Source organism: Rhinichthys klamathensis, unplaced genomic scaffold (assembly GCF_029890125.1).
Source record: "Rhinichthys klamathensis goyatoka isolate OS25496 unplaced genomic scaffold, OSU_Roscu_1.1 h1tg000011l_1, whole genome shotgun sequence".
In the NCBI taxonomy this organism is placed as follows: Eukaryota; Metazoa; Chordata; class Actinopteri; order Cypriniformes; family Leuciscidae; genus Rhinichthys; species Rhinichthys klamathensis.
Window position 1 is genome coordinate 11822962 of NW_026606564.1, and position 72089 is coordinate 11895050.

Sequence of the window (72089 nt, forward strand, 5' to 3'; positions counted from 1 at the left end):
ACATTGGCAGGATGGGCCAGAGCCAGGTTCTCTTCGTGTTCCCTATGTAGGTGCCTTCGATAAGAACGAATGAAGGAAAATGTTCTGTTACAACTGCTTTCACAACACTGAAAATATGTTGTTGAACTATTTACATTGTGAACTGTGCGTAAATGTGATAAGAAAGTCTTGATATCACCAGGGATTAGCCTTTTGCACTTAAAGCATATATACGCCATCGGCCTGTTGATCAGCGGTGATGAAAGCCCTTAGTGCTCTAGTGGAGGTAACTTACAAATTCTCTGAAGAGACTCAGGAATTTAAGTCTGGGGCCAACTTTGGGGACAAGATTTTTGATAGTGTCTTCATCTAAAAGAAGAAATGCTTCCTCATCTATGTCTTCATCTGAAAGACAGAAAACAAGACAACATGAGTATTTAATGGCCAAGTCAAGACAATTGTGAACCACTCACCAGATACTCTTTGATTATCAAGCTAACAAATAATCACTTTTAAAGGGTTAGTTCACCCAAAAAAGAAATTAATGTCATTAATGACTCACCCTCATTGACATCAGTTTATTGAGCATTGTATGTCATAATGTTGTCAATCTGCATTCACGACTCCGCAGTGACGTAAGATGCTATGTTAGACGCCGCATCAGATATCACGTCATCACCGTCTTACGTTAGCAGTGTCTTACGTCACCAGCGTCACTGCGGAGTCGTGAATGCAGATTGACAACAATATGACATACAATGCTCAATAAAGTCGTAGTTTTTCTTATTTTTGGATCTAAATGTATTTTCGATGCTTCAAAACATTCTAACTAACCCACTGGTGTCACATGGACTACTTTGATGATGTCTTTATTACCTTTTTGAACAAGGGACAGTATACCGTACATATGGAGGACAAGAAAGCTCTCGGACTAAATCTAAAGTATCTTAAACTTTGTTCCGATGATAAAAGGAGGTCTTTTTACGGGCTTGGAACGACATGAGGGTGAGTCATTAATGACATTAATTTCATTTTTGGGTGAACTAACCCTTTAAAGGTGCCATGTGTAAGAAATGAGGTAAAAATATCAAAAAAATGAGCTACACGCATCAAAAGAATGAGAAGAAATAAGGGCAATGATGTTATTAAAAAAATGACAAGTTATAGTGCTGCAGAGATATCAACCTGAATTAGCATGCTAAATTACTAGCCACGGCCCGACAGGTGTCATAATACCAGTTTCGGCCATGGGAGGCGGTATGCGGGCAACATAACCACCAGCCAAACTGCAATACACGAATAACTCGCACGGCTTGTGGGCGTACTTGAACCTGATGTCAATCGTGTGGAAAGTACAGCCCACTACTACATTTCAGTTCAGGGAAGAGAGCTGAAGAATATTATTGACCTCTTCACGCTGATAAAAAACACTGATTGGTCGATATTATGTATGAGGAATACATTTTGGTAAGTTGTAGCCTACTGTATCTTTCAACAGTGGTCGTGTTTTTTTACTATTAGTAGAGATGATCGGTTCACGTACGCTGGGGATCTGTCGTGTAACATTTACAAGCGCCAAAGCGGTATTTATTGTTTGAATTGCGTAATAAAATTGACAGAATCTGAGAGCTGAGATTTTTTTATATCATAACTAACCTGATCTGTCTAGTCTGTCGGTCTCCGTGTCCTCTTTGCTTCGCGATTTTTCTGTGCGTGAGAAAATTGATGTGTGGCGTGAGAGTGTGTGAAAAGTGACAATTGCGTGTGTCTCACTGTGAATGCGTGAGAGTTGGCAGCTCTGGTTACGTTGGCGCTAGCTTGTTCAACATCAGCGAATGCTGTCTGTCAAATTAATGTAATTCAAACTAACAATAAAAATTTAATATGAACAAAACGAATATGAACATATTCACTGGTAAAGTTGAAGGGGAGTAGCTTGAAGATGTCATATTTCAAAATCACTTGACATCAACCAACGTTCCTCTGGAGTCAAAACGTCCTCTATTAGGAGTTGGCTCGGCTTCGGCTATGGCTCTAGGGTCGTTGTGAAGGTAGAGGCGGAGCATAGAGACTATGCCGTTTCTCGGTTGTTACTCTAGAGTAGAACAACTCACTTTCTATGTAATCCCTCCCCCTTGGAATGTATATAACTACAATGCATACTGTATTAGATTTAGATTTTGGACGAACTACAGCGACGGACAGCTCGTGTTCTAAATAAAGAATCCTGCTGAAAGATATCTCAAAAGTCTCCTGGTCTCTGCTTTGACAAAGGAAAAAGTTCACAACAGTGGGCTTAAGTTAGCCAGATCCCCAAAACACAGTTTATACCTACACTGAGAGTTTTCAGGCATGATCAGACATCAGTATCATGCAGTAATTTGAAGTTAGTAGTTACCGTAGCTTAAGTTACCTATGAACATATTATATAGGTCTGGCATTGATACTAGGTAGGGAATTAGTGCTTGTATGATACTGTGTTATGTGTATGCGGATACAGTATGAACGAGATAGTTGTAAATATCCGGATAAGTTACGGATGGCAATAAGGACGGATCTTTACTTAAGGCTATTGGGTCTATTTGATATGGGTCCACACCAATCAAGCTTATCTTCTCTTGATACCGACGAGATGAAGCCATTAGGCTACAGCTCTCCTCAACTCAAATCTGTGTGCGGCTAGGGGCAGGACAGATGTCATGTCAACAATATGGCCGCGGTTAGCTACTTCCGGTGTTTACGAATAAGGCCTATAGAGAGATGATATAAGGGCAGTAAGAGTAAAATGCTCACCTCTAAAATTCTCAATCAGCTCAGGCAGCCGCCACTCAGTTAACTTGTCAGTGACAAAGCTGTCCATTTAAAATGACCTGGAGAAAACATAGCAATATAGAGGTTAGCAACAATTCGAAGACTTGACCTGCTTCTTTAACCTGTTAGGCTGCAACCCCACTTTTGAAAAATCCCCAGAAATGGCATATACCCAAACTGAAACAGAAGCAGTTCATGAACCCTTTGTACTAAAAGCATAAAATATGCTTTTCTTTTGTCTGCTGCATTCTTATTACTAATTAGCCTACACCTTCTGTGGTCTGATTTGGCTTCAGATATAAAAATCAGACACACAATATATTATTTTATATTATTCTGCAGGATGATAGTCTATATCCATTAGAATTAAATTATAAATATAATCTATTAGTATGAAAATACCTTCGCTCGAAGAACACAGGTAAATCAAATATCTTTGCAATCATGTTTATTGTCTTCAAAACGTCTTTATCTGCATGTTACAGTGATCTCTGTTAGCTTTAATTGTGTCAGGAACCTCCTGGAATGTCACATGATATGTATTTTCTTCATGTGTTACATATATGGACTATACTGTCCATAGGGCGCCCTCAGGGGCTGCTTACAGTTATAACGTTATATGAATTGAAAACACAGTAATGTTACATCAGAGTATCCAGCGCTCCATAATTATTATATCAACGCATTTGTGTATAAAATTCAATAAATAGTATTCATGCCTATAGAACTCTGATGTAAACCTATGAGAATATATATCAATATTTCTCCAAATCTGCACCTTTTTGAGCTAAAAGCCCTGAGGGACGTTGTTTTGTCAAGCGCCGTCATGACGACAGCAACAGGATTTTGTTTTTCTGAATGAGAGCGGCTGACGCTCATAATTCATTCTAAAGGGTATCGACTCATTTTTTCATTTCATAACTTCTGACACAAATTAAGACACGAGTCATGACTGTCAATATAAATTTCTCAGAATACAATAATGGTCATAGTCAAATACTGAAACTTGAGTCGTATATATATTTTAATGATGGTTAGTTTGTCACGGTAATAACATTAAATCAGATCTGATAGTAACTTTGAACTAAAACAAAAACACGCTTAAGTGCGCTGGGCCACTTGCAAAGGTTAACAGGTTTTAACTCTCACTAACTTACTTCAGCCAGTTAGAGCTATGTATAAGTAAATAAGCACGGCACGGCGCAGCTGGTAGCTAAGTTAACGTTAAACATAACTCAACGATTGAGTTATGTCGCCACAAGCTGCACTGTACTTACCGTATTATTAACGTTGTATTAAGTTATAACAATGAGATAAGTAACGTTACGTTGCAGCACATGTTATGAAAACTAGAATTTAAAGGCCGTGTAAAGTGAATGCAGTCATTTTCTTCTAAACACGTTAAATAGGTCATAAATGTATTTCTCAGCAATGTGAAAAAAGCATTTCGACCATTTTGACACCTAAAGTTGTCAAAAAAAAGGTTATGTTGACTTTACACAGACTTTAAACTAGTTAACGTTAGATGTTTTCGCGATAGCCGAGTCTACATGCCAACCACAAAATTAACGTTACCACATAATGGTAGTCTCAACGTAGCAACTAAGCCATGGCAAATGTTGCTAAACTAACTTAGCAACGGGATATGGACACAGAAAAGTTAACATTACATCAACAATGAAAATACTTGCTTACCTTTAATGCACGATGAAGTTTCACTGAAGAAGCACATGCCAAAATGGATCGAGCGCGAAGTGACGGTTATTTCAAACAACTGTTGAGAAAATTCCAGAACAACTGGGGGAGGGGTGACCCAGAACATGGGTTTCTCTTTGAAAATCACCCAGAAACCCAAACAACCCAGGAATTGGGTCAAAATATTAACCCTATAACCCAGAAAATGGTTACTCTCTGAAAAAATAACCCATAATTTTAACCCAACACAAATAACCCAGAAAATGGGTTGAAGAAATAACCCAGGAGTTTTTAGAGTGCACCTGTAGTTTTATCTCTGCACAAATCGTAACGCCCGCGAGAACATATTTTACTGGTTCAACGATTTTCCATTTATTGGTTTCCATCTCTTTGCTTCTGTATTGAGAGAGAAGGGATTTTCAAGCTGCTGGAAACACTCTTTAACTTTGGCCAGGGTTTGCTTAGGTGCCTCTGAAGAAATTAAGAACAGCATCTTGTGCTTGAGAGAAATTAATTTAAGAACAGAATCTTGTGCTTGAGCATGAACATCACTTACAAATTCCCCCATAGAACCAACTAAACATTGAACAGTACTTTCAGAAACTCCAGATGCTTGTACCTGAGTAAAAATAGAGCTACACATATCTAATAGCTGTATTGTCAACAGGATTTGGAACTGCAGAGACTGGAGGATCCTCACTTTGGTGTGAATTAGAAACGGGTACAATAGCTGCTTTAACACTGTTTCCTCCAGGGCTTCATAGGTCCTTCGTTATACCTTCCTCGAGGCCAACGGGCTGGGTGTTTTGGTCCACCAAATACCTTGGTCCAAAGTGGGCCAACTGGTGCTTGAGGAGTGGTCATGAACAATGGTGGAGTTTACCTGAATCAGGAGACGGTCAACACCGGTCCTCATTTCCTATGTTATTATACCAGGCTACCAACTAAACTCAACATTTTTAAACACTTTTCAGCTAAAAACTTACTTTCAGACATTAGCGAGTGTTTGAAGTAACTTCCTTCCAATCCAATGGGGATTCTGATCACTGTATGAGACAGAAATATATTTATATGCGATGCTAAAGGCTACTTATGCTAATCATTCCAATTATAAATACACATGTATGTTTATGGAAAATACAAGAGACTACTTGAAGAATGTAGACAAATCATATATTATTGTAATTTTGTATTTATTTGGTTTCATGTTTTATCTGTCTCTTCCCTGTGCCTTTGTTGATACCGGACTAATGCATCCGCATACAGTATGTCACACACTCTGTTTAACTCGTATAACTAATAACTCCTGTTCTCTTCTCATGAGCTCTGGCTGAAAGAATAACAGTATAGTGAGACGAGAGAGATCAACCTCAAACCTCAGATCGATGCTCCGTAATGTGACATAAACATGATATTTTATCCATATGTTACTAAATGTGTAAGCCTTTTGACTTAAAAGCCTTCATGGAGTTGTGTTGTGCATTTCTGTGATCTCAAATAAATGGAAGCAGTTGCAACGAATAGGTGTTCTCTTTTTATGTGAAATGGTAAATACCAGTTTGATTCAGCATGATTGATGTGCACTCACAAATGAATAAATTACTGTCACTGTAACATTTTATTGTAAAACATTGGTCAAATATCGATGCTGGAATCTCGAGTCTTTAACCCTCTGGGGTCTAAGGTGTTTTTGGGGTCCTTGAGATGTTTTGACATGCCCTGACATTTGTGCTTTTTTCAGTTGCTTATAAACATATTAACCCTCTGGGGACCAGAAACGCGCCGGCGCGTTTTGTTCGTTTTTTTTCACATAGCAGAAAAATAGACTTAAAGTACTACCATAATTTCTGTTCATATAGAGCTAAGAAATATGAGAAAATAATCTGTTAAATGTCTTCTTTTTTATGTGCCCACATACAATCGAAATAAAATATTGTGCCTTTTTAAAATAAAGAAAATAAACAGGGTGTGCGTTCTGCCTCTTGGTCACCGTGAACTTTTTTCTGGAGCACGTCTCTAATCTTCAACACAACTCAGCTAATACTATTCACCCAGCCATAAGCAATATATCTTTTAAATCATTTGAGTTTGTACTTTTAAATGATCCGATTCAAAACTAAAATTAATATTCTCCGTTTATGTCATCTATATAAAAAGAGAGACGTGTCAGCCCGTCTCATTATCGTTCTCTCAGCTGATTATCTCTGGTAATGTGACACGCCCACGGAGAGCACGCGCTATTCAAACGCAAATATGTGAAGCAACACATTGAGACGCGTTAACGCCCATAAACTCTGAAAACACACATTATTTTTTAGTCAGATTAATCTACTGTCGTCTTGCGCGGCTATATGAGGAACAATCCTGGGACAATTTACCACAGAACAAGTGCTGGTTTATTTTCACTTCGAGGAGGAGCAACAGATTCAGCTGAGAAGTAAGTGTTTTATGCAAGTGCTTTGTTCTAATCACGATATAGAATAACGTTAGTGTCTGTAAACTGAAAAATAGCATACTGTTTAAATGTGAATCATGTTTGTGTGTGTGTGTGTGTGTGTGTGTGTGTGTGTGTGTGTGTGTGTGAATGAATGAATGAATGAATGAATGAATGAATGAATGAACGAACGCACAGATACCTACTGTTACAGACTAAATAAAAGACAACATTTCGTTGACTAGTTTTGGATAAAGTTTTTACTCTAAAATAGACATCAAATAAGCTTTTGTTAGGAGTTTCTGCTCATATGTTAAATATATAGTATGTTTTGTCAATAAACTAATCAACTAAGATGTTATAGTGTTTGTTCAAGCTATATCAAAATAATGAATCCTCAACTTTGAAATATGTATGATCAAACTAAGACATTTATGGAAAAAGACAATTTTCTTTTCAAGATGTTTCCAACTCTAACTTTGAACTGAAATAAAACCATGTCTATATGGTGAAGGGTGTGTGATAGAAGTGTCCAGACGTATGCACCCTGTATTTTCCCTTATATAAATCCAAACAATCTAAAAGCCATTCTTTTTTTAAATCTCCTCATTCTTTGTGCAAGGCTCCTGTAATGATATGGCCTGATAGCACCTAATAGGGCCATTATGGGGAGGGTCTTTGTCTTTCTCAGGTGTGAAATGCCACACATATTAATGAGAGATCACGCCTCCTGCATAAAGCTTTCTCAAACAAAACACGTCATTAAAAATGTAAAATACTTTATTGACTTATCTGAATGAGTAGTCAGGATGATTCTCACATAGTTTTGGAGCAAAAATAGTTTTCTTTAAAAATACGATGGAATATGCGGGATATTTATGCAATTTTATGCGATGAAATTGCGGGAACTTGCAAAAACTGCGGGAACTTGCAAAAACTGCAGTTTGGTGAAAAAGAGAAAAAAAGGTGATTCCCCAACCCCCTGTTCTCACTAGGCTACTACCTTAATGTAAAGAGTCATTTCTTATTACTTCCTATGATAAGCAAGCATACTACATCACAGAAAGTGCTGGGAATATTTAAGTTCTCATCGTGTTTTATTTCAGACCTTAATAAACACATTGTAAGACAACTTATGTATAATAATACATAATAATATGTATTTAAGGGGCCAGACAGGCCAATTTAGCTCAAAAGGAATTATCAATTCATTTATAGGGAATCTTAACAGAATCACTTATACGGCAGAGCAAATGACTCGTCCAGCGGTCATTCGAACGGGCCGTAACTATAACCTGCAGCGGATATAAATATCCAAACTATAGTGAAACACTATTTATTAGCAAGGTAACTTAGATCAGCAGTTTAAGACATTAAATATGTAGCACATAACACATGAACAATTATCTTTAAAATAGAAACAAGACTTTATTGATTATTCTAACACATAAAACTAATATCTTACACAATCACACGCACACACACATTCATACGAGTTGCAGAAAGAAAGAGAGTGAGGAAAGAATGAGTTTTAAGAGTGAGATGGTGAAATCCCAAGTTTCTATATGCACTTATAAGACATTACCTGAACTAACCACCAATCATTAATTTAACCCTTCTATCGTTTCTTAGGCGGGTTATTACATTTTATATCAATGCACCAGTTCAGTTAAGAGTCTGGAGTGCTACTTGCTTGTCCTTGCGTTTCTTGGGGGATTTCGTAAAAGGGGTTTTCCCGGGTCCGTTGCTTGGCTGGCGGTCTTCTCGTGCCTGGATAGATCTTGGGGCTGCCAATCACGTGGTGTGTTGGCGGATGGATGAAAGTCTTTTGAAGTTTGAAGCGCTTTGCAGTCGAAGCGTGTTACAGAAACTTTGCAGCAAAACTTAACTTAGAACCGAGACTCTCAACAGAAAAGAAAGAAAAAACTAAGGAAAGAAAGAAAAGTAAGAAGAGTAGTTATGGCTTGGATGAAGCTGTTTGAACCCATGTTCTTCTGATCTTGTTTGGGTTCTTTTGTCTGCTGGTCTACATGATTACTCGTCTGTCCGGTTACTCGTCATGGGTTCTCCATGACTTCTGTAAATCTGCTCTAGTGAACAAATTCACAAACCAAACCTCGAACCAACTTAACAAAACTCTACATAACTCTTCAGTATAACAGCAACATAATTCTAAGGCTTTGTTCGGGTCTAAGATTTTTAACTCAAATGTTTGTGCAGCCTCCTGGATGAGTTCGGACCAATTAGACACTGTCGTTACTTGAGAGGTGGTATTTTCTTCAGCTCTCATCGTAAATCATGTGTTATCTGGAATCCCTTTACTCTCCAGCTTTAGCAGAGTACAGAGGATGCAGTTTAGACATGATTCCTTTTATAAGAACATTAAATACATTTTACACAGATTTCAATCAAGCCATTAAGAACACATGATCTTACTGATAGGAAACACAATACACTTTCATTCACACATCTAATAGTTATAACAATTACATGACTTGTATGTGATCTAAGCCTAATAGACACATACAGGGGTTGTAGACACAATATATAATTATGTAGTTGAACAATGTTTGATTATAAGTCCGTCAAGAATTGTTTTGGGATGAATTTATGCATTTTATATGTAAAGTCTCTGTGGTTGTAAGAGATTTCAGCTCTGGGTCCTTCAAAGGTATTTATGACTACGGCGGTCTGTTTTAAATCCGTTGTCCTGGGATCAAACACCTTTGTCGTTATCTTGGTAGGTCCATCTCTGAACCAATCAGTCTTTTCCAAACTATCTAACTTTGACAACGTTCGTCCTCTCTTTAGGCTCATCTCTTTGAAGCTTGCAGGGTCATAAAGTTTAGCGTAGACTAGCTGGAGCCGGGATCTTTTATGGTTCAGAGTGTTGAGTTCTGTGTGGAATTATGTTTGAATGAATCACATGGAAGATTCATTTGTGTTTGGTTCGCCCTCAAATCCTACAGTAGACACATAAAAAAGTAATTTTACAGTTTATTATGTACAATTTTACAGTTTACTTAAGTCTGTATGACCATAAATGACGGAGTATTTTAAGTATATTTTGCTGCTATGTGAAAAAAATCGAGCAAAACGCGCCGCCGCGTTTGTCGACCCCAGAGGGTTAATGTCATGTCCGCATCAAGACCCCCGCTGGACCCACTGGCCAGGACTACATCAATAGAAAACTCTTCCCATCCATTCAGATGCAGGCAGTATGTGATGGGAAGGGCAGGTTCCTTCATGTTTTTGTGGGAAATCCTGGTTCTGTCCACAACACTAGAGTCCTGAGAAACAGCTAGATCTATGAAGAGGCATTGTATCCTCCACAAGGATACTTCCTTGTGGGGGATGGAGGCTACCCCTGCATCATCCATCATGATGCCATCATTACTCCATTTCGGGAGCCAGTCCAAGGTAGAGTGCAGGTCCGCTTCAATCACCACCACACCAAGGCTCGCTATATAATTGAGCGGGGCTTTGGTATGATGAAAACACGCTGGAGGTCCCTGCTTTTCAAGTCTATTGAGGTGGACCACACCTTTGCCTCAACAGTTATCATGACGTGTGCAGTTCTGCATAACATTTACTTGACAACAGGAGACATAATTAAAGCCACTGAAGTTGTGGATGATGTAAGTTTACCTCCACCCTGTCCAGTGAGAGGGGTCTGTAGTGGTAATACCTGGCATGAATGACTGGTAGCAAAACTCTCAGCTCCTCAGGTGTATCCGGTGGAGATAAATTAGCATGATTATTTGTAGATACATAAAGATAAATGTTGCTCCACACAATGTTTAAGTTCAGATTGTGTTCAGATAATCTATTTCTGTATGGATAAAAAAATTCCCCATGTCTCTAGCCTCATGTATTAAATTATTTGCAATACCCACATTATCAATAGAAAAAATAGTTTCATACAAATAAACATGTTAGCCAATTATGCCAATATTTTGAATTGTACTCATCTGGCAACTGCGTTTACCATAAAACATCTATTAACGAATATAATGGCACACAAAAAAAATTCTCAAAGCAAAAACGACAAACAGAGATCGTGTTCAACTTTTTTGAATCAACTGTTCAAAGAGGTCAAGGAACCCTTTTTGTAGTAGATTTCATTAATTCGTGAGTGGCGTTTAAATGTTCTTCCTCTTTTTCAGTCTCCTTCTCAAGAAAATCGAACACTGTAGGATCTTCTGTTTTTGGTGGCGGGGGGACCCGAATAAGTACAGGGTTTTTCCTCCTGCATGTTGCTTGTGCCAGACGGTGCAGATGACGTTGTGTCCTCCTCCTACCTTTCCTCCACAGATGCAGCCCATGATTTACATGATGAACAGTATGTTAGGCAGGCTACTTGAACTACTTGAAAGCGAGCCATCAACCTGGCAGCCACGACGTTGGACTTCCATTCATCCTCTGCACCTTCTCTGAGCCCCTTGAGAATTCTATTTGCTGTGATGCATTCATCATAAAGTTCATCCATGCTGACTTTTTGGATGAGGTTGAGCTTATTAGTGATCCTCTCAGTGTCATGAAATCTCTCCTTGCCCTGTCTGCATCATGTGGGAGAAGATGCTGCAGCTTCACCTTAGAAGCTAGCCATACAACTGGTCATCTCTTCTCTGTGTGAGTTTTTGCTTGAAGGTAGACCTGATGAAATATAACTCAATACAGGTGGTTGAATCACTTTCCAGCTTCTTTACAACACCCTCAAATAGGGAGAACAGGAGGTAAACTTCCACATCATCAGCATCTTCCTCAGTTGAGGATTCAATGAGCTTTAACAAAGCTCTGATCTATCTGGGAAGGCTGGGACACACTTCCCCAAGGCTGATTAAATAAGCCTTGAGAGCAGTCCAGGATTGCATAAGCCGGGAGATGGCTGGATTGAGGGACATGTCGAAACATGTCGCAGAATGGCAAACTCCAGACCCCAAAACTCTTTGAGGGATTCCCTTCATATGGCAGATGTGGAGAAGTGGCCTAGACCTTCAGCACAACATTTTCAACATCTACAGTGAGCTGGTCGAGAGCATGCTTCACTGTGTTGTGCACAATATGGGCATGGCAGTTCCCTTGCAGCAGATCTTTTTGCTTTTTCTTTAAGTTGGTGAAGACAGAGTTGTGGATTCCATAATTTGCATTTGTATTGTCTACACTATATGCTGTAACTTGATCTAACGATAAGCCACATTTATCAAGGGATTGTTCTATGTAATCCCAGTAGCTGACTCATCTGCATTCTCTCCAAAATCAAGCATTTCGTTGCAGATCCCAGTTTCTGGCCAGGTGAAACATCTTCCTGTTCCCTTTATTTGATGCATCCGTCTGTATGGAGAATGGGAGGGGGTTTACCTGATGTTATGACGTCAACAACATCAGACACTGCCTTTGGAACAAGGACAACTTTGGCCATTGCTTCTGCCTTTGTTCTCCCGTGAGACATTTTCTTGATGATTTTGGAGTCATGCAGAATCTTTTGGTTGAGCTCGTGTCCAGTCAGCACTGTCATAGCTGAGGTTGTGTCTAACCGTGTGGTACACCTGCGTTAACCTGTTAAGCTTCACCAGAGCGCGGGCGCTCTGAAGCGTTTTTTATTTATTTTATATATATATATTTCAAAGTTACTATCATATTTAATGTTATTAACTTGACAAACTAAAAAGATATAAGACTCAAGTTTCAGTATTTGGCCACTATTGTATTCTGAGAAACTTATAGTGACAGTTATGTCTTAATTTGTGTCAGGAGTTATGAAATTAAAAAATTAGTCGTTACCTTTAATATGAATTATGAGCGTCGGGCGCTCTCATTCAGAAAAAAACTCCCGTGCGATCGTCATGACAGCGCTTGACAAAACAACGTCCATCAGGGCTTTTAGCTCAAACATGTGCAGATTTGGAGAAATATTGATAGATTCTCATAGGTTTACATCAGATTTCTATAGACAGGAATAATATTTGTTGAATTTATACCCAAATGCGTCGATGTAATCATTATTAGCGCTGTATACTCTGATGTACTGTGTTTTCAATTCATACTGGCAGTCTGAGGGCGCTGTGTGCACAGTAAAGTCCATATATGGATCACATGAAGAAGAGCCATAATCATGTGACATTCAGGAAGTCCTGACACAACAAAGCTATCAGAGATTGCTGTAAAGTGCAGATAAAGATGTTTTGAAGACAATAAACATGATTGCAATGATATTTGATTTACCTGTGTTCTTCGAGCCATGTCAGGTATTTTCATAATAATAGATTATATGTATAATGTAACGCTAATCGAAATAGACTTTCACAATGTGCAGAAAACAATAAAATAATATATTTTCTATCAGATTTTTTTATCTGAAGCCAAATCAGATCACAGAAAGTTATTTGATACAGTTTCACTGTGAAAGAACTTTTATAAAAGAAATGAGGGATTGAAACAGTGTGAATTGCTAGTCGTTAGTGATTATAATGCAGACAAAAGAAAAGCATATTTAGAGCCATAACCAGGCTGGAGAGGTGTGATTGTGTGCAGGGGAGACTGACACTGAATGGGGCTCGTTTAGCAACCCAGAAACAATAGAGGCAATAGACTGAATAGATGCTTATAAGATGACAATAAACACCAGTTTGCATTTTAGAGTCTAATCAAAATAAAGTCATATGACATGATCTTGAAAAACATTGAACTAAATACAGAGTTTTAGACTTATCATCTTCAGATTTTAAATATAACATGGTCAGACATGTGGCTTTAGCTGCAGTGCATTTCTAGATTGCTACAATGCCAACTTCAATTTTATTTTCATGAAGATGTTTCATAAAAATAAATGTATAATAACTTTACAAAACTTTGAAGCTATTTATAACTATTTTTTTTTTCATTATGACAATAATTAATTCTACATTTACAATAAACTTCCAGGTGTCAGCTTTCAAATGAGATCTTACTTGTGCTTTTAGTACAAAGGGTTCATGAACTGTATCTGTTTCAGTTTGGGTATGCCATATCTGGGGATTTTTCAAAAATGGGGTTGCAGCTTAACAGTAACTCAGCTGCTGTAACGTAGAGGGAAGTAGAATGAAAAATTGCTAATGAACTTTATATAGGTGTCACAGTCACCAGATACCATCCAGCTCTTCACTACATTTCCCAGCATCCTCCTTGGCCCACACCTGCACCTCCTTCACAATTACCCGCACCTGCCTGCCATCATCCTCTTCTCTCACGTCAAGTCAAATATATTTATATAGCGCTTTTTACAATACAGATTGTGTCAAAGCTGATTCACAGTATCAATTTAAAACAACTTAACAGTGTTTGTTTATGACTTGACCTAATTTTTTTTTGAAATTGGAACTTTTGACCTCATCTTCTTCTGCCACACCTGTAACACACCTGTGACAATAGGGAGATACAGTACAGATTTTGGCTAAAATATTTTGGCAGTGAAACCACACATAAATAACCTATCTACAAACATTTCTAAATTTAAGTAAAAAATTTAATAATTTTTATTGGTAAGCATCTATTTATGTATTTATTTATAAATGTTTATATATAATAATCCTTCTTTAAGGCAAGCGATAATTGGTCAGGAAGAAATGTGTAGTCTGACATGTTTCATGTTCATGACACGACAAGAATTTAGGAATCAAAAATCACATTAGCTGACACAGTGACTATCGTAACAGACAAAAATATTGCGTAGCCTGAACCCAGCATAAGATAAACACAATTTTACTTGGACTACAGCTGATATAATCTATTTTAGCATTCTGCCTTGCTGCTCTGGTCGCCTTTAAAAAACCTTCAGGAAATGTTCATACTGAAGGTCAAGCTGTGATAGAAATTTTGACTGTAGAGGAATGGTTGTTTCTCGTTTGAACTCTGCATTCAACTGAATGTAGAAAGTTAACACAAAATTATTTTCACCAATAAGTTATCCCTCACTACAAGACATATTCTAGTAAACACCAGTCACAAACCACAAACACATCAAAGAGAGCTGGTCATCTCATTACGAAGTCGCTGATCATAGGAGCACAACGAAGAACTTCATGTCTTCTAAGTGCAACTGTTCTCTGCATTTTAGTTTTAATAGTCTCTCTGTTCATTTCTTAACATCTGAAAGGAGCTCTACTCTTGCAATCTCCAGAGTCTGATCGTTCTCTCCATTGGGACTCTCTTCGGAGTTTGTATTGAACGATTAATCCCTCAAGTATGTCAGACTTTAGTTTAATATCGGGGATAAGCAGTATCCCTTCTCTAAAGACACTATTGGCATGTTCAAGTTTGAATTCTGCATCATATGAGAAATGTGGAATGCTAAAGTTATCAGGCCAAGAGGGTCGTGTGGTGGTGGATTCTGGAGAGAATAGGATGATGGTATTGGAAGAACAGGATGAGGAAAGTTCAGAATATCCTTGAGCAGAAATTGAACTCTTCAATGTGCCAGACAGAGTAACATTCAGAGGTGTGAAGGAGTCAGTCATGTGTATTATTTTGATTGTGTGTTTGTTCTTTATTTTATTAATGGAAGTCAAGTTCATAAACTAGTCATGAACTGCAGTCGAAACGGATCTTGTAGTTTACACTGACTCCTTACCCCATCCTCCAGTTTGGTCATGGTTTCAGGCAAGCCAGTTGGAAAAAACACTCTTGGGCAGTTGTTCTCACCTAAAATTACTCTTAAGTACAGCTGACGTCGTCATAGTCCAATCAGGTCAGATTCCTTTATTTATACCCGTAGATAAATTTAAGTTCCAGAGAACAAGTTTAGGCTATTTCTCAAACATATAAACGATAACACCATACAGATGTCGTTGTTTGTATAAGGTGGATAAGGAGAAAATTAAGCAAATAGTGAACACATAAAATACCTGTGGGCAAAAAATAAAAGCATGTTGATGATGAAACAAGTTTGGCTACGGTCCTTTTCAACCTGGAAAAACTTAAGACCTAAATTACATACTTTTTGTATACTATGTAATACCATTGTTCATGAAAGTAGCTTTTCTATTAATGGAAACAAAAACTACCTGCTTACGTACTTTGCACAGCTGTATTGGTAGAAAGTAACTGCAGTGTTTCCCAGTAGCTGCGTTTACATGGTTCAATCGGAATGAAATCAATCCGATTGATGAATCCGAACACTGTGTTTACATGAACGATAAATAAAGTAATCGGGTTGATGTGCGCGTTTATATGTCACAAGATTCAAATCGGAATTGATTTTTTGACATGCGCACACTGCACGAATATGCCGCTGATCGCACATAAATATTCTCCTCTATTGGTTCTTTATTTTTTTTAAACAGCAGACTTAATATTCATCCGTCTCTGGTCATGATTTGGAGACGATTAGCATGAACCGTTTTGCCGCGCTGCTTATATTGATCACGCAGTAAAACCCCGCGCCCAAAACCAGTCGTCCATGGATGATAATCTGAAACAAGCACTGGTGGGACGTTGTCCTGCTTCACTTCACAGACGCTGAGTGAAATGAGAATTTTTTAATAACGGAACACTCATTTATATTAACTTTATTCAACAGGAAGAACAGCTCGTTCCGTGCGTCATACGTCATTACGCTATTTTAACGTCATTGTACATGCGCAGTCCTTTTAGTTTCGGTTTTCAATCCGATCAAGTGTTTACATGTTCTCTTGATCGGATTACAAAAGGAGTAAACCACCCCTTTCAATCGGATCGAAATTTCAATCGGATCGAGCTCAATCGGATCGATTAAGGTGTTTACATGAAGGTTTTTTAGTCCGATTAAGCCGTCAATCCGATTATAAGTGTCCATGTAAACACAGCTAGTGATTACCTATACTTATTTACCTGCAAAAATTTAACCGCTGAGCTTTTGTAAGTGAAGAATAGGGCTGTCGTGTTCAAAGAATTTCCCTTGCGGTGATTTATGAGTGGCAACTTTTTAAATTATTTGCTAAATTTAATTTACAGTATAAATAAGTGTTACCACGTGGGCAGCTGGCACGAAGATGAAGGAGATTAAAAAACAACTCAGGCTTTATTAATAATCCAAACACTGAATGAACACGCAGGCAAATAATGCAAACCACACAATGGTTTTTGTGTTGGCCATGTGCTCCTCTGTTCCTGCCTCCTTGTTACCAATTACCACGCCCTCTTGTTTAGTTTAGCCTTCTTGCAGCTCAAACAGTAGAGCATTGGCGCTTGCAACACCAAGGTCATGGGTTCGATTCCCAGGGAAAGCAAGAACTGATAAGAATGTAAATGTATACCTTGAAATGCAATGTAAGTTGCTTTGGATAAAAGCGTCTGCCAATTGCATAAATTAAAATGTAGTCGTTGATGAGTCCTCATTAGTCTGAGTGTGCTCACCTGTTCCTCATCTTCTCAGCTCTCCCTTTATAATGTGTCATCTTTCCCTCTTGTTTTGCCTGTTCATTGTGTGTGTGCCTACTCTTGCCACCGTGTACTTATGTGTGCTACCCTTTTCATTGTTCAAGTTGGAGATAGTAGTGGTGGCGAGATGAAGCCTCAATAAGCATAAAGCATAAGTGGTTCATAAAATGGTTCATTTCTCGAGGCTTAACCCTCTGGGGCCTGACGTGTTTTCTGGGCCCTGGATGTGTTCTGACATGCTCTGACATTTGTGCTTATTTCTATTACTTGTGACATTTTCATGGCTAAAAGTCTTATTACACTTTATTCAGCACAAACTCTGCTACAATAATATGTTTATGCGTGGTTTGTGAAAAAACAAAAAGAAATTGTCACTGAAATAAGGTCATGAAACCCATACTGGTTATTTATTAAGGGTGTCACGATTTCGAAATTAAGTCACGATCTCGAACGTCGAATTAAAAAATGGAATCGTCGATGCTGCCACACCCCCATGTCACGGAAAAAACACGCGTCCTTCAACAAGTGCTGCGAGTCAACCTCTATGGAGTCAAAATAGGGCCATATATATCTTCAAAATAAAACAATGTTTCGGAAAAAAAAAAAAAAAAATTTGCAAAAAAAAAAAAAAGTTTTGCAAATAAAAATAGAGTATTGAGAAAAAAAATGCTTTTTTGCGAGTAAAAAAAATTATTGCAAAAGAAAAGTTAACCACTGGGGGGAAAAATAAAGTTTAGCAAAGTAAAACTTCAGCAGCATTGACTTTGCAACACATATTTCCCTTTGCGCCGCTCCTTTAAATCCGCGTTTCAGTCATCCGTGCCTCTGCGGCGCACGCTTTCCTTTGCGCTTCCTTTTTCTTTGCGCCTCGCTTTGTGTCCCTGATTTGACGTGGGGGCGGGGTCAAGAGGTTGGGGGGTGGGGTCAAGAGGTTGGGGTGTGTACAAGGGACGAAGGCGCGTCCCTCTCGTTTACGTCATCAGCGCGAGCCCCAGACCGAGTGGATCGATCGAAATGGCGGAGCAGAGACATGCGGGTGATGGATCACAGGTATGTATTATTGATAGCTTTCTTCAAGTTCGCTAGATAGACCGATAACTATATGTAACTATGTGTATCAACGCGTTTGCTCAAGTTAAGTAAGTTAGAGATCAATTAATGCGGTTAATGTGGCGATTAGCTAATCGTCGGCGGCTGTACATTTCTCTCAATATGCATACCTTTCACGTTGTTTTATAATTAATAAATAATAATTATTATTATCCACGCCCTAGTTGTATTATGGACTATAAACGATGCCAAAGGTGTCTCTCAAAATATACTGTAAATTGAAAACAAATAATACAAAACAAATGCCTTGTATGTGCAAACATAATTTGAAATAAACCTCTTTCTGATTCCGAACAAGTTGATTTATATACAGTAGGTCACATCCCTATAGACTATGTTTAAAAGCTGTGATGTTGTTTATATGATACATTGTTACTGCACTTATTCTAGATCAGTTGTGTGAAACTCAATTCCTGGAGGGCCACAGCTCTGCACAGTTTAGCTCAAACCAGCTCCAACCCACACCTGTTTGGAGGTTTCTAGTAATCCTGAAGATCTTGATTAGCTGAATCAGATGTGTTTGATTAGGGTTTGTGCTAAACTGTGCAGAGCTGTGGCCCTCCAGGAACTGAGTTTAAAACCCCTGATCCAGATAATCCTATATGACGTTGTCATGACATATTTAACAGAGAGAATATTCAGATGTCTGTACAGCTGCACAGAATTTAATAGGTCTTCTGACCCAAAGCCTTGGTCAGATTCAGTCAGCTCAGGGTCAGCAGCAGCAGCCACAACAACGACAGCAGCCTCCTGCTATTTCTCAGCCTCGAATAGAGCAGGATATGGCCAGGTTGCCGCATCCACATCTAATTATCTTAATAATTGTCTTTTGAATGTTTACTATTATAATTAACATTGTTTTATTATTTGTAGATCTTTTCCTGGGATGTTTAAAAAAGCGAAGAAGAAAACTCCAAATCCACAAATACATGTGAAAGCCACACCTTGGAAACCATTTGCTGTTTCCATATATTTAATGAGCAGCAACACTGACACCTCACCCACACCTTCTGAAGAGCTTGAACTACTCCAGGCCGGACTAGGAAAACGGGTGATTACAATTTCATCCAATGTGAACCATTCGGATGTAAGTTCATTTTATAGTACAATCTAATTTGTTAGTTTGTGCCATCTGATTTTAGAGCAGGATTATTTATATATCACCCTGCGAATAATATATAATTAACTGCTTCAAAGTAATATTCCACTTTCAAAACATGCAGAGTTGAATGAACATAATTTGCTTAAACATAGTAAAATGTGAATGTGAATTAGTATGTATAAAAATGACAAACAAATGCACGTAAAATTTTCAATGTGATAAAGATTTAGTTTTTACTTTGTATGGTTGTTTGAGAACCCTTGTTCTGTTTCATGTTTATTTCAGTTATGCAAGCTCCTTGAAGCTGAATTTCCAAAGATGAAGTCACTTACTGGAGGGTGGTTACTTTATAAGGCACCAGGTATGCTGTACTGTCAACCAGAACAGACACAAACATGAATATCTGAGTAGAGTATACTGCAGTGCAAGTAATTTCCATAGGTAGTTATTAATTGAACATTTCCCCTGGCATTCTAACCTTAAATCCCAGGCTACATCCTTTTTTAATAATAGTACACAGGGAAGTGTTAATAGAATATGGGAAGCACTGTTTTTTGACATCGTTTTTAGCTACAGTATAAAGCCCAATTATATAGTAAAGACCTTTTTATTGCTGGATTTGTTAATGTGTTTTTAAATTGTCAGGTGGGAATGGAAGAAGAAAGCTTACTGTTGTCCCTCCAGACTCCGAGGGTTATACAGGAAGCCTTCTCAAAATGGCTACCACCACGGGAAGAACAGGACTGTATATGGTCCCTCTTCAAGATGAGTTGGGTCTTGATCCACTGCCATTCTCAGCAGAAGAGTTTGCTAAGATGCCGAAGGTTGAATGTCGTACTTGTAAAACCACAATGCCACTACCAGTTTTGTACTTGCATGTTAAATCTTGTGGTGGCTGCACACAGTCAGTTAATGATGAGGTATGTTGTTTACACAATGACATTTTTTAGTAGAATTTATTATAACATTTTTCAGTTAAGTTTTCTTTTCGGCAGAATATATATCTCGTTTTGTCATTTCAGACTACTGAAGATGATGATGATGAAGATGTAAAAGTAGTTGGTGAGATTACCAGAGCAGTTACCCCTACAGCCCCGGCTTCTACACCTACACCCACCACTTCAATACAAACTTGGTCTCCTACACCCACCACAAGTTTTGAGGTGAGCTAAATGAAAATGCTGTGTTTTTAATATTCAAAATATTTGAGAATACATTTGCTTTTCATTTTAATATAAGTGCATAAGGACCAGTGCAGTTAGTAAAATTAATTAGTTAATGTTAAGATTTTATTACTAACGGTAATGGTATTTTCTTTGTAGTGCCTTATTGTCAAGCACTTTTGATTAATTGATTGTAATTATACTGTCTCTCATTGGTACATAAAGACCATTTTGCAAGAGGTAAATAACACTGGTTGAGAAAAATGCCCTATTTTCATAGTTTTAAAACACTACACAAATGTTAGAAGTCAATACAATTTACTAAACATTTAGAACTGAATCAGAATGTTTTTTGTAAAGTAAAAAAAAACTGAAACAGCGAGTGCTTGTTTAGATCTTGCAAAATACTCGGTGACCAAAGTATTTAAAGTGACAAATTAAACAAATTACTTGATTGGAGTTTGGAAATAACCAATTGTGTTTTAATTGGGATTTTATTGTATAATACTTAATCAGTTGTCCTTTTGCCATTTATAGGATGAGGGACAGTGTCCCATTTGTTTAGACACATTTTCACGACAGAGTTGCCCATGCATGCAAGTGTTTGTGGAGATGGGTAATTTGTAATGATATGAAAAGTTATTTCTTTTACAGACATTTAATAAGGTTATGTATTAAAAACATGTTTTGAGTATTATAAGTGTTATAACATGTTGTAAATGTTATAAGAAGTCAATCTAACCATTGGGTATGTACTCAGTATATTACAGACACAGGATTATGAGAGCAGTCCTCCGTGTGGCACATCAGTACAGCAAAACCAAGGCCCAGACATGAAATGGTACAGTCTATTTATTACATTTTAACAACCCTGAGACATCAGAATTCTTTACTAATCCTTTTTTCCTGTTTTTATAGTCCAGATGATGTATTGCGTTGTTTGGCAAGTAGGGTGGATGACGGCAAAGATTTCAAGATCTGTGTTTCTCGAAATGACTTCTATCAAAGAGCTATGGTGCAGTGGCAAAGACAAAAGAGAGGAACCCCGGGCAATACTTTGCGTGTGACATTTTTGGGGGAAGCAGGTGTTGACACAGGTGCCATTCGTAAGGAATTTCTTTCAGGCAAGTCAGGTTCACAATTGCCTTATTAGGTTTTTATATTCATCGTAACAATTTAAAGTTTAGAAAAAAAATAAACAGTTACCACATGTGTCATTATGAGATTTGGTATGTTTTAATGTGCTTATAATTGTACAATGTAGTAAATAACATTCTTTTTTAACATGTGCATTTGTATATTTGTTTGTAGATTTGATTGGTGAGATTGAAAAACACCTCTTTGAGCATAGAGGACACCAGAGAGGGAAGAGCCCCATCTACTCCCTAAGTAATCTGGAGAAGGGATTTTTTAGGTTAGTAATATTTTACATTGTAGTAACATGTCAGTTGTCATTTTTGCATAAAACTAAATATTACTTTGTATTCTTTCTTTCAGGACTGCTGGAGAAGTGTTTTGTGTTAGTCTCGCTCAGGGTGGGCCTGCCCCCCGTTTCTTGAGGCCGTGGTGCTTTGCTTATCTCTCATCTGGAGACTTGGATGAATCAACTCTCACTATAGATGATGTGGATGATGCTGAACTTTATAATTTGATTAAAAAGGTAGCAATTTTTTTCTCCAAAAAAAAACTGATTTCATAAAAGCTATTTCTACGCAAGCACACCATTTGTCACAGTTTACGTGTTTGTGTTTTCAGGTGGAGGAAGAAGAAACTGATCTCTCTGCATGGAATGATCAAATAATTAACTGTGGTTTTACTGGGGCCATTAAACCTGAGAACAAAGAGGCCATAATAAGGTCAGAAAAAGTCTTATAACTTCTTTACATTTTAAACCTTGCAAACAGTTTTAATTTTGCTGCCTACCAGATATACTGATTAGCCACAACACTGTCTATATTATGCAAGAATTTCCTGGTTCTTTTTTCAGATCAATTGTGCTGCATGCAACTCTACGTTTGGTCCCTTTGATGAAGCATATCCGAAAAGGTCTTGAAGTCTATAATTTTGTGGACCTCCTGGAAAACCATTCCGGACTGTGCCGCCAGTTCTTTGTCCCTGATGAAGTGGATGATGATGATGATGATAAGGTATCAATAACTGAAAATATAACTTTTTCATTTTAGAAATGGTTTGATTTTATGAATATTATATATAGGAAAATTATTATTTGCCAAGTTAAAAAATAATTGTCAAACACTAGAAAATGGATTGCTCTTAATACCTCAGTAATGGTTTCCTGTAGCTTATTGGTTAGATAACAGTGCTAGCATAGCCCAAGGGCTTGGGTTCGATCTCAGGGATTGCACATACTTAAAACAAATGTTATTATAGTAATAAAGTAGCTTTGGATAAAAGCCAAATGCATATTTGTATATGTACCTGAAAATGAATGGTTGTTTTTTCCCACAGGCTGATGCAGACTTCATCATGCAGAACATTCTTCCGAAAATGTCGGAGAAGGGATCAGTACGAGAGACTTATGAAACGGCTATAATCAACTTTCTGCAAGACTTTCTCCAAGAAATTGAAAGCTGTGGTATGTATGAACTGACAGTTGATTTAGTATAAATATTGTTAAAAAAACTGCAGATTACACAAATTAATGTTAAAATGTAATTGATCTAATTCAGACAATACCAACCCTAGAGATAACAAGTTCTTTTGCTTGTAGAGGATAACCCTGATGGAGACATCCTGCCCTTAACTGTCCCCCGTGTAATGCAATGGCTCACTGGCCAGGGACACAAGCCTCTTCTAATGTCAGAACTCAAAGAATTCAAAATTTCTCTTCATTTTGACCATGAGTGTATGCAGAGGATGCCAGAACATAAAATATGCTTCCCAGTTGTAAGTGCCTGTGCCAGAAAAATTACATTTCCCACGGTACACATGGGTGACTACAGTTCTTTTAAATCAGTCATGTTGCAAGCCATTCAGTTTGACGACGGTTTTAACAGAATTTAAAATGGTACTTAATGTATGGAATTGTACATGTTCAGGAAAAAGACCTTTTATACATTGGTAAATGTTCTTATGGTTTTGCAATTTATTGTGTTTGCGTAGAGAACACAACATGTTACATATTGTAAAATTGAATATCTTAATGCATGTGTTAAGAGAACACAAGTTGTTATGCAAGTGTTTTTCTGCTTTAAATATAGCCAATCCAGAAAATAAAACAAGCATGCAATGTCAACTTAAGTTTGTTTTTTATTGAATTGGATGTTAATTTGCTTCTAAATGGATCATTTGGTCACTTCAATGATTGATTTAGTGTCAATTAAGAATGAAGCAGCACAAAATTTAAAACTTCTAAATACTTGTCTCTTCCATAGTTTTGAGAGTGTGAGGTTGGGTTAAAAAAAGTTTGAATTTGGGCCTTAAGTTCTTCAGTTAAGGGGCATTCGACTGGAGGAACTACAATTCCTGTCCACGGCTGGTCAGAGATACTGTCTGTGTCCCAGTCAGAATCGTCGCCTTGTGCAATCTGTTAAAAGTTGGTAATAGTTTATGGACATTGGGGCAATATCTTGCATGAAAACATTACATACTTTAAAAGACAAATTCTTAAAATACCTCAGATAGGACTGGAGGAGGAGTGACAGGGTTTTGCAGGAGTCCAATTTCCCACAACTGGTCTGGGCTTCGATTACGCTCTGTGCGGAGAGGATGGTTATTCCACCCGCTGGTAAAGGAGTCGAGGCTGGCCTGGAGACGAGGCAGAAACACAAAGTGACAACAAAAGAGGTGAAGGCTGTTGGTTGGCTCTAGAAATCCTTCCTCTTCAAGGCTGTGCAAAACATCATAATAGATGTTTGTAACTGCCATCCATATGTCACGCCAAAGGCGCTCAATGCTAAAAATGGAAGAGAAAACAGTGAGTAATGTTTAACAAATCATCATTCTTAGAAACAGAACACTTTAAAATTCATATCAAGCTTTAACTAATTAAGTTGGCTTGTGAGAGCCAACTTACTGATGTTGTCTTTAAACGTATTATTATTAGTGGTGCTTGCCAAAGGCAAGGCAACACTAGTGTTCTCTTGCATACTTATTAGTTGAAATCCAAATCTTTATTATTCCGTATTCTTCCGTGGTCGCTTTCAACTCCTCTCTACTTTGTGCTACAAAAACCATTAAACTATCAAAATGTTCAGCTTTTCAAGGACTTGTGTGCTATTATTTATCTTTTTGATTTGACTTTCAGATTTCTTACAAATTAATATTAAAAATCATAAAAATCCCATTGACTTTCATTGCAAAAGTTCAAATTGAGCCAAGACTACGGTGGCCCAGTAGTGTACAACACAAAAACTCAAATCTAAACTCCCTGAAGCCCTAGACTCAATTAAACTACCATTCTATTTGTACTAATGAACTTTATCTATCTTTCTAACTAATCTATCTTTCTAACTAATCCTCCTTTCTTTCTAACTAATCCTTCTTTCTTTCTCTTTCTTTCTACCTAATCTTTCTTTACCTAATCTTTCTTTCTTTCTAACCTTTCTTTCTAACCTATCTTTCTAACTAATATTTCTTTCTTTCTAACTTTATCTATCTTTCTTTCTAACTTATCTATCTTTCTAACTGATCTAACTTTCTAACTAATCTCTTTCTTTTTTGCATTTCAAGCATTCACACGCATGTTCCACAAGAAATGCAATTTTTCTAGTTATTCTTCTCATTATTTTTCCGGACAAAAGTTTGGCGCAACACTTTAAACGATAAACTACTTTAAACGATAAACTACTTTAAACGATAAACGACTTTAAACGATAAACTACTTTAAACGTTCTGGTCCAAACTTTCACAAGTCAACTTAAAGTTTGTCTCGACGAACTTTTTTTTTTTTAGTTTATATTGCTGCTTACCGCTGGTTATGCACGCTTTTTCCTGAGATGTAGCTTCCCCTGCCACAACCTCGCACAGAAAACATACATCTGGCAATCTCTACATTCTCAACGCCTTGGTCTCCTCGAACTCTAAATGCAAAAAATTAAATATGACAAGGTATTTTAGAAAAGAAACCTAACAGTGTTTAAACAAGCAGGGATTCATTTACATTTAGCTTACGCTTTTATCCAAAGTGACGTTCACAAAAGAAGCAATCATTACTGGAGCAAAGCATTCATACACACTAATGATGTAAGTTGTCTTACCTCAATGGAAATCCATGTCTCTCCACCGACTGAAGGAAAAAACCGAGGCCAGTGGATGCCTTGTTATCAGTTGCAGCTCCAAGGTACATGATCTGAGAGACATAAAGTAAAGTTAGACTTATGCATTCCATCAGGAATTTGATTTGTACAAAATTTATAGACCAACAATGCATTAAAGAGAAAAATACCTTTCTGGAGTACCCATCAATGGCACCGAATATCACAAGGCCATATCTAATAAAAGATAATCTGTTATTACCAGTTGAAATGCGTATGTAAACTGTAGAGAAACTCACATGCATAATAAAAGTCATTTTTAAGGATTAAAAATATCAAATATCAAAAAAATCTTGGCCATTACTTATATTCCTTCATACATTTTAAAAGAATTTAAATAGAATTAGAAAACACAGAAACTCACAAATAATGACTTCACATAATGTAATCTGATCACAATGTGTGATATTTTCACAGAAAGGGTCACATATACTTTTATCAGTAGCATTACATCAATGGCTTGACACGCATGACATACCTTATCAGCTTATGGTTTGTGTCTACGTGAACAAGATGAAGAGGGCCCTTGACGGAATAAGTCCTTCTGACTACACATCTCAATTGTGTAATTCTTGCTAGTATTCCAGCAGAGTCCACTCGATGCATGGAATCCCAAACTCTTGTCCATGGCACACGATGACCCAAGGCTTGTAAGTGTCCCTTCACCATTCTATGGCCTAGGTGTGGACTTTTAGCTTTGATTGATCTCACTAGGATGTCAAGTTCTTCATCTGTGATTTTACTGTAGGTGTCCTTTAGAGAAATGCCATACTCAGTGAGGCGACGTTTGATTGTCCTTGTTGACACACCAAGAAGCTCGGCAATACATGTAACAGATAGCTGCATATTAACTAGGTACTGAAGATGTTCTCTGGAGATGATAAACTTTGGGGGCCCCCTAACTCCAAATTCCACTTCAAGGGCAGTAATAGGTTCATTGTTATTGTCAATATGCCTATCCACTATGTTTTTCAAGGTTGACAGTTCGCCAAGGAGTTCCTCTGGGACTGAAATTTGATCATAGACTGATGAAATGAAGAGAAGCTCATGACCGCATAAAAACTGCAAATAATCTAAATCTAGGGGTAGGCGACTCATTGTATCCTGCAGTTTGGATAGCAGTCTTTCCATGATCATCCTTCCCAACTGGTGACTTGTGGCATCATTAGGTCCATGTACCTAAAGATAAGAATTTATTTGATTAAATGTATTAAAAATGATTTACAAATTGATATGCGAGTCAGCTAAAGTTAAAACACCCTTAGGAGTTTGGCTGGTGTGTGCGTGTTGAGTTCTGTGCATGCATCTGTGTGTGTTTTGTGCACGATTGTTTCTTATTTGACTGTTTTCACGATTCTGATCAGTAGGAAATGCTGCTCTATGTAAAAGCAGTTCGAGTTTGAGTCACTTATAACGTGCATTTGAAAAAGCAACACCAGTCGAACATCATCATTATTGTTAATATACTTTATTATCATGAAAATACCTGAGAAGGTTTTAAGAATATTGATAAAATGATGTTCATATGCATTTCCTATAACTAGTTATGTGTGTTATTGTCTTCCTCTACTGCGCTTATTTTGAGTTTTCGCACGAGAGCGACCTCTAGCTTTCGGGTGCAACAGTATTTTACCTATTTCACCCACAAGCTGTTCATAAATAAATCATGTACAATATAATGTCTGTTAATCGTGACAGCCTTATTTGTGATAACGCCTAGGTAAAGGTTGCAGTTACTCTTAACGTCTCAGGTCAAAGAACATAACGTTACGGGTCACATGACAACAGAACATGGCGGATGCAGTAACGTATGTTTGAATGCTATTTCCACCACCCATACTATATTGTGCCTTTTTTTGCGGATTACATTTAAAGATTTCAAATGCAAAAAGCCTCTACAGGCCCATCTCCATCAAAAAATGAGAGTATGATGTTCAGTGAAAGCTCTCCACACATAAAAATTCCCCTCTGGCCGGTCTGAAGTATCTGTTATTAATAATATATGAGTCTAATAATAATAATAAAAAAGCTATCAATAATACATACCTGTGATCCATCACCCGCATGTCTCTGCTCCGCCATTTCGATCGATCCACTCGGTCTGGGGCTCGCGCTGATGACGTAAACGAGAGGGACGCGCCTTCGTCCCTTGTACACACCCCAACCTCTTGACCCCACCCCCCAACCTCTTGACCCCGCCCCCACGTCAAATCAGGGACACAAAGCGAGGCGCAAAGAAAAAGGAAGCGCAAAGGAAAGCGTGCGCCGCAGAGGCACGGATGACTGAAACGCGGATTTAAAGGAGCGGCGCAAAGGGAAATATGTGTTGCAAAGTCAATGCTGCTGAAGTTTTACTTTGCTAAACTTTATTTTTCCCCCCAGTGGTTAACTTTTCTTTTGCAATAATTTTTTTTACTCGCAAAAAAGCATTTTTTTCTCAATACTCTATTTTTATTTGCACAACTTTTTTTTTTTTTGCACAACTTTTTTTTTTTTTTGCGAAAAATTCTTTTATTTTGCAGATATATATGGCCCTATTTTGACTCCATAAACCTCCTCTAACTTAGCTACAGCCAGTCAAAAGATAGCATGGCAACTGCAGATCCAGGAGACCCATCGACAGAACTTGAACCGTCTACTCTTTCATTGAAGTCACCGTTGTGGAAGTATTTTGGATTTCCAGTGAGTTATGTTGTCAACGTTCGCGTTCAACGTTCGCGCTTCAAAAAAGCTACAGTTTGCAAGCTCTGCTATGTGCGTGTACCATATTCTTCCACTGACAGCACGCCTTACATGGCAGGGCATCTCCACAAAAACATAGATTTATCTGTTAAATCAACAACTGTTTGTTTGTTTTGTGAACTTGAATGTCGTCATCTGCCGTCGAGGCGGCTTTATGTATGTGTGCAAAGAAAACCATCTCTCAGAGAGCGCGCGAGTACTGAATAGTTTAAAATCGCTTGAATGTTCAAACTGGTAAGACTTAAAGATGTGCAAATGGTAAACTTTAGTTACTCACGATGCAATGCTGGCCCGATTATGCAAGTGACAATTCCGTCATGTCACGACTCCCGAGCAGCGCGCTTGACAATTGCCTTGTGCAACCCATTTTGAGAGACTGAGAGAGAGAAACGCGGCACCGCTGAACACTCGCACTGTTTGTGAAATTGCATTTCGCAGACAGTTTAAAATGACTGATTTGATTTTATAATCTGCGTATGGGCAGGTTATTTTGCTTAAGTTTCCAATTGACTAAAGATATAAGGTATTATATTATAAGCACTTTGTTGTTAATAAATGTTTTAAATTTGACAATGTAGTGTGGTACATTGCGAACAAACGTCAGATATTATATTGCATAAAAGTATATTTTAAAAATGGCATAGCAACCTGTGCTTTAAAAAAAAATAAAAATGTAAAAATCGAGAATCGAACCGTGACCTTAGAATCGAAAATTCAATCGAATCGAAGATTTGGAGAATCGTGACGCCCCTATTATTTATGCATAAGACTATTGAAAATTGTATCATGTAGCCTAGAATATTTGCTTCAAAACTATGTGAAAATCATCATGTGTACTCGTTCAGATAAAACAATATATTGATTTAAAATTTGTAAGACATGTTTTGTGTGAGAAAGCTCTATGCAAGGAGGCGTGAATCATCATGAATATTGATGTGTTTCACACCTGAGAAAGACAAAGACCATCCCATAATGGCCCTATCAGGTGCTATCAGGCCCTGTCATTATGAGGAACCTTGCACAAAAAATGAGGAGAGCTTTAAAAAAGAATGGCTTTTTGGTTGTTTGGATTTATTTACAACACATCATATTCTAGTAAACACCAGTTACAAACAACAGACACATCAAAGAGAGCTGGTCATCTCATTACGAAGTCGCTGATCATTAGGGGTGTAAATCAGACAGTTAATCACGATACGATATCGATTCTCTCAGCCAGCGATACGATATTTGCCGATACCTCAAAAAATTCTACGGTTCGATTACGATTCGATTCAGGGCTATATCGATCGATTAATCGATATTTAGATATTATGTGCTAAGTGTACATAACCGGTTACGTTTATTAACTCGCAATACATCCAAATATACACTCACCGGCCACTTTATTAGGTACCCCATGCTAGTAACGGGTTGGACCCCCTTTTGCCTTCAGAACTGCCTCAATTCTTCGTGGCATAGATTCAACAAGGTGCTGGAAGCATTCCTCAGGGAGTTTGGTCCATATTGACATGATGGCATCACACAGTTGCCGCAGATTTGTCGGCTGCACATCCATGATGCGAATCTCCCGTTCCACCACATCCCAAAGATGCTCTATTGGGTTGAGATCTGGTGACTGTGGAGGCCATTTTAGTACAGTGAACTCATTGTCATGTTCAAGAAACCAATTTGAAATGAGAGCTTTGTGACATGGTACATGGTGGCCATAAAGGGATGGACATGTTCAGAAACAATGCTCAGGTAGGCCGTGGCATTTAAACGATGCCCAATTGGCACTAAGGGGCCTAAAGTGTGCCAGGAAAACATCCCCCACACCATTACACCACCACCACCAGCCTGCACAGTGGTAACAAGGCATGATGGTTCCATGTTCTCATTCTGTTTACGCCAAATTCTGACTCTAACATCTGAATGTCTCAACAGAAATCGAGACTCATCAGACCAGGCAACATTTTTCCAGTCTTCAACTGTTCAATTTTGGTGAGCTCTTGCAAATTGTAGCCTCTTTTTCCTATTTGTAGTGGAGATGAGTGGTACCCGGTGGAGTCTTCTGCTGTTGTAGCCCATCCGCCTCAAGGTTGTGCGTGTTGTGGCTTCACAAATGCTTTGCTGCATACCTCGGTTGTAACGAGTGGTTATTTCAGTCACTGTTGCCCTTCTATCAGCTCGAACCAGTCTGGCCATTCTCCTCTGACCTCTGGCATCAACAAGGCATTTCCGCCCACAGAACTGCCGCTCACTGGATGTTTTTTCTTTTTCGGACCATTCTCTGTTAACCCTAGAGATGGTTGTGCGTGAAAATCCCAGTAGATTAGCAGTTTCTGAAATACTCAGACCAGCCCTTCTGGCACCAACAATCATGCCACGTTCAAAGTCACTCAAATCACCTTTCTTCCCCATACTGATGCTCGGTTTGAACTGCAGGAGATTGTCTTGACCATGTCTACATGCACTGAGTTGCCGCCATGTGATTGGCTGCTTAGAAATTAAGTGTTAACGAGCAGTTGGACAGGTGTACCTAATAAAGTGGCCGGTGAGTGTATATAACATGAATGTTTAATTAAACTCTTTGAAAATTGCACACCCTCTCCCAATTGGGACATTTACAAGTTTAAAAAAAACATGATAGCCTATATGAAAATGAACAAGAACGCAGTTATCTGTTTTTGCAAATGAACTCTTCTGTTATATTAAAGTTCATTGAAAGGATGTATATATATATATATATATATATATATATATATATTGTGTGGCAAAAGCAGATAACTCCACATTTCATGTTTCAGAGTTAAACAAAGCCAAGTATTTGCTATGATACATAATAAAACACTTGGTTAATCTTTGTAACGCTAATCTCCTCAGCTGATATAGACGCCTGTCAAACTTTGTTGTTGTGATTAACGTACACAAAATACAGAGAGCTGTTCACTCACCACTAAACGTGCTGTTTTAGCAAGATTCTGTGACAAAGTTTCAGCTTTTATTTTACTTTTACGCCCCGAAGAAGATATCACGGGTTCATCAAGTTCGCTGAAATCCATCCTCGATCACTTTTAGTCAGCTTGACGAAACTCCTCTCAGCTAGCGCGTATTTTCAAAGTGACAAGCAGCCTTGTCACCTGACCTGAATACTGCGCACTGATTTGCTAAAACAGACTTTTCGGGGCTTGTTGTTTCTACTGTAAAACATGAACTCGCGATGACAGTGGAAAATACCGGCTTTTGTGACAAAGGGTTCAGTCAATCTTGTCAGGCGTCTATTTCAGCGGAGAAAAGTTACGTGAGGATGTGGAGTGTGTCAAAATAAAGGTACCGTACATCGATATTTTATGTGTGGTATCGATGCATCGTATCGTTAGACGTTTGATCGATACATCGATCCATATCGATGTATTGTTACACCCCTACGCGCAGCACTCTTGCGTTGGGAGTGCACGTCTCAAGGATATAGTGTCGGGAAATATCGCTCGGGCAGAATAAGCTCTAGTTCACTCTTCCTACGCTAAGGAATCGAGAGTTGTCATCCAGTCTCTTTGCTAGAGAGAGAGAGAGAGAGAGACGAGGAAAACAAACAAGCATGCAAATAGAAATTTCTCGGCCGGAAAAATTATCGAGCTAATTTTTTTTGTTGTGCGATTAATTTATTTATTGACTATCGCGACAGGCCTACTAAATAGTCTGTCACTAAAAAATGCTCACTACAGACTCGAAATCCAGGGGCTGTCGGAGGGCTAGACAGTTTTAAGGAAGCTAACGTTAGCCTTGACTTGAGGGCTGGTTTCCTTGTCAAAGGTAGCCTGTGAAAATGTATCATAACCCCAGCTGCCTTAGCCCTATACAATTCATTACTACAGCCAGGGGCAATACAGTATGAACCCCCCCTAGACCTGTTGGTTTCTGTTTCCCCAGCCATGTCAGCTAGCCTCAGACTATTTACATGCTATGGTTGCTCTGCTGGTGTTGGTTGGCAACGGAGTAGCCTACCATGCCAGTGACGTAGCCGAATGTTGAAATCCAACATGGCGGCGCCCGTGTAACAAAAACAACATTTTCAACGTACAGTTTTATCCCTTTTGACAAATTCTGCCATTTTAATAATTGTACCAATGATAATAAATAAAATAGATCTGTTATGTCACCGTTTTACAAATTTCAGTTCAATTCATCTTTAAGTTATAAGCATGGCATTAGTTTTCACTGTTATGCTGATGATACGCAGCTCTATATTTCTTCACGCCCTGACGTCTTCGTTGTCAGTTAGGAACCTGGGTGTGCTCTTTGATAGTGTCACGGTGTGGGTTTGGGATTTTGTTCCTTGTTGTTGTCTGTCATGTGTTTCCCTGTCTTTTCATGTTCAGCTGTTCCCCGTTAGGTTTATTAGTCTCCCCAGGTGTCTCTTATTAACCACGCCCCCCTTGTTATCTTGTTTAGCTTGTTTGTCTTCTGTTATGAACTGCTCCGAGACTTGGAGGTGAAGATCCAAATGCAGCTTTATTATAGAATTGCCGTACAGGCAGGGTCAAGAATCAGCAAACAGGACAATGGAGAATGCACAGAGAGAATCCAAGAAACAGGCAGAGGTCAGGGCAGGCAGCAATAATCAGAGTCCAAGAACAATTCAAAGTCAAAAACAGAAAAACAAACACGGGAAAACGCTCGGAAATGCAGACACACAGTACAACAAGACTTCGCAATAAGTGAATGTGAAAACCAGGTATTTATGGTGTGAACTAAACAAGATAACAAGGGGGGCGTGGTTAATAAGAGACACCCGGGGAGACTAATAAACCTAACGGGGAACAGCTGAACATGAAAAGACAGGGAAACACATGACAGACAACAACAAGGAACTAAATCCCAAACCATGACAGATAGCAATCTTTCATTTGAAAATCACGTGAATAGTACCTGTAAAACGGCATTTTCCATCTTAAAAATATATATTAATTACGTCATATGCTCTCATTGACAAATGCGGAACAGGTAGTTCATGCGTTCATGACATCAAGGCTAGATTATTGTAATGCTCTACTGGGTGGTTGCCCTGCACGCTTAATAAATAAACTACAGCTGGTCCAAAACGCAGCAGCTCGAGTTCTTACCAGAACCACGAAATATGACCAAATTAGCCCGGTTCTGTCAACACTGCATTGGCTCCCTATTAAACATATACATTTTAAAATATTGCAATATTGCTGATTACTTACAAAGCACTAAATGGTTAAGCTCCCCAGTACTTGAGCGAGCTCTTAACACATTATAGTCCTTCACGTCTATTTGGGAAGCAGACACACTCTGTCAGTTCAAAGCTAGACTAAAAACACATTTCTTTGACCTAGCATACACATCCAGGCCGTATCCAGAACAGATGAAGGACCTGCGTCTGGATGCGATGACAACGCAGTCCTGAAGTATCAACTAGTCCCTCCCCTGTGAAGGCCTCCTTCCCCTTACCTCTCTACAGATAATCGTTGTCGGGATAATTCCGGTTCGCGTGGCTATGCCGAAGCGATAAATTTCTGTATTATAAATTAAGGCCAGACAAGTAGTTGTTTTTTTTAGGGAAGGACTACATGCCTGCGCACATATATTCAAACGCGCAGACCTATAGAATGAACTCTTAATGCGCATGTGCACGCTATCAGCGTTCTCACAGGTTCGAGTTTTTAATGTTTGCGTAGAGAGAACTTAAGAGTTTTCTGTTAGAACGGTGTCCTGTTAGCGGCCCCTAAGTTAATAACTAATAATCGTTGCGACGGAAGTGAATCAATCAAAACTAACTTTAACTGGAAAATAACTTTATTCTAGAGCTGCCATAAAGCCAAAACAATCTGTTACTTTAATTTCCTATTATCACTGTGAAGCCGCTTTGGAACAATCTACATTGTTAAAAGCTAAATGAAGATAAAAAGATAAATGAAGATGGCTTGACTTGATGGAAGTTATATATACACCACTGAGCGACTTTCGAATGTTCTACCTGTCTACCTTGTAAGGTAGAAAAACATGTTGCTTATGTTTAAAAATGGAACGTATACCTCATGCTTACACATGGTCCAATCCACTATCCCTCTCTGTATACATTAGTGGTACATTTGCATGAGTTGAAACATTCCTTTCCTTGTAAAGAACATGCCAATTGTACACATTCGATGTATTATCATCATCGGACCTCTTAGCAAAATATTTAACTCTCCCATATCTCTCATCAGCACACATGTACAAACATACTCTGACTCATAAAATACATTATGAAATTATTATGAAAATGAATAAAGAAAAACAATACTAAAAAATAACATTAAACAGTATATTTTTAGTCTTCACTCTCCCCGTCGACTTCTAGCTGTTTACCAACGCAGCTCCCTCCATCTGTTTCAGGAGATTTTACCAAGGACGCTGGTTCGCATATACATAGCGTCCTCAGCTTTTAGACTCACCGCAGTCTGTAACATCCTCTGCACTATTACCTCTCGTCATAGCAACCTTCCTGTGGGGGAAATAATTGTCTACCTACACAGCATCGTAGTTCACTGTGACAACGAAGCAACAGTATATTGCATTTATAAAGGCTGTTCACACTCCCCCGGACTCGCCTCATTTGGATTTCAGCATGCAATCAATTTATCTTAGGGGGCTTTTACACTGGGCTCGTTTGCTGCGGTCCGAGCCCGAGCGCGTTTGTTCCCGGCGCCCCCCGCAGCGTTGGTCTGGGTTCACACACAACTTGATTCTATCAAACCCTGGTGCGTTTGCGTGCATATGACGTCATCGCAAACGTGCACGACGCATGATAGAAAACAGAACGTGGGTCAATATTGTGTTTTTTTTTTATTAATTCGCTGCTATTATGCGCAGTTGAGTGAACACTACAGGTTTACTGTGCGTGTGTCACATAAGGTGGACTTCTGCTGCTTGCAAACTGACTCTTTTTAGGAGACAGTGGATTTCCAACTTTGTTGCCCTGATTCCACGCGCAATGCACGAATACACTGCACGCAGGCTCACTCTCGCTCGTATCCAAGGTAAATCATCAACACTATCATCCCTTACAAGCGTTTTATTTAACTAAATACATCACAATAAGCTAAAAACGCATGCGCAGTTTACTTTACTTCCTGAACAAGTGCGCACCCGAGTCCGTGTTGCTTTCACATTCACGCGAACCGCGGCACGGTTCGGGAGCAACCGAACTCAGACCACCTCTTCCAGGTAGTCTCGGGTTCGGTACCCCAGTGCCCACCCGGGTCCCATGACAGCTTTCACATTAGCGATTTTTCATGCGAACCGTGCCCCGTTCCGAACTAAACTGCCAGTGTGAAAGCCCCCTTAACTACCAAACGCGTCCCCCGGTCCAAAAATCCAATAGCTGACTCTCTCTCACTGTCACGTTTAGTGCTTGTTAGTTCATGTTTGCCTGTTAATTTAACCTAGTTTTCCCTGCGTTCAGTTCAAGTTTCAAGTCACATTTATTTATATAGCGCCTTTTACAATATAGATTGTTTCAAAGCAGCTTTACAGAGATAACAGGAAAATGCAACAAAGTTTGTTTCCAGAAGAAAAGTAGTGCCTGAATCATAATCAAACACTGTTCGTTCGTTGGTTCGTTGACCAGAGGAGAACTGGCCCCCCGACTGAGCCTTTTTTCTCCCAAGGTTTTTTTCTCCATCCTGTCTCCTGATTGAGTTTTGGTTCCTTGCCACTGTTGCCTTTTTCGCCTTTTTCGCCTTTTTTTGTTGCCATTGGCTTTTGGCTTGCTTAGTTGGGGACATTAAATTTATTCAACATTTAATTTAATATTCAACAATAATATTGATCTGCCTGCATTATCTCCATTATATGAGAACTAAACTGAGCTGGACGATGACATCACGGTTTTCTCCAGAGCGGCTTTATACACTGAACAAAATTATAAACGCAACACTTTTGCACATTTTAGAGTGGCCTTTTATTGTGGACAGCCTAATGCCGAGTTCAGACTGCACGATTTTAGCCCCGATTTTTGCTTGCCGACAGGTTTTGAGAAATCGCCAACAAATCCCCGAAATCACAGGCAAATCGGTGCTCGTTCACGCGAGTGACAATCACACAGTGTGAATGAGCAAAGACGCGATCTGAGAGAATCGCCGACGAGTCACCGACGCCCGTGAGATATTTGGCATGCTAAATATCTGGACCTGTCGGCGATTCACAATCCTGCTGTGTGAATGTGTTCTGACTGAAACTACATCGGCGATGACCGACAGCCAATGAGAGAGCAAGATACAGGGAGGAGGAGGAGTTATAGACCAGAATATCAGTATTTTAATAGATGGGCCTATATTTACAATTATATCAAACAGAAACAAAGCACAAACATTTGCATGACCAGCAGCAACAGCAGGACATTTGCTAAATTATTTATTTACCCTCAACTCTCTTTGCAAAACACAGTCCTTGCTCCCCTCGTCTTCCCAACCATTTCCTGCATAAACTTTTTTTTTTTTTTTTTTTTGCTACAAATCAGTGCACAGACAATTTGTAGGCTATCATTTTTAATAACAAATTCAGTGTTGCGCGAGAACTCCGGTCTCACGCACGCGTGATCTTCCGTTATTTCCTATCACTTCTCGCGTTTGTTTGGTTGTGAAACGTAGTTTGCGGACCAGGCAGAAGTTGTCGGCGATTCTTTCTTTTGTAAAGTCATGCAGTGTGAAACCTCCTGTCGCCGATCCATCGTGCAGTGTGAACACAGCAGCGACTGAATGTTACCCCAGATAGTCATGCAGTGTGAAAACAACAGTGACCCGATTATTTTGAAAATCGTGCAGTCTGAACTCGGCATAAGGCACACCTGTGCAATAATCATGCTGTCTAATCAGCATCTTGATATGCCACACCTGTGAGGTGGATGGATTATCTCGGCAAAGGTAAAGTGCTCACTAACACAGATTTGTGAACAATATTTGAGAGAAATTGACTTTTGTTTACATAGAAAAAGATCTTTGAGTTCAGCTCATGAAAAATGGCTACTTTTCTTCTGGAAACGCTACTTTTCCTCATGACTGGGTAAACAACCTAAAATACTCCGTCATTTTTGGCCATACATGAAGTCATTATAAATATTTATAAACTATAAAGGATCTACTTTTATTTGTGTACACTCACAATAACAACAAATCCTTGTGTTTTTGTAAAATAAAGAAAATAAACAGGGTACGCTTTCAGCTGTTGCTGTCTCCGCAAGGAACTTTCTGAAAGACAATAAAAAACAAACTCAGCGAATACTTATCACACAAACATAAAACATACGTCTAAAGAAAGCTTGAAATGTCTAAAATAAAACAATAAAACAATTCACATTAAATCAAATATTCTCCTGCAATGTAATCTGTATGAAACTAAAGAGATGTACAGTTTCTCCTGGCTCAGCCAATTATCGTTAATGTGGTCACACCCACTCGCAGAGTGCGCTATTCATAAGATAATGTGTTGAGGCGATCTATGCGAAATGGTAAACGCCCCCAACAATGCCTTAAAATCATTACGTTTCATTCACTTTCCTGCGTGTTTGGAAGAAACAAGACAGTTTTTGGTCACATGGTATGGGGACCACTCGCAGTTTTGCAAGAGGCAAAAAACAGTCTCAAAATTGGTTAAACTCTTAATGGGTTTTGCAAGACAACAAAGTGCAAGAACATCTTTTAAATGTGCAAATAAAAATGAAGTTTGTTTGATGGCCGTACGGAATGTTGTGTCTTCAGTCTGGTATTGGACCAAGTATTGGTTTTGTTGCCTTATCCTGGATCTCTGTTTATATAATTCAATGTATAATTCAATATATAATTCAGATATTCTGGCCCATATATATTTGTACGGAAGGTATCGGAACAAGACTATATAAATGCTACTCCTGACCAAAAGTAATCTGACCAGCTTTGTCATGCTAATCTGCTTAAACCATATTTTCCCATATCACAGAGTTAATGATAAGTCCCGTTTCCGTTGCCACCACAGCACTTGAGAAGCCTCCAGAGTCTCCTTGAGAAATTCTGAAATGCTTGGGAATTTCAAGTTTAAGTCATCTGCCCAATGGACATAGATCAGAATTAATTTGTTTAGTGTCCGAAATCTAATACACCATGATGTGGACGTTAATGATTTGCAGGCAATATGTTTTGGGGGTTTTTTGCAGCGTGATTTGCAGCGTTTTTATCGGGTCTCTTTTGAGAAATGTAGAAGAATAGTATTAGAATCTGAGATCCTGTATTACGTGTATAACGTGCTGGCAACCTTACAGAGATTAATGAATGAGGTGATTTTGGGTTTGGAGGGTTATTATATTTAGTGACACATGGTAGCAGCATCTTCTGCATTTGCGGGCATTGTTTGAGTATCTTACTGAAGCGCACCTTATAGTCAATCTGTCAAAATGTCTTTGCCCAGGCCTCAGTGAAGTCCTTGGGTAAGGAGGTGGGGCAGGGGAGAGTATATCCTCCTAAAGTTTCGGCTATTGAAGGTTTTCCTCCTCCAATGACCAAAAAGGAGCTGATGCGTTTCTTAGGGCTTGTTGGTTATTATCGAAGCTTTTGTCCTAATTTTTCCATTGTTGTTTCTCTGTTGACTGATATGTTAAACATTTCTATGAAGTTTGAGTGGACCCTTTAACTGTCAGAGGGCTTTTCACAACGTGAAATCATTACTGACAACAGCTCCTGCAAGTCAGGTAGGAGCCGGGGCTGTATTGTTACAATCAGATCAAGACGGACTGGACCATCCCGTATGATTCCTTTCTCAAATATTTTATATACATGAGTGAAATTATTCCGATCTGGGCACTCCAACATTGTGATGTCTATGTTGGTGTACTCGGATCATAGTCCACTGAAAATTTTGCTTTCATTGCAAAGTCCTAATCAACCGTTTATGTGGTGGGTTTTATAACCTTATAACTTCAATATTTAACATATCACAGGGGTTAATAACATTATGGCTGATGTGTTATCTCGTACTTTTGATGTGGTTGAGTAATAGTTGATTTCATATGTTGTCTATTTTTCCTTTGGTCTCTAACATTTTCTCTATCACCTTAAATTGCTTTCAGGATCTGGATTGCTGGGTATGAAGATGATAGGTGAAGGTGAGGTGAAAGGTTAGTGGGATGAGTTAACCCTCTGGGGACGGCAAACGCACCAGTGCGTTTTGGCAGATTTTTTTCACATAGTAGAAAAATAGACTTAAACTACTCCATCATTTCTGGTCATACAGAGTTAAGAAATATTAAAAAATAAACTGTTAAATGTCTACTTTTTTATGTGCCCACCTACAATCGAAATAAAATATTGTGCTTTTGTAAAATAAAGAAAATAAACAGGGTGTGCGTTCTGCCTCTCAGTGTCCGTGAATTGTTTTTCTGGAGCACGTCTCTAAACTTAGGGGGCTTTTACACTGGGTTCGTTTGCTGCGGTCCGAGCGCGTTTGTTCCCGGCGCCCCCCGCAGTGTTGGTCTGGTTTCACACTCAACTTGATTCTATCGAACCCTGGTGCGTTTGCGTGCATATGACGTCATCGCAAACGTGCACGGCGCATGATAGAAAACAGAACGTGGGTCAATATTGTTTTTTGTTTTTTTTATTAATTCGCTGCTATTATGCGCAGTTGAGTGAACACTACAGGTTTACTGTGCGTTTGTCACATAAGGTGGACTTCTGTTGCTTGCAAACGGACTCTTTTTAGGAGACAGTGGATTTCCAACTTTGTTGCCCTGATTCCAAGCGCAATGCACGAATACACTGCACGCAGGATCACTCTCGCTCGTATCCAAGGTAAATAAACACTATCATCCCTTACAAGCGTTTTATTTATATAAATACATCACAATAAGCTATAAACGCATGCGCAGGCTACTTTACTTCCTGAACAAGTGCGCACCCGAGTCCGTCTGCTTTCACATTCACGCGAACCGCGGCACGGTTCGGGAGCAACAGAACTCAGACCACCTCTTCCAAGTAGTCTCGGGTTCGGTACCCCAGTGCGCACCCGGCTCCCATGACAGCGTTCACATTAGCGATTTTTCATGCGAACCGTGCCCCGTTCCGAACTAAACTGCCAGTGTGAAAGCCCCCTTAAACAAAACTCAGCGAATACTATTTACCCAGACATTAGCAATATATGTTAATGAGCATTTAAGTTTGTACTTTTAAATTATCTAATTTAAAACTAAAATAAATATTCTCTGTTTATGTTATCTATATAAAAAGAGAGAGGTGTCAGCCGTTCTTATTATCGTTCTCTCAGCTGATTATTTTCCTAATGTGACACGCCCACGGAGAGCGCGCGCTATTCAAACGCTAATTATCTGAAGCAACACATTGAGACGTGTAAACGCCCACATAAACTCGGTAAACACACTATATTTAGTCAGATTAATGTACTATCGTCTTGCGCGGCTGTGAGGAATAATCCTGGGACATTTACCTACCTCAGAACAAGTGCTGGTTTATTTTCACTTCGAGGAACGAGCTGAACGTAAGTGTTTTATTCTTGTGCTTTGTTCTAATCGCGATATATTATAACGTTAGTGTCTGTAAACGCAAAAATAGCCTACTGTTTAAATTTGAATCATGTTTCTATGTGTGTGTGTGTGTGTGTGTGTGACTAGTTTTGGATAGATTTTAAAGTTTTAACTCTAAAATAGACATCAAATAAGCTTTTGTTAGCAGTTCTACCAGAAAGACTCGGGAGATAAATTGAATAGCTATATACATTTATTGACAGCTCAGCAAGCATAAATTTATGAGTTCTTTGGTGTAGGCCCCGTCCTTAGCGAGCAAAGCGAGGTTAGCCGAATCTGCATGTTCCGCCTGAGATGAAGGCGGGGGCGCAGCCGACCCCCTGGGGGTAAGGAAGGGACCATCCTGGTGGTGGTGATGGGGAGGATGGAGGGGAAGGTACCGTCTTGGTGGTGGTTGGGGAGGATGGAGGTGAATGGCAGCGTCAGCATCTGCGAACTCAGACAAGTGTAAGTACCAATCTTATATACTGTGACTGTTAACACCTGATTGGATAGGGATGAGGTAATACATGGCACGCTGATTGAGTCTTCCTGACAGAACTTAAGCTAAAGCTTCCATTTTCTGCTCATATGTTAAATATATAGTATGTTTTGTCAATAAACTAATCACCTAAGATGTTATAGTGTTTGTTCCAATGCAAGCTATATCAAAATAATGAAGCCTTAACTTTGAAATATGTATGATAAAATGTATTGGCCTAGTAAGACATTTATGGAAAAAGACCATTTTCTTTTCAAGATGTTTCCAACTCTAACTTTGAACCAATTCTGTAGAATGGCCCATATAACCTATTTGAACAGGATTTGATTCCAGGTATGACTAAAAATGTGCTTTTGACTTTCATTTATATATATATATATATATATATGTGTTTGTGTGTGTTGTCCTTGCATTGTTTCTTGTGTGACACACCTGAATGAAAGGCTCATTATTATGCGGGTCTTTCTCTTCTTGAACCACCTAATTATTCACAATGGGGTTGGGCCGTTCAAGCCCATTCGCATATTGCCTTGGCTAACAAAAACTGTTTTTCACAATTTAAAAGAATCTATTGTGTTGTGTCAATGATTAGACAGGATGATTTTCAGATCATTTTGAAGCAAAAACTCTAGGCCACAACTTCCATTAGTCAAAAGTCTTGTGGACACATTTAGTATGTGTTATGTGGCTTTATTTCAGAAACTTTAATTTTTAGTTTTTTCAATAACCATGCATAAACAATATTCTCTCAAAAATACAAACATGTACATACATGTTGCTCACATATTATGGTAGCCCTATTTATGCTAAATAGAGTGTAATTTCACCTGTGCCATTAATATGTTTACAAGCAACTGAAAAAATCACAAATGTCAGGGCATGTCAAAACATCTCAAGGACCCCAAAGAGACGTCCCAGGATAAAACCTGGCATTTAACGCGTCCCTTAGGATGCTAATGATAATGATAAGTGGCCATCGCTGCAAAGCAGGTCATAATTAGTACACAATTAATTCAAACATCATATCCCTCTCATATAAAAAAACGAGCAAGAAGGTGGCTGGCCACACACTGGATTCAGTACAGACTACAGAAGTCTATCAAAACAAATTAAAAATTGCTGGATGACATAGTGCAAAGTAAATTAAAAACAAATGAACAGGAGCAAACGTTTCAGCACATTGCTATCTTCAGTGCTCACTGTAACAAACATTCACCCTTTTGTTGATAAATTAGCAATTAGGGGTCATCAGCTGAAATTAATTATCATAAGTACAACTCTATCACAGGTGGAGCTCCAAGAGAGTCTGATAATTGGCATGCATGACAAAATATTACAGATATTCAATTATAGCAAAAAAAAAAAAAAAGACATACAATACCTTTCATAGACAAGTCATAACATTTCAAGGAACCTATTAATGTCAGCAAGCAGATGTTCATTAAGTCTCTGTTTGTCAGACCCAAAGCATAATGTCAGTTGACACCTGACAGTTGTTGGACACAGAGTTAAAGGAGAACTCCGGCGCAAAATGAACCTTTGGTCTAATTACACATTGTTACCTAGTCAACCGTTATCTGAGATTTGTTTTCATGATTATCGAATGTAAATAGTTTTATCTCTAAAAACAGTTTAGCCTATAAAGCTAGTATAACGGTAGTATATTGGGCATAGATCAATGACAAATAAAAATCGCTTGTTAATACCACTAACAAGGCTCAAAATAGCCCCACACTAACACGGTAGCATAATGAGGGTCCCTACCTTCAAACCGAAGCATTGAGAACTTTGTAAGTGTCCAGACAGTTTAATAAGAAGATATTTTAAACATACAGTCAACTTCGTGTATACAGGCAGAATCCATCTTTGAAATACAGCCTTTACCAGTCGATCTACGAACGCCGATCCAAGGCTGCTGTTCGCACTCACCTTATCATTCTCACCAGCGCACTTGGATCGGCGTTCGTAGATCGACTGGTAAAGGCTGTATTTCAAAGATGGATTCTGCCTGTATACACAAAGTTGACTGTATGTTTAAAATATCTTCTTATTAAACTGTCTGTACACTTACAAAGTTCTCAATGCTTCGGTTTGAAGGTAGGGACCCTCATTATGCTACCGTGTTAGTGTGGGTCTATTTTCAGCCTTGTTAGTGGTTTTAACAAGCGATTTTTATTTGTCATCACACTATGCCCAATATACTAGCGTTATAAAAGCTTTATAGGCTAAACTGTTTTTAGAGATAAAACTATTTACATTCGATAATCATGAAAACAAATCTCAGATAACGGTTGACTAGGTAACAATGTGTAATTAGACCAAAGGTTCATTTTGCGCCGGAGTTCTCCTTTAAATGCTGCTGAAACTGTTCATCTGAGAGCATTGACTTGGTGCGTAAAAAAAAACGTAAGTTGCGTGACTGGAGGGAGGAGGGAAATCAATTATCCGGAAGTGAGGAAACGAGTATATAAGGTGGAGTTGTAAGAGAGGAAGGGAAAGGAAAAAAAAGGAACGGGTTACCTGAGACGAATCCACAGTCAGTGAGACGCTGTGTTTGGGCTGTTCGTGGATCTAGAGTGAGCGTGAGTTGCCTAGCGATTGGCACTGAGGGTGCGCTGCACTTCTGGACACCGGCTGCACTGCGAAGCTTGTCGACTTTGAGGCTGACAAGTGAGCAAGTTCTACAGGTTATTCCCTGTTTTTACCCTCACGTCGAAAACTTTCCTTCCTGCCATTATCGGCCAAACGCTCTTTCACACACACACGCCCGCACGCACACGCATGCACCGTCTTCAAGCCAACCAAACATTCACGCAACCACTTTCACCACGTATTTCGTATCTGTATAATACAGTGAAGTGTTTCGTTTAAACGATTGGTTTCATTGTTAGTTTGATTTAATGTTTTTTTTTTTTTTACTTATTTTACCAATTCAAAAACAGTGGTGTAAAGACTGTAGGATTTTGAACTTGAACCAAAGTTATTTGGTGTGTGTTTGAGTTTGTTTTGATTCTTTTTTATGGTAAAAATGAGATTTTGGTCTGATTTCTTTGAAAATTATGAAAATCTAACTGTGAAACTGAACTTCATTTGTGTGATTCTTCTTCATGTTAATTCGTAACCGGTGGCTTAAAGAGCTATTCCGAGGAAAAACATTTGACAAGATTAAGCTTGTCTGGCGCCCGAACTAATTGTTTTTTTTTATACATACATCTTTCACTTGATGATTTTTCATTTCGTTTGGGGCCCGCCACCGTTACAGAAGTGGCGCCCGAACAGGGACTTGAACTGAACTCTTTAAGAAAAAAAAAAAGACACTTGTCTTGTACTCTGTGAAAAAAACAAAAAAAACTTCTCAAATTGTCAATTTTGTGTTTTTTTGTGCTAAGTGTGTGTATATGATTACTTATTTGCATGTGACTGTGTGGGGAATATATCCTGGTTGCAGTAATTGAGGGTAGCTTTAAGGTAATGATTAAAGTGTGACTTTGAATTTGAATACGTGTTAGAACAGAAATTGTAAATTTGGTGGGTTAATTTGTTTATTGAACACTGAAATAAGGTTGTATTTTGTTAGTTATTCTGATTTTTTTTTTTTTTTTTTTACTACTGACATACATTACATTTTGCATAACATTTTACACACTTCATTGAATCTCCAGAGACACTATTGAATCATGACCACAACACCATCTCCTTTGTCAACGTGTGTGGATATTGAAGCTCCAGATGTTGCAACCCCAATTTGGCCCATTGCAGTACATCCCCGGTTTACTCCTGGACAACCTCTTTCGCCTCCTGTCTTCCATGACCCATACATCCAAACGCCTTCCAGCTATCCAGGAGCCCAGGTGCAGTTCGCTTCAGCTGCACCTGGGCTCCTACAGCTTTGGCTGGCAGCAGCACTCCAATGCAAACCCCTACCTGGAACCAGGGACCAGGTCCTATGCATCTATGCACGTCACCACCGGAACTTTCTACTTCCTCTTCTGTGGCACGGCAGGATTTGCCCGGTGTACTTCCCATTCCTGGTAGAGAAATGCAACAACTTACTTCACAAGTTCAAGGTAATTGGGATACACTGTTGGACTTCATAAAGAAACAGGAGAGAGCGGTCTCTGAACTTACCCAGGGGGTGAAAGCAACTTCTTCTCAGCACTGTGACCAGGGGCCTCATTTATAAACGTTGCGTACGCACAAAAGAAGGCGTACGCCGCTCTCTACGCAATGATTGGTATTTATAAAAAGCAAACTTGACGGGAAAATGTGCGGTCCTTCACGCAAGCTCTGACCCAGGCGTACGCACAAAAACGGGTGAAATGAGAAATGGCGACACCGTCGGCAGATGGAAAAAACACGTGAAAGTGTGTGAAACTGTAGACCGTTGTGTAAAAGAAATGGCAATACTGCCTCTCATAAATAACACGAAGACTTCACAAAGCAAGTCTTACAATCAACAGCCTACACGAACACCCGTTTGATCGATCTGAAACAGAAATGCAAATTAATATTTCCAAAAAGAAAAGTCAAATATGTTCTGCAATAATATTGGCATGTTATACAATTCATCCTCATAAAAAAGATGGTAAACAGAGCGAAATAATGTACAAAACTGATATTCTCGCCAATGTGTCCGTCTGGCGGAGCAGATATAGATGCAATTAGATAGTCAGTCAGATAGATATATAATTAGGGAGATATATAGCCTAGATAGATTTATAGACAGATAGATAAATAGTTGTATTATTTGTCCTCTGGGGAAAGTTGTTTTCATACTAAAAATGTCTTCATCAGCTACGGAATCATGGTATTCATGCATATGCCTTTAGTTTGTTTTATTTTTGATAAAATAACGTATGACGTAGCCTATGTCTCAACCATTCAGAAAGCTGCAAGAAATTACATTTGCGCTGAACTAATTCCCATTTCCAAGTAGATTATAACCAACATCTGTAGCTTGTCAGATGCAATTAAATGGATTGGAAATAAAATGCCCCATCACAATGCGTAATGATGCACAATGGCTGATCTTGCGCTCTTAGAAGATGTGGCAAATGGAAGGATTCGGAGTGAACGCATCTTCAGACAGCAAGAAGATTTGCTGGCAAATGAGGACGAGTGGCTCATGAGCCGGTTCCGACTTCCTCGAGCTGTCCTGTTGGACCTCTGCGGTCTTTTGGCCCCCGCGTTACAGAGGAGCACTCGGAGGAACCATGCCGTGCCAGTCCCACTTCAAGTCCTAACAACACTAGGATTCCTGGCGACTTGCACTTTTCAGAGGGAATTGGCTGACAGGTCAGGCATATCTCAGCCGACCCTTAGCCGGATAATGCCAGACGTTTTAAAAGGCATAATAGCTTTGTCCCATGAGTCCATAAAGTTTCCATACACGGCGGGTGAACAGGCAAACAAGAAAGCTCAATTTGCAGCTATGTACGGTTTCCCAAACGTTATCGGTGCTATTGACTGCACTCATGTTGCCATAAGGGCACCGAATGTGAATGAAAATGCTTTCATTAATCGAAAGCATTTCCATTCGATCAATGTCCAAATTATTTGTGATGCAGACATGTTGCTCACTAACGTAGTAGCTCGGTGGCCTGGGTCAACCCATGACTCATTCATTTTAAGACACAGCAGTGTTGGGCGCAGACTCGAGGCTGGTGCTGTGCGTGATGGCTGGCTTCTAGGTAGGCTACGTTTGATTACTAGACATTTTACTGTACTTCAAAGTCTTAACCCTTTCACTATCCTTACAGGGGACAGTGGATATCCCCTCAAACAGTGGCTGCTTACACCTTTCCTCAATCCACTTAATGCAGAGGAAAGGCACTACAACATGTGCCACAACCATCGGCCTGTTTAAGGGCAGATGGCGCTGCCTCGACTGCACTGGAGGGAGGTTATTGTACACTCCTGAAAAGGTGTCCAAAATCGTGCTGGCATGTGCTGTGCTACACAATGTGACACAGCTTAAAAACGTGCCTCTACCCCCTGACGCCGATTGCTGTGTTGGCCCCGACCCTGACCCTGACCCCCATCCCCAGGCATTTGAGCCAAATGCTGCTGCTGTGCGCCAGCGTTTGGAAGTGATGCGTCGCTTGTAAAGAACAACAAAAGGTGTGGAAAAAAATATTTTTTATTCAAGAATTCCCTCATTGTGCTGTTTATTTCAGTTAGGACAGTCTTGATTTCACCCAACTCCTTTGCCACCTCTCTGACTGAGTTAATGACTTCCCTCTGCATTTCAAGGACTGCATCGGTGAGGACACGCCTGCTGCTGGAGGGTTGAGAGCCGCATGCCGTGGAGACGCTGGGCACAGACGGCTGCTCAGCTGCAGCCTCTGAACCACTGGCACTGGCCCAGCTAGAACACCCAGTGACTGAAATAAAGATTGTTCTATATAAATAAATTGTAATCGTGTAGCCTACATACATGTGACTTGACTGCATTCATTTGACTTATTTCACTTACCTGTGTCATCCGGTGCATCTGGCGCGTCAGTGTCCCCCTCCGCCTCAGTCACCACTCCACTTAATAGGGATTCCCCAATAATTGCCGCCAGTCTCTCATCAAGAGGGGTCAGCTCCGGTGTCCCCTTTCCCCCACCCGTAGCGGACACACTCTGGCGATGGAGCGCTAGACGCTTTTTTGCCTCGACTTTGATGTCTGACCATTTCTTTTTTATTTCGGCTACAGTCCGAGGTTGTGAGGCTACAGCATTTACAGCGTCTGCAACCTTTTGCCACTCAAGTGCCTTTTTGGCATTAGTAATGCCCACACTGTGCCCTCCAAACAACATTTTTCTCCTCTTTTCCACCTCGCCAACGATAATTTCTACTTCACATTGAGTGAAGTTACGTTTTTTTGATTTCCTCTCTATGTTTGCCATAATTTCGCAATCTATGAATATTAACTTGTGGGCGTTTCACGGACTATTTATGGGCAACTATGGGCGTGACATGAAGCCGCAAAAGCTGCGCTACATTTAGAATTGATTGGGATTTATTAAGGAAAAAATGCGTAGGATGTGCGTGCGCACGGTTTTATAAATCCGAATATTTCTGTGCGTACGCACGTCCTATGTTTCATCCGTACGCCACTTCTGACGCAAATCCTACGCAAAGTTTTATAAATGAGGCCCCAGATACCAAGCTTGCTACTAAAATTAAGGACAACCAGCAGCAAGTTCTCACACTCGTTGCTTCGAACAAAAAACAGGATGAGGATGAGACTGATCAACTAACCAAAGCCATTAAACTCATGATTACAGGCGAACTTCAAAAAGCTGAAACTACCTTTGTCTCTGAGGTGCGCTTCATGGTGGATCAACTTCAGCTGGAACTTCAACAGGACCTCAAAACCATGTGTAGTGAAGTGCCGCTGTTTGTTGACGTCCTCTCTGTAGAGTGAGACTCCGCCCTAGATGCACGCAGGTGATCAGCATTCAATTCATTGATAATAATTATGGTAATTCCTTCCAAGGGGTATATTAAGGTGGCGGTGTTGTCACCGGAGATTGCGTGAAGGTGCGACCGCGTTCTAGCACGTCATTATGGTTGCGACTGTCTGGTGCTCTGGCTGAGGTGAGTGTGGCGGCTGGTTTTTATGCTTGAGCCTAATGAACATTAGATTGAGTGTTCCTCTTGTCAGGTTCTGGGCTGTTCGCAGAAAAGCACACGTTGTGCTGAGGGTTGCATGCCTGGCAACACGCGCTGTTTTCCGGATACCACCGTTTCGGTATGAATTGCATTCAGCATCGGGGGTGTATTGCTGTTTGACTTCCTGGTAGGTCTCTCTTTGGCCTTTTGGCTGTATTTAATTAATGAGCGAATAGTTAATATTATGGGGTCTGTGTATTCCAGCGTATCATTGGGCTTTTTCATCTCTTGCCGACTGGGCGAGTGGCGCGATCTCCGCATGTTTGGTATGTGCGATCAATTGTACAACAGTAAATTAATGCTGTGCATATTTTAGCTCATAGTTCGGCTTTTGCAGGTGGATCGATCTGCCGTTTTAAGGGCACTTGAAGACTACACTTGCCTGCTCTAGGACTTGTCGCTGCTGTTCTGTTCCTATTAATGTTTTTGTTTGAGTTATTTTACTCGCGTGTGTAATTCTGTTTTGTTTTTCTGTGTAATTTACCTTTTGTGTTTTGGGTTTGCTTGTTGATTTATCAGTTTGCTTGGTAATTGGTGTTTTGTTTTCTTAGTTTTGGGTGTTTTGTGCTTTATTTGTATTATAATTACTGTTTATTTTCTTTGCTCATTGTGAGATTATCCCCGACTGGTCCCAAGGGAAAGAGGGATTGTGAGTGGTAACCGGCCTGGGGAGATTGTTCCTGTCGGCCCGTAGCGATCCATTTACTATCGCTGACACTGATGAGTGCAGGTTTGAGTGGATTGCGGAGTGTTTTCCTTTTAGTTACGTATATTATTGTATGTCTCGCATGTTGTGTCCTGTATATGGGTACCCATAGGTGAGGATAATCGTTTGATTTATTTGCTTTGATTTATTTTTTTGTAATTCTTTATTTCTTGTGTTTCAGGCACTGTGGGCCCGGAGCTGGAGGGCTAGTTGTCCAATTAAGGTGGTGGGTCCTGATGAGACACAGTGTGTGGTCTGCAATCCATAGTGATTGGTCTTGGTTGACGTGATTTGAGTGACGTGTAGTGCACGTGTGGGTGCTCTTTTACCATCGCTGAGACTAGCGACGTCTGGCACTAGCTCGTCCTGCTTCGGGTGACCACGAGTCCTGTGAGCTGTTTATTGTGTGATGTTATAATTGAACCTAACTGCCTGGCACGCCAGTATTTTATCTCTGTCTAAATAAAGAATATATTTTTGTATTTTTCCATATCCACGTCTCGGAGTATTTATGTAAGGGAAACACCGAACCTGTGTGTCTTTAATAGGACACTTCCCTGGCTTAGCGACCAGGGTGGCGTAGTCGATTTTTCTTTCTGTCTCTCTCTCTATCCTCCCTCTCTTGTACTGCCTGCCACACATGCAACAGAACTTTCAAAAAAGCCACGACCAGCTTACGGCGGAAATGCATCAGTGCTCCGTCCAAACTGCTAGCCTTTATGCAGACTTTAAAAAGTTCCAAACTGAAATGGTGAAACGAAGCGAGATGCAGCGTTGCCTATCATGAGGAGAGGACGCTGGCGCTGGATGTTCGCCGCTTCTCCGCATGCTAAAACTGCTACAACTAGTATTAATGATCTGTTTAACTGATAACAGATAGTGACCCTTCTGTCCAAACTTTGTTTGGATATTAAAAACATCTAGGCTCGGATATTTCCTACCTGGAGCTGCCCTTGCTGCTGCTGGAGTGGTGAGTGACTGGAGCTATTTTTTCATCGCCCTGGGATGTTGGGGATCTCGTCGATCTGAGTGCTTTCAGTAATTTGAACAAACTGATGAAATAAACCTTGGGACATCCGCAGTTTTGTGGTTAGCTGAAGCCTTTTCGCTCATCGAGCTACGTTGGTCCGTGGCTCGGCTAGTCGGCTGCTACCACCATATATTGTCCTGAAACCAAGCTTTGCAGTCCACATGGGCTTCCACCATCTCCAGTGGATGCCACACTTACACTCTGAGTCACTACAAGCACTGCCACTTGTCCTGGTGTACATGGTCATCATTTATCCACGTCTGCCGGATCCATCGATAGCTGCTACCTGTAGCATTACAACAACTCTTACACCCACCATGCTTCGTTATCTGCCGAATCGGCTATTGGAACTTAACACTTGCCTCATTCCATCGAACATTGCTGCTCTCAAGGAACTGGGCATCCTTCGTCGACCCCCCTTTATCCATAGAGGGTCACGGCGGCGTCTTGTTTACTCCGAGAGGATCACCGAGAGCTCTATTCCGAGCCTGTGGACAGCTGCCAGTACCGGCGCACACCAACGTCATCATCAGAAGCGTCATCAGAGCGCCTATGGTTCACGCTTCAAAAACTGTAACCGACCACACCCATGCCCCCTGCCGGAGGAACTACCCACTGCGCCCACTGCGCGTTCTGAGAAACGCAGAGTGGATTCTACCGTGCTGCGCTCTCTGATAAAGTGGACTCCATCTTCAGATACTAAAATGGAACTGTTAAAATGTCAATCACTTACCAACAAGGCATCTTTTATTTACAACTATATATTTGATCAGAAGCTTGATTTTATTTGCCTCACTGAGACCTGGCATAAATCAGAAGTGTATTCTGCACTTAATGAAGCTTAGAGGAAAAAGCTAGGGGCAACTTAAAAAGCTAGGGGCAATGGTCGTGGAGGGGGTTCCATTTACAACCATCCTCATATACCGACCACCAAAATCACATCCGTGTTTTATTGCAGAACTAACTGAGTTACTTTTGCCAGTTTGCACCACATCAAACAATGTGGAAATTCTTGGAGATTTTAACATTCATGTTGAATCTCCAACAAGTATATATACTACTGAACTACTACAACTTTTTGATTCATTAAAACCTCAGGCAACTCGTGACAGTCCCTACACATACCAAAGGGCATACATTGGATCTCATTGTAACAAACTTTCCAGTTAACAATGTTCATGTACATGATTTAGGCATATCTGATCACAATGCCATAGGGGTGGGCGATATGGCAAAAATATCATATCACGATTTTTTTCAGGAAAATCACGATTCACGATTTTATCACGATTCTTGGTTTTACTATTTTGTGACTGAGCATTACAGCCAAACTAAATGTCCATATTTTAAAAACAAAGCCTTAGATAACAAAATATAAAATAAAAAAGAATGGCAGACAGGGGCGAAGATAAAACATTTTTCATTATTTTCTTTGTTATTAAATATTAAGATCAAAGATACACATTACACATACACAACTTAATATACAAATTAAATAAACAGTGCTTTATGTTTTCAGCTACAGTAGGTGTATTTAACAGTAGCATTGAAGAAAGTAATTAAATGAACATAAAACAAAACATAGACTTCACTGTATAAATTATACATGATACTTATTAAAGCTACTATTAAAAGTTCTCAGTCAAGAGGAGTGAGTGATTTTCTCTTTGCATTTTGTTGTTTTATTAACATTTAAGGGATAGTTCTCCTAAAAAATATATAATTGTCATAATTTACTCTCTCAAGTTCTTTTAAACTCGAATAAGTTTATTTCTTCTGTTGAAAATAAAAGTTATTTGGAAGAATGTGGGTAACCAAACAGTTGATGTACCGCAGTGACTTCCGTATATTTTTCTCCTATGGAAGTCAATGGGGACGAGCTACTGTTTGGATAGCCACATTCTTCAAAATATTAATATTAGAAAAATATTAGAAGGAAATTAATACAGGTTTGGAACAACATTAGAGTGCGTAAATAATGATACTTTTTTTTTTGTTGGGTAAACTATCTCTTTAAGGACAAGCGGCAGCATGTTTGCTATTGCTACTGTCTCTTTAAGAGCTGTGCGCGCCGCGTCTAATCTACACGCATTTGACAAGCAGATTTTCTCTCAATTTTCTCAAGTTTGCTTTCGCTTTAGACATAACTGACTTTGTTTATGTAAACCTTGTGTGTATTTGACAGTATTAGCACAATAAGACTCGAAAGATAACTTAGTCCAGTATCCAGGCGCTGGTAGACAGGCTTTTAGTGCATGTGAGCTTCACATGTACGCGCTGAGAAACGCACACGTTAGAACAGCGCATCAGCACGCGAATAAATGTTTAACCGACAAGGCATTAAAGCACATGCAAATTATGAACTTTTGTGAACTGCAGTGTCTCGTTCCGCTGCGTTAACATTTTATGTGAATATACGTCGCGTTGTTCAGCATGTTGGGCCAGAGGCGCCAGAACAGCAACTGATAGAATGCACGATACTACGATATTTCTTCGAAAGCAGATCGTGGAGACATTTTAATCGTCCACGATCAAAAATCGTCATATCGCACACCCCTACAATGCCATATCATTTGACTTTTCATTGCTGACCTCACTCAATAAACCTAAACACAAAATCTGCTTTCGCAGAACAAAAGAAATTAACCTTGAACATCTGTCACATGATCTACAAAAACTAATCATATCTGCCGATCACTCTACTACTGACGCTCTTGTCGATCATTACAATATTGGATTAAAAGGGATACTTGATGCCCATGCGCCCCTCAAGACACGGACTGTAACATTTACATGCTCTGTTCCGTGGTACACTGATGCGCTTCGTAGACAGAAGGCGGCTGGGAGGGTCCTTGAGAGGCGCTATGTTGCCGCTGGGCTCACTGTCCATAAAATCGCTTATAGAGAGCACCAAAGATCATATTCCAAATTACTCAGTCAAGCACGGTCACAATATTATTCCAATATTATTAACAATAATCCAAGAAATCCAAAACAGCTCTTTAAAACAATAAATTATCTTCTCAGTCCACCTGCCCTGACGCATAAAAACAATACTGACGACCAGTGTAATATATTCCTTGATTTTTTCACTACAAAAATAACTACCATCCGCGCTAACCTAATACAAAGCAATGTCAAGTCAAGTCAAGTCACCTTTATTTATATAGCGCTTTTTACAATACAGATTGTATCAAAGCGCTTCACAGTGATAACATGAAAACAATATAACAAAGTTTGTTTCTAAAAGAAATTGCGTCAATGTCCACCTTAAGTAAGGCAGATCAATAATATTATTGAATATTAAATGTTAAATGTCCCCAACTAAGCAAGCCAAAAGCCAAGGCAACAGTGGCAAGGAACCAAAACTCCATCAGGTGACAGAATGGAGAAAAAAACCTTGGGAGAAACCAGACTCAGTCGGGGGGCCAGTTCTCCTCTGGCCAACGAAGGAACAGTGCATGATTCGGGCAGCATTACAAGTCAGATTGGATCGGAACATTTAGAGTATTTTTTGGAAGTCCAAGTAATCACGCCGGTCTTAAGACGAGTAGTTGAGGATCAGTGCCGTCCACCATAGAGAGTCCATATGGCCCGTGTTGAGTCGTCACTTCACAGGCTTTGTGATTGGAGCATCTGAAGTCTCCGTGAGAGGCTGGATACAAACTGGAGCTGACGAACGCCATTTTCTCGGGACTCGCGTCCCGAGATAACAGCAGAAAAGCAAAGGGAAAATAATTAGCGTAGCTGCTGTTCATAATGATGATTTCCATAGCACAGTCGTAAATGATAAAACATGAAGACAGTGACTCTTGCGTCCCAAAATCACCCCCCTCCGTCCCCCACTCAACTCAGCCCAGCTTGCTGACCTCTACGTCTCTCCTGCTGCTGAGACCTAACCACAATCTCACAATCTCTCCGCAACCCAACCATACGCGCCAACCCGTTGACTAAGGCTGTCGAGCCCCACTGGTGCGTGAATAGGCAGTTTCAGTGGACAACGGTTCCGTATGGCATACTACCTACCGCAACACAATATCTGCCCAACCACCCGTCATTCACGCAATATACACAGGAACGTAATGACTATAAATAATATGCAACCTATACAGATAACCTACAGTCTATTCAAGGTTTATAGTATTAAATGCATTTGATCTGATTCAGCAGTATTATAAAAGGTAAGCATTATGTAAATGCTTGGCTAAAGAGATGCGTCTTTAATCTAGTTTTAAACTGGGACAGCGAGTCAGAGCCTCGAACAATATCAGGAAGGCTATTCCAGAGTTTAGGAGCTAAATGTGAGAACGCCCTCCCTCCTTTAGTGGACTTAGATATCCTAGGAATGACTAGAAGCCTCGAATTTAGTGATCTTAAAGAACGCGATGGATTGTAGGGCGATAGAAGGTCCATTAAATACACAGGAGCTAAACCATTTAGGGCTTTATAGGTCAGTAATAGTACTTTGTAATGGCAGTGTCATTCCATCCATCATTCCATCCACCACCCCAAATTCTGCCCCAACACTCTCTCATTTCACTCTTCCTACACATGGACAGGTTGAGACTCTCATACACAGTATGAGACCCTCAACGTGCTCTTTGGACCCTTTTCCCACTGCCATGATCAAATCAAATGCTAACTTTTTAAGTCCTCTCATCACTACTATCATTAACTCTTCCCTCCAATCGGGTCATTTTCCAATCTCGCTTAAAACTGCGCTTATCAACCCTTGGCTTAAGAAACCATCCCTCGATCCGGATATCTTCTCAAATTATCGGCCCATTTTCAACCTTCCATTTCTCTCCAAAGTCATTGAAAAAGTTGTCTCAACTCAAATTCATAATCATCTTCATTCACATAGTCTCTATGAAAAATTTCAGTCTGGTTTCCGCTCCGGCCACAGCGTAGAGTCAGCCCTGGTCAGAGTCACAAATTATCTTCTTGTGGCTGCTGACCAGGGCTGTCCATCTCTCCTTATTCTCTTGGACCTCACAGCCGCCTTCGACACTGTTGACCATACTATCTTACTCCATCGTCTGCAACACTTCATTGGCATCTCACATACAGCACTTCAATGGTTTCGATCCTACCTGACCGATAGAGTTGAGTATATGGCCCTGGGAGGAGCCAGGTCGAGGCCCTACACAGTTACTTGTGGAGTGCCCCAGGGCTCCGTTCTCGGCCCTACTCTCTTCTCCATTTATATGCTCCCATTGGGCCACACCATCAGCAAGCATGGTGTTGCTTTCCATTGCTATGCTGATGATACTCAGCTCTATGTCAGGCTGGACCCCACTTCATCTACACCTTCACTCTCCACTCTAAATGCCTGCCTGGAGGAGACAAGGGCATGGATGACGGATAACTTCCTCCAGTTAAACAGCACCAAAACTGAAGGTCTCCTCATTAGGACCCCACATCAACTCCGATCTTCCCCCCTGACAGTCTACTCATTTGCTGGCCATGATATTTCTTTGACATCCTCTATAACAAACTTGGGGGTTCGATTTGACGCCCACCTATCATTTAACACTCACATCCAACACACCTGTAAAACTGCAATTTTTCATCTCCGGAACATTTCCAAACTCCACCCCTCCCTCTCTTTTTCTGATGCAGAGATGCTGGTGCATGCCTTTGTCTCCTCCAGACTAGACTACTGCAATTCACTCCTTGTTGGGATCCCTGGCAGGAGCATGCAAAGATTGCAGTACATTCAGAACTGCGCTGCCAGGGTCCTGACGGGGGTTCGCAAATTTGAGCACATCACACCCATCCTCCAAAAACTTCACTGGCTCCCTGTTAGATTCAGGATTGATTCACAGACAAGGTCTGTCTCCTGACCTATCAGTGTGTCTACGGTAGCGCACCAGTGTACCTCAAAGAACTCATTACTTTGCATAATCCACCCAGACATCTTCGCTCTTCTGACAGCCACAAACTTCAGGTTCCTAAGTCCAAACTCCGTACTATGGGAGATAGGGCCTTCCAGGTAGCTGCGCCTCGAATGTGGAATGCTATCCCTAATCATCTGAGGGCGCCACAGTCTATAGAGGTCTTTAAAAATAAATTAAAGACCCACTTATTTTTAACCGCTTTTTCTTAAAACATATCTTGTTCTTGTTGTCACTAACTGTTCTTAATTTTGTTATTAAGTGTTTTAATCTATTTTATTGTTTTATCTGTGTACTTGTAGCACTTTGAGATATGTTCCTTCATGTGTAAAGTGCATTACAAATACAAATTATTATTATTATTATTATTATGCAAGAAAAGAAATTAGTGGATCTTCTTAAGGAGAGTATACCAACACCACCCAGCACTTCCTCCATCTCTTCACCACCATCCACAGTGACTACTCCTGCAACTCCTCCCATTACTACAGTAGTAAGAAGTGACCATCTTAAGATAACATTTCCCACCTTTGGAAGGCCATCAGATGACCCAGATCCTTTACTATATTTGACACGTTGCCAAGATTTTCTAGCATTACACTCACCGGCCACTTTATTAGGTACCCCATGCTAGTAACGGGTTGGACTCCCTTTTGCCTTCAGAACTGCCTCAATTCTTCGTGGCATAGATTCAACAAGGTGCTGGAAGCATTCCTCAGGGAGTTTGGTCCATATTGACATGATGGCATCACACAGTTGCCGCAGATTTGTCGGCTGCACATCCATGATGCGAATCTCCCGTTCCACCACATCCCAAAGATGTTCTATTGGGTTGAGATCTGGTGACTGTGGAGGCCATTTTAGTACAGTGAACTCATTGTCATGTTCAAGAAACCAATTTGAAATGATTAGAGCTTTGTGACATGGTGGAAGTAGCCATCAGAGGATGGGTACATGGTGGCCATAAAGGGATGGACATGGTCAGAAACAATGCTCAGGTAGGCCGTGGCATTTAAACGATGCCCAATTGGCACTAAGGGGCCTAAAGTGTGCCAGGAAAACATCCCCCACACCATTACACCACCACCACCAGCCTGCACAGTGGTAACAAGGCATGATGGTTCCATGTTCTCATTCTGTTTACACCAAATTCTGACTCTAACATCTGAATGTCTCAACAGAAATCGAGACTCATCAGACCAGGCAACATTTTTCCAGTCTTCAACTGTTCAATTTTGGTGAGCTCTTGCAAATTGTAGCCTCTTTTTCCTATTTGTAGTGGAGATGAGTGGTACCCGGTGGAGTCTTCTGCTGTTGTAGCCCATCCGCCTCAAGGTTGTGCGTGTTGTGGCTTCACAAATGCTTTGCTGCATACCTCGGTTGTAACGAGTGGTTATTTCAGTCACTGTTGCCCTTCTATCAGCTCGAACCAGTCTGGCCATTCTCCTCTGACCTCTGGCATCAACAAGGCATTGACTGGTGGGAGGTCGCCAGATCCTCTGTAACAACATGGAGTGAGTTTGAATCAGCCTTTCTTTCTGCCTTCCTATCTGAGGATTACGAAGATGAGCTGGCTGATCGGATCAGAACGAGGACCCAGGGAGAGAAGGAGTCCATCAGGGATTTTGCATTCTCATATCGAGCTCTCTGCAAAAGGTGGAAGCCTTCCCTAACAGAAAGTGACATGGTAAAAATGATCCTTAAAAATATCAAGCCCTATCTCGCCAGCCAGTTACGCAGCAGGGTAAGCACTGTCGAGGAGCTAGTAAAACTGGGTCATCAGCTGGAGAAGGATTATGTGCAACAAGTACAATATGAGGGACGCAAGGATTTTAAACCACCACCTACAATGCCACAAAGACCAGTCTCTAGCCAACCTGTGGAGAAGCCTCAAGTACAGTGCTGGAGGTGTAAGGGTTCCCATGCACCTGGAAATTGCCCTCACTTTATGTCCGCTTCCAACCAGCCATCTGTTCAGCAGCGTCCCACGAATAACAAGCGTTTCTTCCAACCTATGAAGTCTGGGGGTCCGCCTCGCCAGCCAGCTACTCCTTCCAGCAACGCGGTATCTGCAACCTTGGAAGAAAGCACCTCCACTGGTTGCAAGACTTCAAATCAGCAAATGGCTGTACCACAACAATTTGTGGTGCCCATCAGTATTGGCCCCTGGAGAGGAAAGGCCATTGTGGATACAGGCGCAAGTTACACCCTTATCCATGAGAGCCTTTGGATAGAACTTAACCCGCATGGCAACCTTCAGCCCTGGACCCTTGGTCCTCTTTATTTAGCTAATGGTGAGGCAGAAGTTCCATTAGGATGGATTATCCTACCGATTATGCTTCATAATAAGACTTTCCCAGTACAGGTTGCTGTCCTCTCCTACACAGCCCTCGCTTATGCAGTGATCCTGGGATTAGATTTCATCTTCTTCAGTGGACTGCAGATTGATATGACCGAGAGAATAAATCGTAACCTAAAGTACATGATGGCGGCTTATGTAGAAGATAACCACAGGAAATGGGATCAGTACTTGCCTGAACTACGATTTGCAGTCAATTCAGCTGTCCAGGAGTCCATCGGCATGACCCCAGCAGAGCTTCACCTGGGGAGGAAATTGCAAGGTCCCATGGACAAACTGTTGCGTGGCAAGAACATCTCTCCCGATTTACCTTCCTATGATGTGGTCAGTCATCTAGTTCAACTTCAAGCTAAAGCGAAAGAGTGCTGCCAAAAGGCACAGAAAAGACAACTACGGAGCTACAATAAGAACCGACGTGATGCCTCCTTTAAAGAAAAGGACCGTGTGTGGCTAAGGAATTTCCCCCAATCTAGTGCCCAACACCATTTCAGTGCAAAACTTGCACAACAATGGAAGGGTCCTTATCGGATAATCAAGCAACAGGGACCAATAAATTATCGAGTGGCATTGGAGTCCTCGGGGGAAGATGTGCGTAATGTGCATGTGAGTAATTTAAAAGCATGTTTCCCCACAGCCGAGGAGCTGGAAATTCAGGAGAGGAAAAGACTCCTTGAAATATTCCAAGAATCGTCAGAAGAAGATGAAGAGTTCTTGGGATTTTAAGTCACACTTTCTATCCTACAACCTTGGGTTGCTTTCTCCAAGGGGGGAGAGTGTGGCGGTGCGAAAAAAAAAAACGTAAGTTGCGTGACTGGAGGGAGGAGGGAAATCAATTATCCGGAAGTGAGGAAACGAGTATATAAGGTGGAGTTGTAAGAGAGGAAGGGAAAGGAAAAAAAAGGAACGGGTTACCTGAGACGAATCCACAGTCAGTGAGACGCGAGACGCTGTGTTTGGGCTGTTCGTGGATCTAGAGTGAGCGTGAGTTGCCTAGCGATTGGCACTGAGGGTGCGCTGCACTTCTGGACACCCTCTGCACTGCGAAGCTTGTCGACTTTGAGGCTGACGAGTGAGCAAGTTCTACAGGTTATTCCCTGTTTTTACCCTTACGTCGAAAACTTTCCTTCCTGCCATTATCGGCCAAACGCTCTTTCACACACACACACACACACACACACACACACGCCCGCACGCACACGCATGCACCGTCTTCAAGCCAACCAAACATTCACGCAACCACTTTCACCACGTATTTCGTATCTGTATAATACAGTGAAGTGTTTCGTTTAAACGGTTGGTTTCACTGTTAGTTTGATTTAATGTTTTTTTTTTAACTTATTTTACCAATTCAAAAACAGTGGTGTAAAGACTGTAGGATTTTGAACTTGAACCAAAGTTATTTGGTGTGTGTTTGAGTTTGTTTTGATTCTTTTTTATGGTAAAAATGAGATTTTGGTCTGATTTCTTTGAAAATTATGAAAATCTAACTGTGAAACTGAACTTCATTTGTGTGATTCTGCTTCATGTTTATTCGTAACCGGTGGCTTAAAGAGCTATTCCGAGGAAAACATTTGACAAGATTAAGTTTGTCTGGTGCCTGAACTAATTGTTTTTTTTTATACATACATCTTTCACTTGATGATTTTTCATTTCGTTTGAGGCCCGCCACCGTTACAGACTTGGGCATTGAGTTTGACAGTCTGTGCAATGCTGATTGTCCTGCCAGGCTTTGACATGTTTCTTATATTTATTATTGTTTTCCTTGTATTCAAAAAATGCTTTTTTAAGTATGAATGCATCCGGTTACTTTTGTTGCAGCCTAAGATGTTATGAAGAATGCAACAGGCTGTGACTGCAGAAGTAATGTTCTTCACATTTTTTATGCGCAGACATCTGAGTCTTCTGAATTTTAATATACCAAATGTATGCTGAATGAGTACACTGGCAGCATTCAGTTTCTTATTAAACTGTCTGTACCTGACAGTCAAGTGGAGATTGTCATTGTATGGCTTCATTAGCTGAAGCAAAAAGGGGGTATGCAGAGTCATGTGGATCTTCCTCAAGAAGTCGGCGTACTTCTGACAAACGAAATGCCCTTGAATCATGCCAGCTACCAGGGTCAGCTACCAGGGACATCTAAATGGAAAAATTAAGACTATACCACGGCAAAAAAGATAAATACGACAACTTAAAACTGTTTTATGTAATAGTTTTTTTTACTAACTTTAGCACACACATTGTGAACAACAGGGTGCTTAATGTCAACTGTTAGACATGCAAACTGCTTAGATAAGCCAAGTCTTGTGTTTTGGGCGTGCAGTTGCAACTGTAGCAGACTGAGTTACTGGAGCAAGCACCTTGAAACATTTAAAAAACTAAGCAATAAACGGCAAATAGTGCCAGCTGGGCAACCGCAGCTGACACTATCTGAGAAATTAAAACTGTATAAGTCGAGCCCTAATGAAGAGGGTGATCCTTAGCCGCCACCCTGCACCTCAAAATGTACACCTCAAAGTACATAACATAAAATATCCACTGCAAATGGTAACAAAATCAGTATAAAAAATTATAAAGATAAAAAAAATAAAGTGCCATCTAAAAAATAACAAATAAGATTGAAGTGTTACATTTTTTTGAGCTCAGAGAGTTTGTCCTTAATTTGTCCATTTACTCCCTTAAACTCCTCCTGCTTCTCTTTGGCCCGTCTTCTCATTGTGTTAAACTTTGTAATCAGCGTGGCCATTTTGGAGCCTGCAGAATTTTCTGCCTGTTCTGCCATTCAGTCTGCATCACTTTGAAGTGACTTACACACCTCCTCAATGGACCTCTTCTTTTTCTTCAGCCCTTCCAGATCATCTTCAATGTTTTTCCTCTTCTTGGACTGTTCCTCTTTTTCCTTTTTACGTCTTTCCTCCTCATATTCCCCCAACATATCAAAGGTTGGGTTGCTCATCCTAAAATTTCGGACCCACTGCTACTCGTTAAAGCCCGCCACGATCTCATAAAAATGCGTTTATTGCACGATTTTTTTTTTCACGTGGCATTTACGCCAAAAATAGTTTTTGCGTGCATGATACGCACTTTACGGCATTTAATACGCACGTTTACAGTGCGTATCATATGCAAGCAAAAACTATTTTTGGCGTATAAATGGCATGAGAAATAAAATTTGTGCTATAGATACTCACTTTTATGAGATCGTGTTGTATGTTCCCACCAGTCCTGAGATCTCGCTGCGCATTCGTCCATCTGAGCAAGAAGACCCCTTTAAACATGCGCGATGTTTCAGTCAAGTGTAAACACATGACTTGGTCAGTGTACAGCATATCAAGTATCTCTGATCACTGAAATCACAACATAAATATATTCAAGTCAAGTCATCCTCATTTATATAGCGCTTTTAAGGGGGCTTTTACACTGGGCTCGTTTGCTGCGGTCCGAGCCCGAGCACGTTTGTTCCCGGCGCCCCCGCAGCGTTGGTCTGGTTTCACACTCAACTTGATTCTATCGAACCTTGGTGCGTTTGCGTGCATATTACGTCATCGCAAACGTGCACGGCGCATGATAGAAAACAGAACGTGGGGCAATCTTGTGTTTTTTTTATTAATTCGCTGCTATTATGCGCAGTTGAGTGAACAATACAGACTGTGCGTGTGTCACATAAGGTGGCCTTCTGCTGCTTGCAAACGGACTCTTTTGAGGAGACAGTGGATTTCCAAATTTGGTGCCCAGATTTCACGCGCAATGCACGAATACACTGCAGGCTCACTCTCGCTCGTATCCAAGGTAAAATCATCAACACTATCATCCCTTACAAGTGTTTTATTTAACTTAATACATCACAATAAGCTAAAACGCATGCGCAGGTTACTTTACTTCCTGAACAAGTGCGCACCCGAGTCCGTGTTGCTTTCACATTCACGCGAACCGCGGCACGGTTCGGGAGCAACCGAACTCAGACCACCTCCTCCAGGTAGTCTCGGGTTCGGTACCCAAGTGCGCACCCGGGTCCCATGACAGCGTTCACATTAGCGATTTTTCATGCGAACCGTGCCCCGTTCCGAACTAAACTGCCAGTGTGAAAGCCCCCTAACAATGTAGATTGTTCCAAAGCAGCTTTACAGAGATAAACTTAATATAATTTAAGGTAACACAGATTGGTTTGGTTTTATAGGGTTTTATATATTGAACTAACTAATACACCCTTTCAAACCATGTACTAGTGCAGTGTTTCTCAACCTCTCCTGCAGGGACCCCCTGACAGGCCATGTTTCTGTTTTAACCCTGAAATGGCACACCTGATTCAAGTCATTAAAGGCTTAATGAGTAGTTGACTAATTGATTAATTGAACTATTCCTACTCTAATTACTCATTAAGCCTTTAATTACTTGAATCAGGTGTGCCATTTCAGAGTTAAAACAAAAACATGGCCTGTCAGGGGGTCCCTGCAGGAGAGGTTGAGAAACACTGTACTAGTGTGTTAATGTTCATACTATTCATGATGTTGATACAAATGAGAGGTGTCGTCATATTAAGATAACAATCTATTCCATTCTATTCTTATTCCTATCATTTACCAGCAGATATCCTGCCTGACAGTTGTTTGTCTTGCACAAACTTCTGAATGAGGCACTTAATTTTCTGAAGGCACTCTTCAGGGTTGGTGCACATTTTGCTTGGATCCAAGCAACGTCATGTTGTGGACTATGGTGTACTTCAGGGGGCACTTATCAAGTGCCTTCTTGCACATACTTGAAGGTGCATTCTGGCAGTCTTTCTTAAACTGCAGGACACCAAGCTCGCTTACACAGCTTTTGGCCCCTGCTTTTGTGAGTTCCTGACAAAGAAAAATGGTTTGTTAAATCTCCAAAATTTCTCTACATGCTCAGCAGTAAGTTAGCATGAACTCAGCTGTCCAGATTAGTCTATTTGCAAGACATTCTAAACACAGGTCTAAAACATTCTCAATTAGCCTGACATCTTTGACTTGATCTCACATTTCCCTGTCATACATCTGAAGATGAGTCATTAGTGAATTTCTCGGAATGGTTAATTTACTGAATATACTGGATGTCCCATCTTGATGACAGCTGCTGCACCCATGCCTGTCGACATCCTTTGGACTAAGCCAAAGCTTCTGGTCGGTGACTTCAAGCCTCACCAGCTTATATGGAGTCCTAGGCAGTGCATCACGCTTCATAAATCGTTTGAGAAGACTCAAAAAATAATAATTAAAGTTAAACCTGTCCTGTGTCCTGGCCATTTAATTGTGTTGAGTATTTTTACGATGAATTATTAACCTGATCAAATCCTCCAGATATTTCCACAAAAAAACAGGCATCATTGTAGCATCTGCCTGGTATTTCTCCAGAAAAGGTTGGAAAGCTGTTGATATAGCCATGAAAAAATGGAGCTTGGCCTGCAGAAGGGGATCCAGTCGAGCCTCAGAGAGGGTGTCATATGATGATGTCCCTGGGTTCTTCACCTTCTTTGTCTTCACCTGGCCCACAAACTTCTCAACGGAGGGCCAAATCTCTAATGCTCTTTCCATAGTTGGCAAGTTCTCAAGCCACCGATGACCACAGAAGGGTAAGGGGAATGTTGTTGATGGCGTTGATTATGTGAAATCCTCTCTCCTGGCTGGAGCATTGTGAAAGAGATAGTGCAGAGATATAAGCACCTTGTGTATCTGCTACACCTCAAATCCACTCTTGAAAGCATTATGGAGGGTATGTAGACCAAAACTTCCTACAATTTCGAGTTGAACCCCCTCAAATTGTACGCCATGCTCCTACTGTAGGAGGTTCACAAATTTCCAATTAAGGGTTACATCGCCGCCTGCTGGTGTGGCATGCTCTTGACCGCACTTGATAGCGTGTTTTTACGCTTTCATGTAGACGGAGACAGAGCATGTGTGGACGGGATTTTTTTTAAAACGCTGTAGGAAAAACTCCGGTTATAAAAATACCCGTGTCCGTGTGGACATGGCCTTAGTTTTCTCATTCGGCCGCAACACACTGCTACTGATACTGGGGAACCCCCTCCACGGGGGCCCAGGGCCCAGCAGGCCCTGATCCAACTAGATATGGGCTCAGGCAGGAGAGAGAAGACTCTCTCACAAAGAACCAAGGACAATCTCAGGAGTTTTGGAACAACGACTCCAACCAACAACGACTCCAATCACCCACTCTTCCGACTTTCTCACTTCTCCTGGGTGCTCGGCGTGGCCTCAACAGGACCCAGGGCCCCAGGCCTTGACCAAACCAGCCATCCACTCATGGAGAAAGATAAATTTCAAACAACTTCCACTTGCCACTGCTGGAACCCTCAACGACTTAAATTTTCCACAACTTCAAGAATTGTTCCCACTACAAATGCAAGTATGTAAGTAAAATGAAATGCTGTTGGTTCTTCTCATAGTTAGATGGATCTTATCCATCGTTACATCATTCCATCTCTCACTCCTTTTTCCTACACATGTATTTATGTATGTTTGTTTAGTTATTCATGTTTATGATTTAGTTAGTAAAACTTGTGCACTTTATATATTTGGTTCTGATTCACTGCTTGCAAACAAAGTCTCTTTTACGATCTTGATCTTGCTACATGCTCAAAGCGCTGCACATGCTAAGAAATAATTATTCTTCTGTGGCCATGGAAGATACCCTTTTCTTAGAATAAATTAATAATCAAAGGAGTTCGTCGGACGAACTGATTAATTGATTGTAATATTAATTTAGCCATGTCAAGTTAATCCAATTAACTGACCCAAATATTCATAATTAATCATAACTCATAAATCAAAGTTATTATTGATTATTAATATTTCCTATAGCTAAGTTCCTTACACAATCAACAATATCATCATTAGATCTGCTGTGTTTTACATCTACAAGTGTCCTGACAACACTATTGGAAATCTTTGCTTTATGAAATCTACATCTGGCAAAAATTTTAGTGACAATCCCTTGGGTTTTAACTTCTATTGCAGTTGATTTTAAGTGAGATTGGCATTTTAAACTATTTCCTTAGCTGGACAGTGACATGTTACTAATGAGATGTTTTAACCAACATATGCAAGTGTTTCGTTATTTGTGCGCCAATTATTGCATAGTCTTGACTTCCTGAAGTTGTGGAGGCAAAAATTAGTGCAGTGCCTTGTAATCTGTCAAACAATATGAGAAACAATATCACACAACAAGAGACGCTTGAGACATTTATCTTAACATCAGACAGTGGTATAATATGACCGAGTATAAGGTTTTTTGCAAAAATGGTTATAACTTTTGCAAATAGTTTAAAATTTGATTTCTTTATGTCATTATATACCTTGGCTTATACCGATTCCAACGATATCTCGTTTGTCATCTTCCAACAATGTGACTGTCCGCGATATTGGGGCAAATGAAAAACAGTTTCAAATTCTTCAAATTTTGCTCAATTTTGTCCAGAATTTTATCAGATGATCTTTGGACCGAGCCGCACGGAAATGACTAAACAGATGTTTGATATTCGCTACCGTTCCCAAGATATTTGTCTCCAAAATTGACCTAGCTTGTGTTTGCTGCCTTATGCTAGTTAGCTTAACATAATCATTGGTTAGCATGCTAACCAGATGCCATTCTTTCTAATGCGGCTCTTCAGCTATCAGGATAACCATAAGCTACATTAGCATTAAGCTAGCTTAGCATGCTAATCTTGTTAACATGATTTTGTGTGCTTATTCTTACACTGAAGCCTCTCCTCTGCAGCTTTGTAATTTATGTCCTCTGAGTGGCGCATGTTGCTAAACCACGTGTCAGGAATCCCGAACCACTCCATGTAGTGGGTTCGAATCTTGTGTGGCACATGCCCAGACCGTAAGAGGTACTGTGGCCTTAAGTGGTGGAAAAATTGTTTCAGTTCCAGACATGGGGTGCATCCTCGTTTCCTTTCCTCGCGTCTCAGCTCCACCCCCTGCAGGATGCGAGGGAAGGCTGCAAGGAAATAAAATAAAGACAGAGGAATCGAATGAAAGTTTTTTTTATACTTTGAAATACTTGACCACTCGAGCGTCACTTCACTGCGTCATCAGCAGCGCTCAAAGGATCTGCCCTTAAGTTGTTGAAGTTTGGTTATTTAAGAAATTAGTAATAAATAATAATAAAGCAAGATACCCTGTTGAAATATGTGAGATGTGTGGTTTATATAAACTGCAAAGGTCAAGTATAAATTAAAATGATTGTGGCCGACGTGAAGGGGGAGGAGAATGTATACGTGCGTCACGTTTAGTCGATAAAACACTTCTGCAAAGCATGCAACTGTGCATCCTCGCTCATAGCTCCTCTGGAAGCCTCCTCACTCCTCGATCCTCGCGGTGCAATTAGAGAATTGAGATGTCGCTTCAAGATGGCTGAGCTCGATTGGTGTCCGGATCATAGGATGGAGGAGACGAGGAGGGATATTGAGAAGCACCCATGGTGTCTATCTGAGAAAGGAATGGGCTATATGCACACATAACTTCCGCGTTTGACACAAGGATGCTCGTGCGTTTCCGGTTGGGGAGATTTAAAGCGGAGGAAAACCGAGGAAAACGGGATTATGGCAGAGTCTTCAAAATTTACTGTCCTCTCGTCTTTGAAACGAAACTTTAATACGTTTAGATGTAATTTTATATATAGTTATGTTGATTTACACCGCGTTCCAAATTATTATGCAAATTGGAATTAAGTGTCATAAAAAAAAAATATTTTGTTTTTCAATCAAACTCATGGATGGTATTGTGTCTCCTGGCTCTTTGCATCACTGAAATCAATCTCAGACACCTGTGATAATTAGTTTGCCAGGTGAGCCCAATTAAAGGAAAACTACTTAAGAAGGATGTTCCACATTATTAAGCAGGCAACAGGTTTCAAGCAATTTGGGAAAGAAAAAGGATCTCTCTGTTGCGGAAAAGCGTCAAATAGTGCAATGCCTTGGACAAGGTATGAAAACATTAGATATTTCACGAAAACTTAAGCGTGATCATCGTACTGTGAAGAGATTTCAGAGCACAGACGGTTTCGTGCAGATAAAGGCATAATGAGGAAGGTAACTGCCAGACAAATTCATCGGATTAAGAGAGAAGCTGCTAAAATGCTATTACAAAGCAGCAAACAGGTATTTGAAGCTGCTAGTACCTCTGGAGTCCCGCGAAACTCAAGGTGTAGGATCCTCCAAAGGCTTGCAGTTGTACATAAACCTACTATTCGGCCACCCCTAACCAATACTCACAAGCAGAAACGGTTGCAGTGGGCCCAGAAATACATGAAGACAAATTTTCAAACAGTCTTGTTTACTGATGAGTGCCGTGCAACCCTGGATGGTGCAGATGGATGGAGTAGTGGATGGTTGGTGGATGGCCACCATGTCCCAATAAGGCTGCGACGTCAGCAACGAGGTGGCGGAGTCATGTTTTGGGCTGGAATCATGGGGAGAGAGCTGGTAGGCCCCTTTAGGGTCCCTGAAGGTGTGAAAATGACCTCGGCAAAGTACATAGAGTTTCTGACTTTCTTCTTCTCACTTTCTTCCATGGTACAAAAAGAAGAACCATGCCTTGCGTAGCAAAATCATCTTCATTCATGACAATGCACCATCTCAAGCTGCAAAGAATACTTCTGTGTCATTGGCTGCTAAGGGCAAAAAAGGAGAGAAACTCATGGTGTGGCCCCCATCCTCAACCCTATTGAGAACCTTTGGAGCATCCTCAAGCAAAAGATCTATGAGGGTGGGAGGCAGTTCGCATCAAAACAGCAACTCTGGGAGGCTATTCTGACATCCTGCAAAGAAATTCAAGCAGAAACTCACAACTTCAATGGATGCAAGAATTGTGAAGGTGATATCAAAGAAGGGGTCCTATGTTAACATGTAACTTGCCCTGTTAAGATGAGTTTGATTGAAATAGCTTTTGATTTCAGTAAATATGACCTCCTAATGCTGCAAATTCAACAAATTACCATTTTTAGTTCTTTACAACCTATAAAATGTTTTCAAACTCTGTTGTGCATAATAATTTGGAACAGTGCATTTTGAGTTTTTTATTTTTGAAAAAAATACTGTTTTCGTTGGGTGGTTTGTTCAATGAAATGTGACTTAAACCCTAACGGTTGGTGACTGGAAAATTATACTGACTGTCATTTGCATCGACTATTTAGGAAAATCAGTGTAAAATATCATTTGCATAATAATTTGGAACACAGTGTAATATAATAAACACAGAAGCATAAACAAAATGAGGAGTGTCTGTTTTTGTGACTAACGTTTCTTTAGTATAGCAATAGAGTATAAAAACCAATATAAATTCTCGGTATAGCATTGGACTCTACGATCGGCGGAAGTAATCCAGCATCCTTAGACCTTCACCGGAAATACCGCCGTGCATAGAGCCCATTCCATAAATATACCATGGAGCAAATTTATATAAAAAAATCTTCATTTTGAGTTCATTTTCACTTGTACTAATGAAACAGCTGTTCTTTCAAATTTGGCACACTTGTAGTGATTGTAATGAATAGTAATTGGACAAATTTTTGAGTCTCTTGGACCAACTCCTCCTAATTTTTTCCAAACATTTACTCAGATGATCTATGGACTGAGATGCACAGAAATGACTGAACAGAATTACATGCCATACTGGTAAAAAAAAAAAAGTTATGATGTTGCAAACTTAACGAGGTCGACTTAAAATTGGTTCAGAGGCTGTATCTCGGCCAGACTTTGATCAATCGAAGCGAAAATTGGTACGCTTCATCGGACGCATGGTCTGAGGGTCCATGCCAAAGTTGGGAACAGCGCCCGTGGACTATGTCCATACCTCAACCAGTCATGTAAACTTCCACAACTTCATTATATATTTACCTATAAAACACCATGTCCTACAGAGGACTTTGTTTGAACAAGTTTGGACTGTTAACCATCTTCCATGTTTTAGATCTCTGGAAGAGTTGTCTGTGGAGGGCAGTGATCAGCGGCGCGCGAAACATCTCAGAAGTCCTCAGGAAAAACAGACGAGGAGGGCCTGGAACTCGCTGTATGTCGTCATGGGGTTCTGCTTCGTGCCCTTAATATGTTCATGGGGGAGATTTTTGCCTAACCCCTGTACCTCCAAAAGCAAATGGCCTGTAAGCCAGTGACAATTTTCTCTATGGATGTGGCATGCAAGTACTGGCCTTACATCCGGAGAATGACAGAGAAATGCCCTGAGCTTCAGGGTCTCCTCACCATAAGGCCATTTCTTTGATTTTCATGCCAAAGCTCATGATTTTAAATGTGAGTTAAGAAAAAATTATTGTCCATAAGATTGTTGCCACTTAGGTTTTGTTTTTTTGTTTTGTTTTTTAAAGGTAAAATGGAGTGGAGTGTATCAGGAGGGGGCTGGTTCGACACTTGGGGAAGAGGTGGAGCAGTGCAACTCCTTCCTCTCGAGGATTGCTGTTACCACAAAGCACATGTCAGTTGCATAACCTGGAGGCCATGGAAACAGAAATGGACATCACAGACAATCAACTGGAGAGCTGGATCATTGATATCAATGAGTGGGCAGAAGGTAGAATATACTGTTTTATATGCTGCTTGATGTATCACTTCTGACTAAGCTTGGCTGCAATTCCAAAGAGGCTCATTGTAATCGTAGTCAAAGAGCACATACTCTGGTTGCTGATGACGTGTGGAAAAGATTATCCTCATGGGGACAACAAAGAACAAGTGTAGCCTGGGAAGGGGTAGCCTTTATTTTTCTCATACACCAGAAATAATATTTTTTCATGGAATCAAGCAGCTTATTTCTTATCTCTTCATTTCTTCCTCTCAGCAACAACATCCCCAAATGATGCTAATGTTGCCGCTGTAGCCAGTCGAATTGAGGAGCTGGTGGCAAGTGTTAAGAGGAGGTCCCAGCGTCTTTATAAAGATAATGACGGATGCAAAGGACGTGCCCGGATCCGCCGATAGATCAGAAAGGAAATTTTTTTTAAAATTCTGTAGTGGAAAATTATAACACCTTGGTTCCTAATGCAGAACACTTGACCTTGGACACCATTCTATCTGAGGAGGTTGTTTGTCCATGGCAGCTTACACACGGTGGTATGTACACAATTCCGTTGACTATGTGAAATAGTCGCATCTGTCATGCCTCGATTGTAACCCCAGAAAATCTTTAAATACTAATCTTAAATACAACTGACTTATGTTTCATCTATGTATTCCAGACTCTGTAGATCTAAGGACGAAGAGGAAGGCGTTCGACATAGTGATGGCGGTAAGGAGACTTGAGGAGGAGAAGAGGATTCTTATTGCAGAGATGAACAAGCATTGGAAGTCTCTTTGCACCCGTGCAGAGTCAGACACTCTGAAGCAGATGTCACCCCAGCTTTCTAATGTGACATCAGGTATGTCATAAGTATTTGTGTTATATTTGGCATACATTACAATATTTCTGAAAGTTTCTAATTAATAAAGGCTCAATGTGTTTTAACATGTAAGGTGAGACGTGGAGCCTGCTTCAAGATGGGATCCAAGGTCGACAGAGCTTGACGATGAAGAACAAGCAAGCAAGCAACAGCCTGGCAAAGCATGCAAAGAACTGAACTTAAGTTCTGACTGAAACAGAAATAAACTTTGATAGTGATTCTGAGGAATACCATACCAGTAGTGACTCTGAGCAAGATTAAACAG

The 72089-nt window shown here is 40.2% G+C and overlaps 3 protein-coding genes across 4 annotated transcripts; 2 read left to right on the forward strand and 1 right to left on the reverse strand.

Annotated features, from left to right (window-relative positions):
- Window positions 1-18322: 18322 nt before the first annotated feature.
- LOC130099748 (uncharacterized) lies at window positions 18323-21220 on the forward strand. Its single transcript, XM_056265553.1, has 5 exons — window positions 18323-18364; window positions 19298-19511; window positions 19812-19887; window positions 20172-20446; window positions 20549-21220. The coding sequence occupies exons 1-5, from the start codon at window positions 18345-18347 to the stop codon at window positions 20696-20698; spliced, it is 735 nt and encodes a 244-aa protein (XP_056121528.1). The 5' UTR covers window positions 18323-18344; the 3' UTR covers window positions 20699-21220.
- On the forward strand, window positions 20617-23945 carry LOC130099735 (uncharacterized). Of its 2 annotated transcripts, XM_056265538.1 has the most exons (10): window positions 20617-20689; window positions 21227-21305; window positions 21450-21530; window positions 21608-21813; window positions 22001-22103; window positions 22187-22349; window positions 22445-22545; window positions 22677-22836; window positions 23159-23285; window positions 23421-23945. In XM_056265538.1, exons 2-10 carry the CDS (start codon window positions 21280-21282, stop codon window positions 23711-23713), a joined length of 1260 nt encoding a protein of 419 aa, XP_056121513.1. In that variant the 5' UTR covers window positions 20617-20689; window positions 21227-21279; the 3' UTR covers window positions 23714-23945. The 2 variants fall into 2 exon arrangements, with proteins under 2 accessions (XP_056121513.1, XP_056121518.1); XM_056265543.1 differs by lacking the exon at window positions 20617-20689 and having other exon boundaries at window positions 21236-21312; window positions 21460-21530.
- LOC130099725 (uncharacterized) lies at window positions 23942-28047 on the reverse strand. The gene is made up of 7 exons (XM_056265528.1): window positions 28012-28047; window positions 26444-27144; window positions 26097-26142; window positions 25909-26000; window positions 25621-25731; window positions 24326-24605; window positions 23942-24236 (listed from the first exon to the last, which is right to left on the reverse strand). The coding sequence occupies exons 1-7, from the start codon at window positions 28045-28047 to the stop codon at window positions 24030-24032; spliced, it is 1473 nt and encodes a 490-aa protein (XP_056121503.1). The 3' UTR covers window positions 23942-24029.
- Between the last annotated feature and the right edge of the window lie 44042 nt (window positions 28048-72089).

Coding starts and splice junctions, on each gene's coding strand:
- LOC130099748 (XM_056265553.1), top strand. CDS start 18,345: ATGCGGGTGATGGATCACAG. Junction 19,512..19,811: donor CCAATGTGAACCATTCGGAT/GTAAGTTCATTT, acceptor TGTTTATTTCAG/TTATGCAAGCTCCTTGAAGC. Junction 20,447..20,548: donor CACAGTCAGTTAATGATGAG/GTATGTTGTTTA, acceptor TTGTCATTTCAG/ACTACTGAAGATGATGATGA.
- LOC130099735 (XM_056265538.1), top strand. CDS start 21,280: ATGCATGCAAGTGTTTGTGGAGATGG. Junction 21,306..21,449: donor GCAAGTGTTTGTGGAGATGG/GTAATTTGTAAT, acceptor GTATGTACTCAG/TATATTACAGACACAGGATT. Junction 22,104..22,186: donor CTGGAGAAGGGATTTTTTAG/GTTAGTAATATT, acceptor TCTTTCTTTCAG/GACTGCTGGAGAAGTGTTTT.
- LOC130099725 (XM_056265528.1), bottom strand. CDS start 28,047: ATGGCGGAGCAGAGACATGCGGGTGATGGATCACAG. Junction 26,001..26,096: donor TTGATGGGTACTCCAGAAAG/GTATTTTTCTCT, acceptor TATGTCTCTCAG/ATCATGTACCTTGGAGCTGC. Junction 24,237..24,325: donor CTCCTCCAGTCCTATCTGAG/GTATTTTAAGAA, acceptor AACTTTTAACAG/ATTGCACAAGGCGACGATTC.